The following is a 68,403-nucleotide window of genomic DNA, read 5'->3' on the forward strand; positions in this document are numbered from 1 at the left end:
GTATTTAACAGTGAATTTGGCCAGGCCTTGTAACAGAAGATAGGATGAACCCATGTGGCTAATGTGTAGATCAATGATAGGGTCCCACACTATACAAAGAGAGCCAAGCTAGCTAACATTAAAAGGAAGTGATCCTGAAAGTTTAATGGGCCTAAAGCCCATTTCGAACTGGGTTAATTGGATTAATTAAATACAGGTGAATCTAGGTATGGATCAGCAGATAAGGATAACAGGTTAACTCTTATCCACTTAAAGAGTCCAGATCCAAATAGAGATTTGGATCAAAGAACTCCTAATTTGATTAGGAATAGCTGAACTTTATCTGCAGATAAGATAAGGGATTATGCTTATCACTTAAAGAGTTCAGATCCAAATAGAGATTTGGATCAAGGAACTCCTAATTTCATTAGAATTATCTAATCTTTATCTGTAGATAAGATAAGGGACTATCATTATCACTTAAAGAGTTTAGATCCAAATAAAGATTTGGATCGAGAGACTCCTAATCAAATTAGGAGGTCATCTCTTTATGGCTATAAATAAAGAGCAGGGTGGATCTAAAAAGGACACAGATACAACTTAGAAGACAATTCAATTTGACTATTTCTGCCTTCAGTTCTTTTTCTTCCTCCTCTTGCCACCCTACCCTATTCGATCTCCAATTCTTGGAACTGATCAAGATTTGATCTTGATATTGTTTCTTGCTACAAGAAAAAATTCTGAAGTTGTGCTCACTACCTCATTCGATTCTTGCTAAAGAATCAAAGGTTCTTAGTGAAGAACTCTACCTGCTGATCCTACCTCATCCTAAGCTGTGTCATCTTCAGTGGAGGAAGGATTTGGTACACTCTTTGGGCGTGAACACTTGCGTTGCTAATATGAAATTAGGATTAGCCCTCCCTAATCTTGGTTTTAGATTTGGTCCGGTTTGGTTACAAAAACGATCCTTGAAAATGCAGTTTTCTAAATTAGGAATATGATTCTCGGATGGGAGTAAACAAATTTTTGAAATTTCGCCCAACCTTCCTGTAGGGTTCAGCCATCCATATAATGGATTTTCCATCCCTTCATCTCAGTCGTTGGATAGACCTGTGGAAGTTTATCCTACCGAGGCTGACACTAATGTGCTACCAAGTTACTTGGGGTAGATTGTCTCAATTGCTAGGGTTAAAACCGAAGCACATGTAGTGTGTGTTTGCTTGAAACACTGAATGCGGACCATTTTCTAGGTATGCGCCGGACCTTGGAGACTGGTGGGCAAAACTGGAAAGTTACACCTAACCCTTAGACTCGATTATGGTACTGCACTAGGTGTCGGATTAGGTTATCTTTGATATGCCAATCAGTGAGATCTTTCGGGGGTCAAAACCTGGGCATGCCGGGGCAGTATGAGAATTCACTCGAATGGATGATCATAGTGACAGGATCAACCCCTTTGTCGGACAAAGTGAATGATCAGGGACTGCACTCTCTCTGATGAAAACCGAAACTGCTGGTAGTCAATTTCAATCGTGTTTGAGATTTGTTTTGTAAAATATATTTATATGAATATATATATATATTATGTTTTATGAAAAAGGTTTACAAAAGATTTTAATTCTCGGGATCCATCTGAGCAAAGAGTGCAACACTGTACCTTGCATCCAAGGGAGAGGTCCTCTCTTGTCAGGCATTGTTTGATCATTAAGGGCTGAGAGGTTAAGTGTAGGACCATTTAGGGCTATTATACCTGATGGGATAATCTCACTTATCTTGTCCTTGGTCCTTCATAAGATGGCTGGACTCAATGATCATTTAGTATAAATGTTGGGCCTATTAAGAGCCCATATTGATGGACTCAGGGGTTCACTATGTTTAGTAGTGAATTCGGCCAGGCATTGTTATAGAAGCTAAGCTAAAGCCATATGGATTTTGTGAGGTCAATGTTAGGGTCTCACACCATACAAAGAGAGCCAAGTTAGCCAGCAATTAATCAGGGACGTGAGCCATTACTTAATGGGCCTAGGGCCCAAAGATTAATTTGATTAATCATCATGGGCGAATTTGGGTTTGGATCAGCAGATAAAGATAAGAGAATAAGTCTTATCCACTTAAAGAGTCCAGATCCAAATAAAGATTTGGATTAGGAAACTTCTAATTAGATTAGGAGATCAGCTCTTTAAGATCTATATAAATAGAGGAGGGCGAACTACTCCAAGTTTACACACTACTCTTAGTTCTCCCTCTCTCTTTCTGCTCTTGCCTCCCTAACCCTAATTCTGTCTCCATTCTTGAACTGATAGAGATCAGTTTTGATTTTGATTTTTGCAAGAAAAATCAGATCTAATTTCGTGCTCACCTCCCTTGCTCGATCCAAGCTGTTAGATTGCAATTCTTGCTGAAGGACTGCATTGCTGAACCTGCTACATCTCAAGCTACGCCATCTTTAGTGGAAGCGGGTTTTGGTACCATTTTTGGGCGTGAACACCTATTTTGGGAGCTACACATGTGGATTCCGTATCAGGTATTGCTCTCCCTTTCTTTTGGTTTCAGATCTGGTCTGGTTTGGTTCAAGAATGATCCTTCAAAAATGCAGTTTTTCTAAAATTGGGAATACGATTCCCGGAAGGGAGAAGAAATTTTTAAAATTTCACCTAGCCGCCCTGCATGGTTCGGCCATCCATATGATGGATTTCCCCTTTCTACAGAGGAGGCGCTGGGATCCCAGTTAGAGCTAACCGGGAAGAGGAAGCGAGCTGAAGAAGAAGCATGCAGTAGAAAGCAACAACGTGAGTAAGTCGTTGAAAAGAAGCAGGTCACCCTACAACAGGCAAAGCAAGCCCCCCCACCGGAGTTCCAGATCAGGCCGGCACTCAAGAACTCCTCTAGTTCAGAACCGGAGTTACACCACCTTGAATGCGAAAAGGGGAGAGATTTTGATGCAAATAAAGATGGTCGAGTACGTGAGATAGCCACCCAAGATGAGAGGCAAACCCGCCAAAAAGAACCCTAACAAGTACTGTCACTTCCACTGAGATATAGGCCATGACACTGAGAACTACAGAAACCTAAAGGATGAGATCGAGGAGTTGATCCGTCATAGCTACCTGAAGTAGTTCATCAAGAGAAATGACCGGAGCTGACCTGCCAACCAGCCAAGAGAAGTACCAGAGTCAAGTAGGAACCAGGACTGAGATCAGCCACCTCGGGATCCACCACCACTAGAGCAGCCTATTCGTAGAGTGATCAATATGATCACTGGTTGTTCGGTTGTGGTAGGATGTAACAGTGCAGCGAGGAGAAATCTAGTCCAGGAGCTCGAGCACAATGACGAGAACCAATCGAAGTGCCCTTGTGTGGAGGAAGTTATTTACTTCATCGATGATGATGCTCACAGGATCCAGTATCCGCACGACGACGCCCACACTGTCAAGATGATAATCAATGACTTCGAGGTAAAGTGGATTCTGGTTGACTCTGGAAGCTCGGCCGACATCCTATTTTTGGACGCCTTTAAGAAGATGCAGCTCGAGAGGAAGGGCTTGTAGCAAGTTGACATCCCACCTGTCGGCTTCAACGGAGACATGGTAAGGCCTCTAGGCTAGATTAAGGTGCCAGTTACATCAGGCTTAGAGCCAAATTCAGTCTGCTTCGAGCACTGCTTCCCAATGATCGTGACTCTGTCCCCGTATAATGCCATCCTAGGTCGGCCCATCCTGCATGCACTACGGGAGGTGGTGTTGACCTACTACCTCTCAATGAAGTTTCCAACAAGGTACGGAGTAGAGGTTGTACGAGGTGACTAGTTGGAGTCGCATAAGTGCTATGTCGCGGTGCTGAAAGGCAAGGGAAAACTGGCAGACGACGTCGACCTGGAACTGCCCTCTGAAAACACCAACAAGCGAGCCTGCCCAATGGAGGACACCGTCCTGGTTCCAGTCTCAGACACTGATCCTGCGAAGACGGTCTAGATCGGAGCTCGCCTTGCATAACCAATTCAGTCACAATTGGTAAGTTTCTTACTTAATAATTTAGATATTTTTGCATGGTCGGCAGTACAAATTCCTGGCATAGACCCCTCTATCATTACTCATAGACTTAATATGGACCCTTTAGTTAGAGCAGCCATGTAGAGGAAAACTAACCTCACCCCAAAGAGGTGGAGGATAATTGAGGAGATCGGGAAGCTTCTCACATCAGACTTTGTTAGAGAGGTCCAATATCCGAGTTGAGTGGCTAATCTAGTGCTTGTAAAAGAAGAAAATGTCAAGTGGTGCATGTGCATCAACTATATCGACCTCAACAAAGCCCGGCGTGGGATGAGGAGCCCTGGATCCTCCACGTTGACGGCTCGTTTAACCAACGTAGAAACGGAGCTGGGCTGATATTTTATGGGCCTAGCGAGGTAAAGCTGGAGTATGCCCTCTAGTTTGCATTTGAAGCACCGAATAACAAAGCGAAGTAAGAGGCGCTAATAGCCGGGTTGACTTTGGCAAAGGAGGTTGATGCTAAGCACGTCATGGCATGTAGAGATTCTCAGATAGGGGTGAACCAAGTGAATGAGTAGTATGAGGCCTGGGAGCTAGCCATGTTGGTCTATTTGAACAAGGTGAGAAAGTTCCTACCCAATTTCCACTTCTGGTACATTCAACAGATACCGAGGACCAAAAACATAGAGGTCAATGCGCTTTCAAAGTTGGCCAGTGCAACAGAGGTTACAAGAAGAATGGTCTACGTCAAAGACCTGCTGTGACCCAATATAGAGAGGGCAGCAGAAGAGGTCACTCCTATTCTAGAAGCAAAACTAAGCTAGATGGATCCGCTCGTAGATTATCTGTGCCACAAGACCCTACTAGCAGACCACAATGCAACTCGGAGGGTAGAGCGCCAGTTAGCTTGCTACGTTATCATTAGTGAGAGTAATTGTACCATAGGTCTTTTACTCTCCCCTACTACGCTGCTTGCATCCTTCAAAGGCAAGCCATGTGCTATACGAGATCCACGAGGGTCTCTATGAGGGACACCTGGTGGTAGGGCGCTTGCCCAAAAAGCGCTAAGGCAAGTCTACTACTGGCATACGATGAAGGTTGACGCACTCGAGCTCGTCCGGAGGTGTGACAATTACTAGAGGCATGCTAACATACCCCACCAGCCCGCCGCCGACCTGAAGTACCTGACCAGCCCATGGTCATTTGCTCAGTGGGGAATTAACATCCTCAATCCTTTCCCACCTACGACCAGGCAGAGAAGGCTCTTGGTTAGAGTTTACGAGTTGAGGTTCGGGTATTTGGTTTCCATGTTGACGGGCACCTTGTCGATGTAGTAGATGGGCCTTTAAGTTCCATCTTCTTCTTTCACTAGGACCGAGTTGACCACCTCATTGTCGACGGAGAGGTACAACAACAATTGGTCTCCAGGGCTTGGCTTCGTCAACAAGGGCAATGAGCTCAAGTATTGCTTCAAATTTTGGAAGGCTTGCTCACATTCCTTGTTCCGTTGGAAAATCTTTCACTTGCTTTAAAACCTTGAAGAATGGAAGGCATCATTCCATGGGCTTTGACTTGAATCTATTGAGCACGATAATCCGTCCTGTGAGGCATTGTACTTCCTTGTGTGTCTATAGAGATTGCATATCAAGGAGGGCCTAGTTTTTCTCTAGGTTAGCCTTAATTCTTCTTTAGGTCATTATGAATCTAAGGAACTTGCCTAAGATGACGCCAAAGGTGAATTTGGTTAGGTTCAGTTTCATCTTGTATTGTTTGAGGAGGTCAAAAACTTCTTTAGAGTTGGCTAAGTGCTGCTTGGCCTTTTGGCTCTTCACCAGCATGTCATCAACATACGCTTCCACATTTTGGCCGAACTGCTCTCTAAAGATGTAGTTCACTATCCTTTAGTAGGTTGCGCTGCATTTTTGAGGCCAAAAGGCATGATCTTGTAGCAATAGAGGCCTCAGTAAATGATGAAGGTGGTCTTCTCCTAGTCGTCAAGATGCATCTTTATTTGGTTATAGCCCAAAAAGGCACCCATGAAGCTGAGGAATTCGTGGCTTGCTGTGGAATCGACGAGCTGATCTATCCTCGATAGGGAAATCTATCCTTAGGGAAGGCTTGATTGAGGTCGATGAAGTCGATGCAAATCTTTCACTTTCTGTCGACTTACCTCACCATCACCACATTTGTGAGCCAATCCAAGTAGGTTACTTCTCTGATGAAGTCTATATCGAGGAGTTTATTAACCTCCTCATTTATCACCTACCATCGTTTAGGGGCAAAGCTCATCTTCTTCTACCGTACAGGTTGGTAGCAGGGGTTAGTGCTAAGCTGCTGAGACATGACCTAAGGGTCAATGCTCAGTATGTTTTCTACTAATTAGGAAAAAACTTTGACATTAGCTTTTTGAAATTGGATGATGTTATCCTGGAGATCGTCCTTAAGGTTCCCACTTGGATGGTTTTTTCCGAGTCACCATAAAAGAGAGGTACTTGAGTTAAGACTTCAATAGGTTAACCATGCTATGTGCAGAGCTTGTCCTAGAGGTCTAGGCCGTCAATGGCAAGAGCTTCTCAGGAGTCAGCTTTTCCTTTTCAAGTTGCTACATAGCATTGTCGTGCGGAATGCATTTAACATTCGTCAACTGAAGATGACGTTGTACAGTGACTGAACCTTCACCACAAGGAAGTCTTCCATGAGAATGCTCTTCTTGGGGCCATATCCTATTGCCATCAGCATGGTGATCTTCCCTTCTAGCATTAGTGAGTCACCAAAGAATCCAACCAGGGGGTGTTCATCGGTCCTAGTCGGTCACGCCCAATCTTCATCTTTAAGAAAGCATCTTCAAAGATGTTGCCAACTGAGCTCTCTATGTCTGCAAGAACTTGACATACTTCAAAATTACGATGTTCGGCATTATTATCAGAACATTGTCATGCAGTGTTTGGACGCCTTTGAGATCATCCTCGACAAACGTGATGGGAGTGTCAATCTTAGGCTTCTTTAGTGTCCAGTCTTCTACTTGGCTGAGTAGGCTTCTTTAGTGTCTAGTCTTCTACCTGGTTGAGGCAAAATAGGCCTTATGGGCCAAGGAGCTCTTGCCCCCGAAGCCAATTTGTTAGAGATGATGACAATGACTCCAACTGAAGAGGAGTCTTGGTTGTCAGGTGCATCAACACAACCAGGGTTATCTCTTTGGGGCACTTAGGGGTCGACTATGAACCCGCTGAGTTATTCTTGCCAGACGAGTTCTTCTATGTGGTTGCGGTGATCTTTGTAGCTTTCTGTGTGTCATGGTCATGGTCTCTATAGAATTCACAATATTTGTCTTGGCTTCTCGTGTTGCCTTGAACTTCTTCTTCTCTGGCCATCAGACAAAGTGGTGGTCATGGATCTACATCAGCACCTCGATCCACGTAGTGTTGAGAGGTGTGAAGTTTCTGAGGTTAGGGGAGGAGTCTTTATGGCGGTCCAACCTCTTCTTTCCATGGTCAGCTCATCCTTCATCTCTATCTTTGCACTTCAGGTCATGTCGATTCTCCTTGTCTTGTTATCGCTGCGTCTATGCATCCTCAACGTTGGTGTACTTTTGTTCACGCACCAAGAGTTCAGTCATGTCAATAGGGGCCTTCTTCTACAGTGATAAGCTAAAGCATAAGGAGCATAAAATGTAAATCAGGTGGCTACTACTATGGATTGATTTAGGTTTTGGACCTGAATCGACTCGGTGTTGAACCTCGCTAAGTATTCCCTCAAAGATTCATCTTTCCACTTGATTTGCATGAGGTTAGATGGCATCTTTTAGTGTTGATGCCCGCTAATAAATTGTGCCAAAAACCTTTCTTCAAACTGGTCATGTGTGGTTATGGACTGAGGTGTTAGTGTAGAATACCATTGCCAAGCAGCTTCTTGTATAGTGGAAGCGAAGGCTTTGCACATTAAGGCTTCCGAGGTCCCATGTAGGAACATTGTGGCCTTGAATCTTTCCAAGTGATATGTGGGGTCCGAGGTGCCATCGTATTTCTCAAACTGAGGTGGCTGCCAGCCTACGAGGGTAAGTTCATCCATGATTTCCTATTTGTAGATGGGCTCTTTACTGGGTTGAGTTTTGAAGGTAGATCTGTGGTGGTCAACATGGCTCTTCTTGAGCTCGTTCAGGCACTAATGTATGCCCTTGATTTCGTTGCTAATGTCAACACACTTTGCTAGCTTTGGTGGTGTGTGGAAATCTCCAACTGAACTTGATTCGGTGTGAACACTACTACTGCACCTGGGTTCCAAGGTGCTCCTTGGCGGGGACGCATGTGCCGGAGTGTTGGATTCCCCACAAGTGAGTGTTGTGGGCTTGACTCTAGGCTTGAGAGTTGGACCTTCAAGACGACTAAGGTCGTTCACATTCAACTTTTGGCTTTGTGGGGTATTTTGGGCATCCTTTTGGGCCCTCAGCTGGAGAATTGGCCTGAGAGGGCACCTGGTGAACGGATGGGGCGGTTACTAGGGCACCACCAGGCTGTCCCAACGCTTCCATCATTATGACAAGCCAGTCGACTATTTTTTGCAAGGCACTAAACTCTTTAAGGGTCACATGCTTCGGTTGTCAAACCTTGCAGGGAGGGAAGGTACATTTGAAATGGGATCCTTGGGATGAGGATTGAGTGCCAGAGTGGTCAAAGGTGTTCTTTGGAGGCATGATTGCTAGTGCACGGGAGAGAAGAAATCAGAGGATTTTCATACTGGTTCTCATAGACGATGCCAATTTAATGCTATCTGAACCGAGGTGGACACGCAACCGAATCCTACCAACTTGGACGAGCCGAGGTGGAAGGATGAAGCAGTGCACTAAGAAAACTTGTAACCAAAGCATGCTTAGAGGTCCTGAGGATGAGGTCCCCAGGGAAGGCACTCCAACGCTTAAGTCAGTAAATGTAAGCAAAGGGCGGTTTGGCCAAGTTGTTGAAGATGAGATGGTTCAATCCAATGAAGGAGATCGCCTGTCGGGGTGCACTCGGACACGTCCCTTGTGAGGCTTAAGGGAGGAGACTGTCTGTCAGGGTCTTCGGATGGCTCCGTGTTCCCGTCCAATAGCGGTGTTTATCGGTGAGATAAATCACGCATCACGCTTCCTTCTGAGGTTCATGCTTGTTGGATTGTCCGCTGACCCCGGTGCGGGGTGTACTGATCCACTGACATGGCCTGAAGAGGTCGACCAAGCTCGGGACATGGGCCACATGGCAGCATCCACATGGCAACTTCGACCGGCTGAGGGATGACCCTAACAACTACATAGGTTGCTGACCTAAAACGACCGAAGCGACAACCCGTCCCAACTCGAGCCAAATTTAGCGGGTTTCTTAAAATGTTGGCTGGTTTTGATTTCCTGTACTTGATGGGGAGATGTTTCCAGACTCACTTACAACATCCAAACTCCTAAATAATTTATTCAAAAAAAAACAAAAGTAATAAATGATTCAGTTCAGCAACTTCAACTGTTAGATCGAGTCAGTTCGGATCATCTTAACAATTGAAGTTTCAATGTAGGCAAGTTATGGAGAATCTCCAAACGGGTTCATGCCTACTTTACCCTAGTCTTAAGACGACAACTATTCCATGTATTGCAAGTTTCTCGTCGAATTACTTATGCCGTGCAATGAGCAGGATTTGAGAGACATTGCGTATACTCAATCATCAGATATCAATATTAAGTAATCAAAACTTAAAGGGAATGATGAATATGTCAAATTGTCGTTCATGGTTGAATTTAGGGTATTTTAGTCTGTTCATGAAAAGATGCCATCTTACTTTCAAGCATTACTGATGACATAGATGGGTCCTAAAGCTATGGTCCTTCAACTATATAAATTGATAATAAATAACTCAGTGTCTATATACCAAAAACGACTATTAGAGTATTTTAATTGTATATAATGTTGCTTGTAACAATTAAGCAACATTGTATGATAGAACTATGCTATATTTGATAAGGTCTCTATTCGCTAAAGAAAAATCCTTAAGATGGGAAAAAATTGAGTCCCGATCTGGTCTTAATAAAATACGTTCCAACATACTTACAATATGATTTGACACCACACATCTTTAGAAATGGTATGTCCTAGTCTCATCATGAGATATGTGGTGTCTAGAATATGTTGGAACGGGCTTAGTTGGGAGCAAAATCCCAACTCAAAAATTTTGGCTGTTTACATCAAACTCTGCTGATCATAATACATTGCTGGTTGTGTTCACACAGCCGCACGTGTTGTGGTCCGTAGATCCAAATTCATCTCCATCCAAGTATAATGGTACTGTTTTTGTTAGAATATAAAAAGCTAAAAGCTTAAGCTGTTACCTGAGATCTCTGAATAAGATTTTATTTTCAAATAATTCCCTTCAGGCCAAAGCCCTACAAGCATGGACAAACACAAGCACACAGGTTTCCATGTCAATAGTTTCTATCTCCTCTCTTTTGTGCTGTAATTCAGTTCAGTTTTGCGTCTGTTGGTTTGTGGAAGAAGAGTGCCTAGTCAAAGGTGATGACCAAAGTCAACACTCTAAGAATAGGCACTCTTCCTTGCATGTTCTCTTAGAGTGTGTTGACTCCGGTACTTTGATTAGGCAATTTTCTTCTACAATCTCATTTGCACTCATTAGCAATGCAAATTTTATATTCCAAAAACTGATTCAAAATTTGCATCTCTTTCCTCCTATCTCAAATATTTCTTATATAAAATGAGGGATCACATTATCTTATTTCTTATCTCACTCTTGAACAAATAACCTTTTTCCTATTTTCATTTTTTTTTTCATCTAACGTAGGAATCACTTCATCATTTTACTACGACAAACAAATAGGACAAAGTAACCTCAGGCAAAAACTAAGCCTTAAGATCCTTAAAATCGTAATGACTTCTCATTGAAACCTCCACTAAAATTGATAATTGCAATCATCTCCCTTGAACTTTCAAACATAGTTGCAAGTAAATCTCCTTTGTTAAAATCCTTTAACAAAAGGAACTAAAATGTCCAAAATACCCATATAGTTACTATTGAGACTGGGATGGTGATTGATATGAAAAGAAAAATTGGAAAATAAACATTTTGGTCAAAAGTAACTACATGGGTATTTTGGACACTTTTGTGCCTCTTGTTAGAACATTCTAATAATGGGGGTCTATTTGCAACTCTGTCAAAAAGCTTAGGGGAGGTGATTGCAATTACCGAACTTCAGGGGAGGTTTTAGCAACTGTAAAGAACTACAGGGGAAGTTTTATCCATTTACCCTTTAAAATTAAAAAAAAAATTGTTGATCTCACTAACTTTATTTACTTCCATATATATTTCTTTTATTATTAATCCTTTGTTTTTGAAATCTAAATTTTTATTTTATTTCGTTGTTAGAACCTTCTTTATTAACTAAATAAAATAATCCACCTACTTAATTTGCATATTTCCTACTTTATTCATATATACAACATATTGTATTTATTTACAATTTCTTTATACATTTTTAGGTACAATCTATTCTTGCATAGTCAATTTATATATTTTTCTTTTTATTAGATAATATTCTTTTTAATATGATATCTTTTAAATTTTATTTTACATCTATAACATTTTCCTACCCAAATAATAAAATAATATGTTTAAATAATTTATTTATATTTTAATATTTTCTAAAATAACATAATTTGTAAATGATAAAGAATTAATAGAATATGTTGCGGAGAGCGAATTGGAGAGAGCAAGTTGAAGAGAGCAGAACTACACAACAAGGTGTTCGTGGGGCTTGGTTGGGGGTTCGAGGGTAAAGCCCCAACCTAAACACTATGTAAAATTTGTGCATATAATGTCTATATCTATATCTACAGGGGTGTGTTGGTCAATTAAAATTAGAACATAGCATTAAAAAGGAACCTACATAACATTTTTCATAATTTCATCATGCATAATTTCTTTATTGGAATTAAAATTATGACTATTAAATATTTAAGAATAGATACAAATTATTAATTTGAAAATTTTGTTCAATTTCTTATTATAATTTTTTATCAAATAAAAATCGTAACTGTTAATTTTCGTTTTTAAATTGGTGGGTCCTATTATCACGTGTCTAGGTGAATATGCAAATAGAGATGCCATTCTCACACATGTGACACATTGAAAAGTATAATAGAAATGTTATTCTACGTGTACATTTTAGTAAGAAAAAATAAAATAGATATTTTTCAAATAAAAAAAGATATTATTAGAGATAATATCAATGCATCTTATTGTGGAGTTCAAATCAGCCCCCCACAAAAGTGCCCCCCACAATGTCCCACGGCACATCCCCGTCATTGGGAACATTTCCCAATGATAATATCAGGAATGATGATGTCATTATTGAGAGATGTTCCTAAAACATGGCAGAGATGTGCTGTGGGACGTTGTGGGGGGCTGATTCGGTCTCCTTGTTGTGGGAACCGGGTGATTATGCTGGAGGTGGGTTTGTGGATATCTTCATTGGTTCTCAGTTGCCTCCTTAGTATATCACTTATGTTTTAAGAAAAATCAAACTTATGTGTTCATGTAGAGCATAAACCTGGCAAAAAGTTGACCCAATCCACGAACCGACCCAATCCAACCCGAAAAAATTGGGTTGGATTATGGGCCAATCCATCGACCCGATTGTCAAGTCTAATTGGGATTATTTATGCATTGTTAGAAATTTCCACTCTTTAATTTTTTTATTTAGTCTCTACTTTTTATTGTTTACTCTTTAAATTGTTAAATGTTCAAGTTTTTTATTTTATATTTGGAAATTTAAAGTTAATTCTTTTAATTTTGACATTTTTCATGTAATTTTTCTTTATTTTTTGGGATGACCCGAATTGACCCATGGATCAACCCTAACCCGAATATTTAGGATTAGAGTCTAACATTTGACAACCCAACCCAAAATTAACCTGAAGTACCTTGACCCAACCCAAACCCGACCCACCCAACCCAATTGCCAGGTCTAGTAGAGCATGCTCTCCGCGAAGGCAATAGATGTGCAGATTATATTGCAAATTTAGGTATTGATGACAGGAGATATCATATTTTTAACTCCTTTCCTCATGATCTGTTAACTTTTTTAACTCCTACCCTATAAATGATTTTCCTTTTTATGTTGGCTGATTAATAAAATTTTTATATAGCCACCCCTTTACCTAAGAGTAGAGTTTGGGTTAAAAAAGTAAAAAATAAAAAAGATATTATGAATGATTTTTGGATTTACATTGTTTGGTTTTATTTATAACAACTGAATAATTGAGGTTTCTTTGATTTTGGGGAACAAAATATTATATAACTAATATGCTTAGTTTTATTTATTTCTCGGTTATCCATTTTAGGAGTTGGGATCTCCTCACATGCACATCCATCGTGCATTGGGAATATCTTTAGTGAATAATATCAAATAAGTACGGGAGATATTCCCAATGCATGATAGGATGTGCATGTGAGGCGCCTGGAGTGAGGAGCAGGTCCGGTCTCCAGCAAAACACATTCCAACTCTCTACGAACTCGATGTAACACCACACATCTCAGTATCTCACTATGAAAGTGAGACCCACCATAAAGTAGAGCCCACCATATATGAGATGTGTTGCTGGCAGGTGATCTGAATTCCTATTTTAGCCTAATAACCTTTTAAAACTGAGTTCACATCTGCACCCCACAGAGCGTGCCCCACAAACGCCCCACATGCATATCTCAGTGTGTATTAGGAACATCTCTCATACATATTGATGAGGGCAGATTTGGCCCTCCAGTGAAATTACAACACGTGGCACCTCGTGACAACTAGGCGATACCCAGGCAACAACTTACCAAGTTGGTGTCCCACCGGGGCATCGGCCTGGCGCGCGGCCTGCACACGGCCTACGCGCTGCCTGGCAAGCGACCTGCACGTTGCCTGGCGCGCGGCCTACTCGCGGCCTGCACGCTGCCTGCACGCGGCCTGCGCATTGCCTGCACGCGGCCTGCGCACTGCCTGGCGTGGCCTACGCGGCCTGCGCGACTTGGCCGACCTGGATCAGCCCAGCACATGATCCGACCTGGCCGACCTGGCAACCCATAAGACGCCCACCGATGAACCATAACGGCATGCATACCCCGCGAGCTCGGTAGCTCACCAAAGAGCTCGCCAAGGAGCTAGGCAGCTCTCCAAGGAGCCAGGCCGCTCGGCAAAGCTCGCCACAAGCAGCTCAGCATAGCCCAAGGAACTCGGCATAGCTCCCCCGGGCAGCTCGCAACTTGTAGGGTAGCTCAGTACAGAAGAGTAGTTTGGCGTATCGCATGAAGATCTCCTGCCTGACAACCTAGCCCAGACACCGACCCGCCGACTGACACAGGCGCCGGCCTAACAACCTGGCCCAGACACCGACCCGCCGACTGACACAGGCGCCGACCTGACAACCTGGCCCAGGTGTCGACCTGGCCGCCTAACACAAGCGCCAGTCTGACAACCTCGAGAAGTTCACCACCGTACCCCGATTCTGACGGGATGTGACGTCTTACCGTTTGAAGGCTTTTCACCCACCTAACCTGCGAGGACACCACTATATAAGGACTCCGACCCCCAAAGCCGGAGGGAGGATAAGAAAAAAGGATGGTAACCCCTGCTCTCTAGCTCTCTCATTTCTCTCCAAGCTCTCTGTAATCAGAATGGTAACTTAGGCATCAAAGAGTCCCCACCGGGAAAATACCCCCGGGTCCTCTGATTCAGTTCTCGCAGGTCCCTCAGCTCCTACCGCCTACAAAGAGGAGGAAAAGATGGAGTTCTCGCAGGTCCCTCAACTCCCACTGCCTACAAAGGAAAGAAGGTCACCTCATGCAGAGGGCAGCCGGGTTGCGTTGCACCAGGGAGCTCCACCACTCTCTGAGTCATAGGCCACATAGTAGGGAGCTTGCCACCAGGGAGCTCGTCACCAGGCAGCTCACCACCAGGGAGCTCGTCACCAAGCAGCTCGCCACTAGGCAGCTCGCCGCCAAGCAGCTCGGCACCTCACAGGTAGCTTGCCACCAGGCAGTTCTCCACCAGGGAGTTCGCCACCAAGTAGCTCGTCACCAAGTAGCTCTCCACCAGGGAGCTCGCCACCAGGCAGTTCTCCACTAGGGAGTTCGCCACCAAGTAGCTCATCACCAAGGCACTTCACCACCAGGTCAAATAACAAGGTACTTAGCCAAAAAAATTTATACATCACAAAAAATTGGTACGTGACCAGAAATGGTTACATCACATATCATTAGGAGATGTTTCCAATACATGGTTGAGATGTGTCGTGGGGCGTTTGTGGGGGTGCACACTGTGGGTCACATATGTGAATTCTCTAAAACCATGTTCCTATGTAATGCCTATTGGCGCTTATGTGTATACTACTTGTTGTTGCGTGATCTAACTACTCTCAGTTGTAGGGTGATCTAGCTTCCAATCGAGTAGCGAGCTAGATGAATCTACAAAATAGTGAATCAGAGAACCCGGGGTGGCTAACCCGGCGAGGTCGCTCTGATGCTTAAGTTAGTGTACTGTGATGCGAGCTGAAGCTTTGAGAGTTTGAGAGTTTGAGAGCTAGAGAGTACAGTAATCACGCGTACCTGGGCCCTGGAGGGGTTGTTGCTCTTATATAGCTGAGCTATCATGGGTCTCACGAAACGGTTTTAGGATCTTCGGCCTGAGTGGATGAGATCCGTTTCCACTTTAGTCGGGGAGTAACGTATCAGTCAATGAAGTCTATTGTTTCTGCCTAATCCGGGCGGGGAGAGGATAAGGCCTGCCATTACGCGGCGTGATCCCGTGAGGTTCGAGGTCTGTTGGAGAAACTTCTGGAGTCGTTACGTGGCAATTCGGGTTGTTAGCCCCAAGCTGATACTTCGGTTCTTTAGTTTCAAACTGGATTGAATGCCGAGTTGCCCCGACGCCGAGGTGGCTGAATACCCGAGCTCAAACGTTGCGAACTAGGCTTGCAAGGCTGAGCTGTCATCCCTTAGTCAGGTCGCGTCCACATGTCCCCTTCTCGCTAGGTCGGGCCAAATCACCCTTCATCAATTGCCCCCCACTCCTAGAGCCAGGGGTTTCAACCTGGTGCGGGGAGTTCATGACGAGTCTAGGTAGATTTGGCACGAGGTCTAGGCGGCTTGACGGGCGAATCATTAGTCGGACCTGTTCGGCTGCCTGGCTCAACCAGAAATAACCCAGGTCATGTCTAATTTATAAGCAGACGTCACACCATTTTATAAACTCCGTAGACGTCAAAACACGTGCTAAATCAATTTCAACCTTGGGGGTCGTGAAACCAGTTTTCCTAGGAGGCGCTGGATCATGTTGATCTCGACCGTTGATCCCCGGATACACTGGCTATAAAAAGGGGCCTAGGGGCTCATTTTCTTCGCCACAAGTCCGCTAATCCGCAATCTGAGGTCGCACTCAAGTCCTTCAGTTCGGTGTCTTTCCGAGGTCACCTTCCTTTCTTCAGTCTTTCTTTTGGTGAGTCCCTCTTTGCTCTCTCTTTTTCGACTCCGTGTCTTTCTATGATGTCTAGTTTCAGTTTCGATAGCCTCTTAGACAGGAGTGGTGAATCCGTTGGAACCGAGGTGGGTACCTCGGCTCAAGCCGTAGATCCTTGTCCTACTGAGGAGGTTACTTGGGGCTAGGATGCGGTCCGCGGTTCTCCCGAGGTGGGCTCACCTCGGTGGGAGCGAGAGGCCTCTGGTAACCTGGCTTCCACCTCACATCGAGGTCGGCCAGATAACTTTGGCCCGTCAACAATGACAGCGGACATGCTCCTAACCCTAGTAGCCCGGTATAGACTTCCCAACGACCTCGTCTACAGCATCCCTTTAGGTAACTTCCCTTGGGAACACAGTCACGAAGAGATCGTGATCTTCGAGGAATAGCTCGCAGCTAGTCTTTGTCTTCCACTTCACCCTCTCATAGTCGAGATCATAAAGTTGTTCAACATCACCATAGACCAGTTGCACCCGAACTCCATCCGCAACGTCGTAGGGACCATTTCTCTTTTCCACAACTACAATCTTCCTCTTGACCTCGACATTTTTTATTCCATCCTTTCTATAAAGAAGAATTCGTCTTGTGTTCTGCCCGAGCACAGGCGAACTTACTATTTGTCCCCTCGTCATGGCTTCAAGCTTTTGCACAAGCTCCCGAACAAGGTCCCGGCCTGGAAGAGGCGCTATTTCGTGGTCCGCAACATTGAGGGGTGGCCTTTCCCGACTCATTGGAGGGAAGCCATCTAGAACCCCAGTGTTAGGTTGGACCTGAAGACAAGGGAGGCGCTCTGATCTTAGGCGGAGCTCGGCCTGAAGTTCAAAGACTTCGTGACCGAGGAGAAGCTCGTGCAGGCCGGTCTGAGTCTTGGTAGGTCATTGTTTGCTGTATTTTATCTATTTTACTTCGGTACTGTTTCTGATAGCTCGTTCTTGTCGCAGCTATCATGGACATCCCTGCCAACGAACTCTTCGGGAGTGTGAAGAAGGGGAAAAAGAAGAGAGCCTCAAAAAGGGCTCGCGTTGAGTCCCCACCAGTTGCCGTTCTAGAGCCCGAGCAGCCATCAACTGTCGATCAGCCTCCAGTAATAGATCTAGTCGAGGAAGACTCGGGCAGGCTCTCCCCGCCCCGCGTGCTCGAGGAGGCTACGTCTGTGGAGCCCGCTCTGGCAGCTACCGCTTCTTCAGGCAGCAATGACGCAGCTCGGAGCATTTTGACTCCGAAATTCGGCCTCCTCAAGAGCAAGGGTGTTGTATTTGTTGAGGAGGTTGCTAGCTGGGCTGAACTGTCGGTTGCTCAACTCGGAGCCCGAGTGGCTACTCACTGCATGGTGGTAAGTTTTCGGACTTGTCTTCTTCAATCTGTCTTGTACTTGGCTTTTTATATACTGACACTTATTTTCTTCTCTTGGCACGTCAATTCCACCATCCATGCCTTGGCTTATCAGTTCGAGGTGAACTTGAAGCGGGCCCTCGCAGTCGAGGAGTCTTCCCGGATAGCTCACGCTGAGCTGAACTTAGCCTGCAACGAAAATAACCAGCTGAAGAATGACGCGCAGGCTAAGAAAGAGCTGCTCACATTGCTGATGTCAGAGAAGAAGGAGCTCGAGGAGCGTGAGGCGGCCTTGAAAAGGTGACTTTGAAGAGGGAGGTGGAGAACGTCGAGGCTCATGTGAAAGAGTGAACCGAGATACTTCTTCAGGCAATGGAGGAGGCCAAGGCTAAGGCTGTCGAGGAGTACAAGTCTTCGGCGGAGTACCGAAAAGAGATGGTCGAGGTACCACAAAGGTTTCAAACTTAGTAGGTGGCTGACCCGACGTGAGTTCCCATAGCTCGACCTCAGTGTCATAACCACTTCGAGGATCACAGAGGAGATGGCCGTCGAAGCTGCCCAAGATTCGGACTCCGAAGCAGAAAGCAACGGCGACCTGCTCGATGAGGATGAGGAGACCGGTGCTGGTGAGAGACGCATGGAGATGGATCTTCCTACCGAAGCCTCCAACAAGGATGAGGAGCACCGAAGTGACTAGATGCCTCTTTTCTTAGACCCCCCTTCTATAATACACCGAGCTTGGTGCATTGTATTTTTTTTTTTTGTACTTGACATACCATATCAATGAAATACAAATATTTTTTGCAATCTTTGTGCAAGAATTTATTTTTTCTTCTAAGCATAGACAACTTCCAAACTGGCGAACTAAACCAAATAGGAGTAGATTTTTTTCTAAGTGTCGGTTACCCCGAACTGTCGAGCTAACGAGTTGGACTCCGAGTAGGGATAACTTCGCATCGTTGTACGCCGAGGTGGGCGGACACTGTAGGGTATATACCTGACTTGTCTGCACACGGGCTACTCGTTTAGGTGTTGGTTATCCCTTAGTGCCGAGCCGTCGAGCTTGACTTCAAATGGGGCTAACCCGTTATTATGAGCCGAGGTGGGCTAGACGTCGTGGGGTTTGCACCCGAACCGTTTATGCCTCAGGCATGAGAACTGGTCTGCCTATGCCAAAGAGGCGACTAGGACTTGTCTGCCTATGCCGAAGAGGTGACTAGGACTTGTCTGCCTATGCCGAAGAGGCGACTAGGTCTTATCTGCCTATGCCGAAGAGGCGACTAGGACTTGTCTGCCTATGCCGAAGAGGCGACTAGGACTATCGTAGTGCTGAGGTCTTATGTCAGCTCGGCATCATGGCCCTTAGTCTTCTGGGAGTGACTCGCAGTCCTCTCTCTAGTTCGGTGATCCTTTTTGACCAGTTTGGTGGTCACAAGTAATACCTTCTTAGGTTGTCGATATTTCACACTTGAGGTACTCGCTTCCCTTCCAAAGTCTCAATCTCGTACGTGCCTTCCCCGAACACCCATCTTACTCGGTATAGACCTTCCCAATTCGGTCTAAGCTTACCAACGCCGGGCTCAGGTACCATAACCTTCCGAAGAACTAGGTCACCGACGCGGAAGTGTCATTTTCTGACATGGGCGTTATAGTACCAAGCTACTCTATGTTGGTAAGATGTAGTCCGGATGTAAGCTAGGTCTCGTACCTCTTCTACCAGGTCTAGGTTGGTACGGAACTTGGCACCATTCGTCTCCTCGTCATAAGCCTCCAAGCGTAGTGTGGGCACCTCGATTTCTGCTGGGATCACCGCTTCTATATCGTAAGTGAGGTTGAAAGGGGTTTCACCTGTTGTGGTATTAATGGTAGTTCGGTAGGCCTAGAGGACACTGGGCAGTTTGTCTACCCACAACCCCTTGGATCGAGCTAAGTGTGCTTTCAGTCCGCGAAGTATTGCTCTGTTAGTGACTTTTGCTTGCCCGTTCGCCTAGGGTTGTGCCACTGAGGTGAAATTTTGTTGAATTTCCATTTCGGCACACTAGTTTTGAAACTTGATATCCTCAAACTGCTTCCCGTTGTCGGAGATAAGTACCCGAGGTAGCCCGAAGCGATATACTATGTTCTTCCAAAAGAAATTTGGTATGTTGCGGGCTATGATCGTTGCCAAGGGTTCGACTTCCACCCACTTCGTAAAGTAGTCTACTGCTACGACCAGAAACCTCTTTTGTCCTGTCGTTGGCGGGAATGGGCCAAGAATGTCGATTCCCCACTATGCGAAGGGCCATGAGCAAGTGAGGTATTTCAAATCAATAGCAGGTCGATGGTGGATGTTGGCGTGCCTCTGACACCTGTCGCACTTCTTGACGAGCTCGAGTGCATCTGCCTTCATCATGGGCCAGTAATAGCCTTGCCGCAACGCCTTCTGTGCGAGAGCCCTGCCCCCCAAGTGTCCACCGCACAAGCTTTCATGGGTGTCGCGGAGTACGTACTCGGCCTCTGAGGATCGCAAGCATCGCAGGTAGGGGAGCGTAAAGGACCTTCTATACAACTGTTCGTCTATAAGGACGTACTTAGCTGACTGGTGCTCTACCCTTCGGTCCGCATTGCGTTCTACAGGTAGGGTCCATGAAGCAGGTAACAGACGACGCCAATTGTTGTTACGTGATCTGACTACTCTCAGTTGTAGGGCGATATGGCTTCCAATCGAGCAGCGAGCTGGATGAATTTGCAAGATAGTGAATCAGAGAACCCGGGGTGGCTAACCCGACGATGTCACTCCGATAGTTAAGTTAGTGTACTGTGATGCGAGCTAAATGCTTTGAGAGTTTGAGAGCTTGAGAGCTAGAGAGTAGAGTAATCATGCGTACCTGGGCCCTGGAGGGGTTGTTGCTCTTATATAGCTGAGCTGTCGTGAGTCTCATGAAATGGTTCCGGGATCTTTGGCCTGAGTGGATGAGATATGTTTTCGCTTTAGTCGGGGAGTAACGTATCAGTCAATGAAGTCTATCGTTTCCGCCCGATTTGGGCGGGGAGAGGATAAAGCCTGCCGTTACGCGGCGTGATCTTGTGAGGTTTGGGGTCAGCTAGAGAAACTTCTAGAGTCGTTATGTGGCAATTCGGGTTGTTAGCCCCAAACTGATACTTCGATTCTTTAGTTTCGAACTGGATTGAATGCCGAGGTGCCCTGACACCAAGGTGAGTTTTGGGCTGAGGTGGCTGAATACCCGAGCTCAAACGTTGCGAACTAGGCTTGCCAGGCTGAGCTGTCATCCCTTAGTCAAGTCGCGTCCACGTGTCCCCTTCTCGCTAGGTCGGGCCAAATCACCCTTCATCACTACTATAATAAGCTAACTAGAGAATGACCCCATACTAAGTACTAGGCAACTATAGTACCATTTAGTTTGAAATTTACTATTTAGGTATAAAAAATTAAATTAGAAAAATTTAAACAGGTCTTATATTTTGTAATTCACAATCTATTCTAACCTACTTTGTTTGAAAATCACTATTAATCTATGTTGTTTATAATATGATTTAAGAGATTAAATGAGGTCTTATTTGTAAATAATAATCCACTTTAATTAGTATTTACTATTTATTTGATAAATTTATTTTAAGTTTTTTTATATATTTTTTTATAAATAGCCATGATTGAATGTATTTAAATAAACCACTTCTAAGATAGTTATTCTATTTAGAATTAACCACTTTTGAAATCTTTAATAGTTTAATATATATCGCGTGTCTAAGTGGGAGTGACGCTGCCTAATCACATTTCTTTAATAGTTTAATATATATATATATTATATATATTTATAAAATAAATTTATAACATACTTTCCAACCGATGCAAAATTGTAATTCTAAATCTACATAAAACACGTGGAAAGGTATATTGAGAGGATAAGGTATGATACCTAAAAACTTTAATTAATGTCAATTTCTATCATATGCCAAAAAAATATGATACCTGAAAACCTATACATGTAAATCTAAACGAGGGTTGATTTATTAATAATGGTATATTTGTAATTTCATATACATCAAACGGGACGGCTTGATTTTGCCAAGTCGCTTTCCCTTCCCCAGAGCCCTCTCTCCAGGTTTGTCTCTTCGAGACGTGAGGAGGCTACACCCCTGTGAGCATAATAGCAACCCGCACCCCAGGCACCTAACCTGCGCCGCCCTTCCAGAATATGCGTTTTAAAATTGAGACTTTATTAGTAGAAAAATAGTAGTTGGATCATCGATGTCGGGGTCACGGCGCATTGAATCCGGCTGTCATGATTGTCGTTGTTTTGCTTTCGATTACTTGCTTTTTTTCCTTGAGGAGAAGGACGAAACCGTAGTGCTGCCTGTACGGATGGACCACCGACCCAAGGTGGTGGTTGTTTGCTGCGTTAGTTACGCTGCCAGAGATTCTTCTGCTTCCCCACTCCAACTTAGAACCGTTACTTTCCAACGGAATCTGATTTGGATTATTCCTCCATACATTGTAATTACGAAAATACCTTCTTCTAATTGCTCAATTCATGGTCTGGGTAACCCGGCCTGGCCTATTCTATCTCGGGTTTGGAAAAGTTTTAAGCCTAGGACTCGGCCGCGCGGGCTCAAGCTCTAAATACCGGGCCTGCGTTTTTCAGACTGGGCTCGGGTTTTTCCAAATAAGCTTGGCCCGAGCCCAAATTCAACATGATAATATTATGTACATAAAAAATATAATATATAGAACATTATATAATATAAAATATATTATTAATAATATATAATTAATATATTATAAAATATTTGTCCACCTTGTGAACAGGTCTAATTGCAAGGACATTTCTTTACTGCAGTAGTTTAACTACAATGACATAAATATTGTTTCCATACCACACTTTTTACAAAAAAAAACGGGAGACTGACCAATTATTAATCGGGATAATTGGGTTTATATGGGTTTATATGTATAATCTACTTGATAATAACAACTTAAACTTCATTTTGGATCATAAAGCAATGATAAGAAAACTAGGTGATATTTATATATTATTAATCATATACTCAGTTCAGGTCATAATTAGTTTGGAATAGCAAGAGCAATTGCTGACCAAGGTCCAAAATTTAGCAATGTATTGGCCTGTATTGAGTCGATATAGGATATAGGCCGTGTCGCGACAATTTAGGTATGTATCAATTGATACAGACTGATACTCAAAACATATCAGCCAATGCATTACAAATTAATGACCCCATACCCTCCCTCCCCCCTCTCTCTCTCTCTCTAAGAATTAATGCATTTAGGGAGCATTCTTTTTTTTGGATTTTGGGAGGGGGAAAAGTTGGTTAATGGGATTTTGGTTCCCATTGATCAAGAATTTTATGTTCTCTTTTCAGATTTATGTGGGGACCAGAGAAAGTTTATTTTCCGGGTAAGTGAAATCCATCTCCTAGGTGGGTAAATAACTTTTCTACATAGGGGAAAAGTTGCCAAGACTTGAATGAGACAAGAATGACCCTTTTAATAATGGATTTTTATGATTAAAATGACAATTACCTTATTTCCCAGAAAATACTTACCTAGGTTATTGCATTTACCTAAGTAAATACTTACTTAAAAACGAACAAAGTCTTAAAATTTTTCAAATTTAAACTTGTGTATCATAAATCCACCATACGCCCTACTCTATTTACTTGTCATAATTATATGCAATTTGATTTTTAAGTAAACTTTTTCTTCTTATTAGATGTTTGTCATTAAATGTTAAAATTGATTACCAGCACATATTTTAGTTTTATTCCTGGTATCTTACATGTCATATAAACTATTAAAATATAGTTTTACATGTTTAAATAATTTATTATTATTATTATTATTATTATTATTAATTTTTTAGAAATTATTTGAACTTAGCAATATATCCATATATATCTAGATTTTTTGTCGATATCCATATATATTCAAATTATATCCTGATACTTATCTTAAAATTATCTTTACATACTTTGAACCTTGGTGCTGATCCAATTATAATTGAGAAAAAAAAAAAGAAAAAACAAAGAACCAGAACCGACTTAATCCGTTCGGTTATGTGGGGTAGATCTAACCCATTGGCAAGACAATCTTTGGCTAATACAATTGATGATTCATCACACAATCAACGGGCCCTAGCTGTTGGCCTCTTTTTATACTCGGATGAACTTTTGAGCTATATGATGATCTTGTATTGGCAATCTGTTCGATATTGGCCCGACGACTACCTTTTTTCTGATATGGAAAGTCTGGGTTGTGAGGTGGAAAGGCTCAGCTTGATGTTAAGAATATATTGCATTTGCAAATGAAATCTCGTCTCTTTGAGAGGATTTGAAGAATATATTGCTCCCTAATGCTGTGGAATTTGTTTGAGAAAGGGAATGCATACGAAAATAGGAATGTATTTATCGTCCACACTAAGATTCCAATGGTTTCCAACAGAATATTTAGGCTCTGTTTGAAAAGAGTATAAATACATACAAAATAATGCAAAATATAACTTGTATTTATACTCTTTCTAAATTGAGCCATAACTAATCCAACCCATGGTTTTTAAAATCGGATTAGATCGGACGGTCGGATCGGAAAAATTAGGAACTTTTTCCTAAACCGTTATTTCGCCAAAAATCGTTGATTTAATCAGCAAACGGCTGACCTGAGTGTTCGAACCATTCAAACCGTTCGAACCATCTACGGTTTTGGCCATTTATTATTATTATTTTTTTTGTTAAAACAGATCATCTGCTTGATTTAAACAGTCAAACCGTTCGACCCAGAAACCGGACCTCTGACTGATTCGTTATCCGATTCCATTTTAAAAACCTTGATCCAACCTACCTCTCACTGTTTCATAATTTTATTGGAATCGAATGAAGGCTCGGTTTACGGTGGTTTCTTTTTTTCTTCTATTGATGTGAATGACTAGGAGTATAAATTCTGGCCTAATTTTGTTTTTTTTTTTTTTAACAAAATTGGAAGTAAAATAATGGGATCCGCATTTATATACATGAGAAAATAAAAGGTAAGAAAAAGGTTGTGCAAAAATTGCATGGATGTAAAGCTTGCAACTCAATTGAGTGTAAATGAAACAAAGAGTGCAGATTTTGCATTAGACAGTGGTGAAGAATTTACACCAGAAAAAAATGAAGCCAAAATAGTATTCATTTCGTTCTATCCATTCATCAATATATATATATATATATATATATATATATATATATATATATATATATATTAGTTCTGTCCAATATAAAGTTTAGCGTGACTTTGGCAGAGTGGGCCTGGAGGCCCACAAAATGGCTAAGGAGGTAGGTACTAACTAGGGTGCTCATTGTTTAGTTAACTGAAATCAAATCGAACCAATTGATTGATTAGTTGATTGATTTGATTCATCAGTTCAGTTAATTGTTGATTTTTTATATTGGCCAACCAAAACCGAATCAACCAATTTGATTAATTGATTTGGTTGGCCAATATAAAAATCAACAATTTCTTTTCTGAAATCAATAATTGGAAAATAAACAACAGTTTGCAGCTTTGTTTCCTTTCTAATTTCTTTTCTCAACTTGATTATTTACCTTTGTATCAATCACTCAAAGGCAAAGCTCAACCTTAAATTCTCTTTTTTTTGTTTTTCATAAAGTTTTTTTTTTTTTTTTATGGAAACTAGCCTGGATAGTAACTGCATATTTTGGATATTTTCATGACTTTTGTTAGAGGGGGTCTACTTATAAAGTTTAGGAGAGGTGATTGCAATCACTAAACTTCAAGAAAAGTTTCAGCAACAGAAAAAAATTTCAGGAGAGATTACAGCAATTTACCCTGAATTTTTTGGAGCATTCATCAACTGACCATAAAACGCTGGCCACATCTGTATTCACATAACACTACAGCAGCATATTAGGAACATAACATCTCTCCATGATTAAAAATAAATACAAAAATTGTTCTCAAGGCTCAGTTTGGAAGGAGTACAAATACAAATATGTACTTGTACATACAAAATAATACAAAATACAAGGTTTGCACTCTACATATTTATATTTGTACTCAACAATCAATAATTGGAAAATAAACAACAGTTTGCAGCTTTGTTTCCTTTCTAATTTCTTTTCTCAACTTGATTATTTACCTTTATATCAATCACTCAAAGGCAAAGCTCAACCTTAAATTCTCTTTTTTTTTGTTTTTCATAAAGTTTTTTTTTTTTTTTTATGGAAACCAGCCTGGATAGTAACTGCATAGATATTTTGGATATTTTTATGACTTTTGTTAGAGGGGGTCTACTTATAAAGTTTAGGAGAGGTGATTGCAATCACTAAACTTCAAGGAAAGTTTCAGCAACAGTCAAAAATTTCAGGAGAGATTACAGCAATTTACCCTGAATTTTTTGGAGCATTCATCAACTGACCATAAAACGCTGGCCACATCTGTTTTCACATAACACTACAGCCGCATATTAGGAACATAACATCTCCCCATGATTAAAAATAAATACAAAAATTGTTCTCAAGGCTCAGTTTGGAAGGAGTACAAATACAAATATGTACTTGTAAATACATACAAAATAATACAAAATGCAAGGTTTGCACTCTACATATTTATATTTGTACTCAATTTGGAAGGAGTACAGATACAAATATGTACAGTATGAATATATAAAATAATATAAAATATAAAGTTTTGCACTCCACATATTTGTATTTGCACTCCTTCCAAATGGAACCCAAGGATCAATTTAAAAGGAGTATAAATGCAAATATGCAAAGTGCAAAATCTTGTCTTTTGTATTATTTTGTATGTATTTACATTGTACATATTTGTATTTATACTCTTTCCAAACTGAACCCAATGTGTAACAACGTTTTGTGTTCAGTACATATGGGTTCCCTTTTACGACTTGAATGTAGTAACTGCCTGATTAACTGGTAAAACTATAACCTAACGAGCCTGTTCTGCATCTGGTCATACCATTAATTCTTTTTTAAAAGACCTTAGGTTGGTTTCAATTTTTTTTTTTTTTTTTTTTATTTTCGTTTCATGGGGCTACACAACAGGGGGTAGCCCATCCCCTTTCCACCCCTGGTGGCAGCGGGATTTGATCCCAAGTCTCTACTCCGACAAGTTAGAGAACCTACCAACTGAGGCACCATCAGTTGGCAGGTTGGTTTCAATTCAACAACAAAGAAATTACAATATTAATTAAAATATAGCTTGGATTGATTAAAAAATTTATAGGTAATTTAGGCTCGGTTTGGAAAGAGTACAATACAATGTAAATACATACAAAATAATACAGGTTTTGCACTCTACATATTTGCATTTGTACTCCTTCCAAACTCAGCCTTAAGGAGTAGACTTTAACATATACCGATGTAAGGTTAGGACCACTACTTTTGTAATGGTAAAAGCTTGGGTTTGAGTATGCAAATAACCATTTTGTGACAAAGGAATGCCAAAGGTTCGGTCTTTATCTAACCCATCCCTCCCATAACACTAGATCTAGATGGGACTAACCTTGAGTTATGGCCTTTCAAGATGAGATGGCATTTAGGTTTTGAAAATTTTATTATATTTTCATCTTAAATATTTCAACTTAATAATTAAATTTAAAAATTAATATTTTTGAACAACTAACCTTTACAAACATTCACATTATATTATATCCTTAAAAAAGCATCATATGATGTCATTTAAATGTTTTATTTTAATTTTTAGGGAAATTGTTGAAACCTCTTCTGAAGTTTATGGTTGTTGTTGAGACCTCCCCTGAAGTTTGGTAACTGCAATCACCCCTTGACTTTTTTGGTATAGTAGCAATTAGATCCCCTATGTTAGAATCTTCTAAAAAAGATGCATAAAAATGTTTAAAATACCCATTTAGTTACTTTGACCAAAATATTTATTTTCCAAGTTTTCTCTACATATGAATAAGTACCCTACACCCTTTTAATCTCTTTTCTGATATTGATTTATTTTTCAAATTTTCACCAATGGGGACAGGGAATCCCCAATTTTCCCTGCCCCAAGGCAACCATCTAAGAATTCATGTAATTTAGAGGTATTTTAGAATTAGGATAATGCAAATTTGGGGGTATTATAAAAATAGAATTATGGTATCTAGGGTTTTAGAAATTTGGGAGAAATTTAGAGGTATTTTATAAATTAATATTAAACATAAGAATATTTTACTAATTTATACCATTGGGTTCAGGGTGGGTTTGGGGAATTATACACAAACTCCATCCCCACCCTGTCTCCCATCTGGGGAAAACCCATCCCATTTGGGGTGGGACTCAGATCTGCCACCCACAAAACATTATAGCTGTGTATTGAGAATATCTCCCTTGTCCTTCATGGGAAGATGTTTCCATTACACTTTGGTGATGCTATGTGGGTGGGGATGTAGAAACAATTTGCAAATCCTGAGTGTTTGGGGTGGGCAGAACATAGGATTCAGTTTTAACGGAAATATTAGAAAGAAATTCCTGTTACAATTATGTCAAAAAGTTCAAGGGAAATGATTGCAATTACTTAAACTTCGGTTGATGTGTCAACAATTTATCCTAATTTTTTTAGGCTGGAGTTAAAGTCAAGACAAATACAGATAGTAATGATTGTTAATTTTGATCTAAAATTAGCCATACCAGACCCTAGGTGACTCACCCGTGAGTGGACCCAATCTCTTACTGAGTTCGGATTTAGCCTGGGCAAAGCCTGTTCGTGCAGTTTTTATTGCCTTGCATTGAGGATATTTTCGTATTTATGTGTTTTATTTTATGGGGAGATATTTACAATGTAAGGTTAAGAAAGGCCGTTAGAATGGTGTGGGCACAATCCTAACAGTCTTTCCTAATCTTGCATTAGGAATATCTCCCCATAAAATAAATAGAAAAGTAGGACAGACCTAATGCAAATTTCTGATTTTCACTACAAAGCTATAAAGATTTCTGTCAATAAATTGGTATCAATTCGGAACTGACACCTGTTCCAACAATACTTTGGGTCTACAAATTCTAACCCTAACCCTAGGCTCAACCATCATTCTCCCCAAAATAAAATACATTAATAGGGAGATATTCTCAATACAAGAAACTAAAGTCTGTGCGAACGGGCTTTGCGGAACTCAGTATTACTTGTCTAAACGAAAGAGGCTGTCTGATGAATCTGACCGTTTGTTGTATCCACCTGTTGAGTCTTGTCTGCAATCACACCGGAAACGCGCTTTCGCAACAATTCTGATGGAGTCTTGTCCACAATTATGAGTTGTCACTTCTTCCTCACACCAAAACTTATTCAAACAAGTGGGCAAGAGGAAGCTTCGTGGAATGGTTTGGGATTTAGATTTGAATAGCCATGGTCCATCCTAGAAGTAGCTTGCTTTTAGTCCAGTTGGAAGCGTTGTACGTTTGGTTCCAATTGAGCAGACAATTCCACGCTTTAATCTGAGGTGGTTAAGAAGGAAATGCCCATGGGAGAAGCATTACACCATTTAAAATCTTTTGTTTACAAGCAGGATAGATAAAGTTTCTCTCTCATTAACGGAGAATTCTTAGCAATGTCGGGGGTGCTGAATGTTTTTGTTTTTATTTGTTTTTCAATCGTCTTATTAAGAAAAAATACAAATATATATGTTACTGAATTCTACTTTTGTTTTTGAATGCAATAATAAGTATGTTTTGTATTAATTAAAAAATAATACATATATTTTGAACCATCAAAATAATAATGACTTTTTAACTTTTCGAAACTAGACATGTATTTAGTTTCAATTTTTAAAACAAAAAACACATAAAATTATAATGGAATCGCAACAAGCAAACCAATTCAAAGTTGTATTCAACTCAGATTTGTGACCAGTTTGATAAGCCACCCCTCAGTCCTGACTCCTGATCAACTCCAGGTTGAGATTTTTTTCTTTTCACTATAATGTAATTCAGTCCAATTTTGAGTTTTTAATGAAATAAAATGATTGGAAATGGGTTTTCTTGTACAGCACATTTGACTGCAACTTGCTTATTTTCTGAAGAATTGACTGCAACTTGCTTCAATAATGGAGTCTTTGGGAGAAAATGGGGTGTCTTTAGCGGTGTCTAGAAAAGCTGCCACGGAGAATATTCCTGAAATACTTGGAAATCTTTGCTAGATGATTCCTAGTTACATCATGTAGTCATGTGCCTTGTTTTGTAGGTGACTCGGTAATGCAATAGATACTCTAAATTCCCTGTTTGTGGAGTACTTTATGAGTGGCGTTATAAGTTAGAAGATTTGTGCTTCCCAAATAGGAAGTAATGGTGACTACAAGAAAAAGAAGAAAAAAAAAAAACTAAGAAGTGATGTTTGTTTTTTTGTGTGGGGTCAGTTAAGCCGGTTCAGTCACTGTGAAAATCCTCCGGATACTCTATACAAAGAGGCTGAAGTCGACAGCCCTTCAAACGAGGTGGAGCCCACCTCACAGGCATATCCCATCCTGTATTGAGAACATATTCCTAAATAATAATACATAAGTACGGAAATATTTTCAATACACAGTGGGATGTGCTTGTGAGGTCGATGTGAGAAGCACATCTGATCTTCCTTCAAACGATCTACCACAGCTGATTTGGTTCTTTGGATTTTCATCGAATATAGTTTATAAGTGGAGCCCACCCCATAAAGCGAGAAGCCATGGGGTGGGCATTCGAGTATCTGTTTATGGTTTTATAGGTTATGTTTGGTTTGAAGGAAAAGGTAGAGAAAGACAGAGAAACCAATACAAGGTTTCCCTACCTTTCCATTTCCTTCAAACCAAACATAGCCTTAATGAATCCTGATGAGGGCGGATTTGGCCCTCCAGTGACATTCTGACACTTGGCACCTTATGCCAACTAAATATAGCCTCTTGACAACTAGATAGCTCGAGTTCGCCATAGGCAGTTCGCCACTTACAGGCAATTCGTCACAAGCAACTCACCCTCATGTAACCTGGCACCTCAGAGCAAATAGGTGACACTCGGGACCACTTTGGCAACAACTTGCCTTTGCTAAGTTGGTGCCCCACTAGGCGTAGCCTGGCACAGGCGTGGCCTGACACGACCTGGCACAAGCTGGCAGCTTAGCCTTGACACGAGCTGGCAGCTTGGCCCTGACACGAGCTGGCAGCTCGGCCATGACACGAGCTGGCAGCCTGGTCCTGATACGAGCTAGCAGCCCGACCCTAACACGAGCTGGCAGCCTGGCCCTAGCACGAGCTGGCAGCCTAGCCCTGACACGAGCTGGCAGCCTGGCCCAGGCGCTAACCTAGCAACCTCGAGGAGCACACCTCCGTTCTGTATCCCACAGGACCGTACTTTGTAACGGCTATATTAGTTCACCAACTCCCCAGTTTAGACGGGAAGGGACAGCCTTACCAGTTGATGGCATTTTTCCCACCTAACACGAAAGCAGGTCCCATCATAGCGGGAATCCAGAAACTGCTCCACCTAACCCACGAGGACTCCAGTATATAAAAACCTCACCCCCCAGAGGGGAAATGAGATAAGAAAAAAAAGGATGGTAACCCCTACTCTCTAGCTCTCTCATTCTCTAATATCACTTTCAAGCTCTCTACTATCAGAGTGCTAACTTAGCCATCGAAGTGACCTCATCGGGTAAACACCCTCGGGTTCTCTGATTCAATTCTTGCAGATCCCTCAGCTCCCCCCGTCTACAAAGATGAGATGATCATCTCCTGCAGGAAGCAGTCGGGTTTCACCACCAAGCAGCTCATCAAGGTAGCCCACCACAAGGCAGTTTGCCACAAGGTAGCTCTCCCCCAAGCAGTTTATCACTAGGTAGCTCGCCACCAGACAACTCACCACTAGGGATCTCTACTTCAGCCTCTGAGTCACAGGCCACTTGGGAGCATACGAGATGACGAAGTATTTAGCCAAAAAATTGATACATCACATAAAAAATGATACGTGATCAAAATCGGTTACATCAAATCCCATCTGAACAGTATGGGAAGCGTGAACCCACCAACCAGAAGCGAGCACATCACCAACTTAGAAAATTTAATATTAACGGAAGTTCGCATATCAACAGAAGGAATCCGAGAGGACAAAATTCCATTTCTTTCGGTCTTTTGTGATTTTCAAACTCCCTCTCATTTTCTTCTCTCTTCCACCAAGCCCTAATCCAGAAGCATCCCCACTGACAACCTAACTGTAATGCGAAAAGAGGATTGTTATATTGAAGTGCATCCTGAGGAACAGAACTGGTACCAGCCACCTGCAGAGTAAATAGAGTGCGAGAAGCGGTATTACGCAGAATTTGATTCGGATATTTGTGAAACAATGGAGAGGCTGCAAACCCAGATGATGAATGAGGCCAAAACTGGCTTTGGGGGTGATAGCCCTTGTTACACTGAGTATCGCCGAGTCCATGGCCACGACCTGGTCTGGGTTTATGGAGAGAGAAATGGTGATAGCTCTTGTTGTTACAAGTCTGCAGTAATAAGTGATCAATAGATGGGGAATTGCATACAAGGAAGAGAGAAATGGCCCACGAATTGTTATAGTTATTTGGATTAATTTATCATCTATGGATGATATATCAACAATTTTATTAAAAATTAAGAAATAATCATTATTTAATGGTTTTAAGTTAATGCAGCATTTGTCATGTATATCAGAGAATCTATGGCTTTGGAACATTTTGTTCATATTCAAGAGTTAAGATTTCAAGCTATAATCAGCTACTATGGCCTGGTAACTTTCTAGCCACCTTTCTTCCTTTCTGTATATCCTTCTTTTCTTGTTGATTAGTTGAAGGTATTTGCCATCACAAGCCAAGATGGGAAGGCCTCCCTGTTGTGATAAATCCAATGTGAAGAGGGGTCTTTGGATTGAAGAGGAGGATGCCAAGATACTTGCTTATGTATCAAAACATGAATTTTTTAGACAAGTAGAGGTGGTAACAAGCTGAACTTTTCATGAGCTGTTCGAGCTCGTCATATTTGATATTTAATATATATATATATATGTGTAATAAAAATATTATAATTATTAATTATTATAATTCTTAATTTTTTAAATATAAAATAATTTTTTTTATATATAATTTTTATTTTTATAAAATATATTTTCTCAAAATCGAACTCGAACTCAAGATTCTGGCTCGAACCGAACTCGAGCTCTGGTACTATTCGGCTCGGCTCGGCTCGAATCCACCCCTACAGTCAAGCAATCAAGTTCATTAATCGTATTGGTTCTTGAAGGGTTTTGGTTCAACCAATGAACCAAACTGCAGTAGACTAGGTTCTGATCAACCTGGCCAACCATCAGGCTCTGTTCTTAAAACACTCATTCTCTTGGGTTATCAGGTTTCAGGCCGAAACCGAAGCCACGAATGTGCTTGGCCAACCATCAGAATATAGATATAATAGCATACATTCACAAGGTTTCAATCCATCCAAAATGATGTTTTTTATACTGATGACGGCTGATTGATTTCTTGCTGCCAGGACTATATTTCACGCCCACAAAGGCTAATTTGTAGTGAGGTAGCTGGTGGGATGCTTCTGGCTCAGGGCTCGGTGGAGGAGAGGAGAAAATGAGAGGGAGAGAAATGGAGTTTTGTCCTTTTGTGTTCGGTTCAACCGAATTCCTTCTGTTAACATGCCTTAATCTCCATCTCCAAAGGGGGTTAACTTGAGCCCACCCTCAGTGATAACCAATTAGTCTCTAAAGTTGGCTACCATGGGCCTCCCAAGCAGCCCAAGAATTGTCTATATTAATGGTGGAGAAGCCCAAACTATAGCCTTTATAGTCTACTATTTTACGAAGATAATTCGTCGCTATAGTTGCCACAAAGCACATACTGTTATTAGAACAAGAAGCATCAAAATTAATTTCTATTGTTCAACGATCAGGGGTATGCTAGAGGTTGGATGTCCACAGTGGTCGCCGCCATCCCCTTATAGAGATGTCATTCAGCCATTCCTTTCAAGAGATCAGAGTTCAATTCAGACTTTAGAGACGTCAGAACTTTGGTCGCCAGTGGGTGCTTGTTCGAATTTCGGGAAGGCAAGTGCTGGTGTGTCACCGCTATCTTCTTCAATGAAGGCCTGGAGCTTTGTCAAGGACTGGAGAGTTTTGGGCTTTTGGATTTGGCAAAACAAAACCCTAAAGGAAAGTCATCGAATGTAGTTAGGAAATAGGGTATGTTTGTCATTTATTTTATATTTATTTTTATTTTCAAATAAAATAAAAAATAAAAATAAAAAATGTCAAACCACTAACCATTAACTAGGTCAAATAGGTTGACAGTTTGATCATCTGGGTCACTATTTTTTTTTTTTTTTACTTTTTCAACGGTTTTGCATTGGAAGAAAGTTCGGGGTAAACCCAAAACCGCTCGAATGACCAATTTCTAATACAAACGGTCCAACCATCTAGGTCAATGATGGTTTGAAAACGTTGCTCTAGACCACCATTCATTTAAAGAGGGGTTTAACTCATTAGGTCCCTCTATACATTGGTTTACCACTATTGGTACTTGGATTAGTCAAGGGCAACAAAGTAAATTCACTCCTGAGCTTCAAAGGAGGGCCGAAGGCTTTGAGGGTCTGGAGAGGATGTGCCGAGGCCAAGGACTATAGGCCGAGGTGGATCTTTCCCTCAGATACTGTAGAGGTCGAGGGCTAGTACTGAGAAGGACATTCGATGAGACCGAGATACAACTACTCACTTGTGTGTACAAGGGGTCTGGAGGAGCTCTCGGAAGTTGCTCTGCAAGGAAGAGAGTGTTAGAGGCCTCGGGTGGAAACCTGAGGCAAGGACTTCAATGGTTAAGTTAGTGTCCGCATGATGTAAGTAGTAAGTCTGGAGCCAAGGGGTCCAGACGAAGTCACTGATAGCACTAAGTCCTCAAAGAAGAGAATATGAGAGGTCTCAAAAGTTCCGGATCCTTTACCTTGTGGGAGACGCCTTGCCTTTATAGTCGGAGCTGCCTAGGAGTGGTTGGGCACGGATGGCCCAGATGCGAGCCGTACGAGGGATCGCGAGATGTTCTAGCGGAGGACACGTGGCGCCCTACGATTGGGCCCGTCCGGTTCGTACCAAAGGGGTCCACGTGTCCTTACGGTGACCCCATGTTGTCGCCTGCCGTCCGACATGTGTCAGCCCTGTATTGGGGGAGCCGAATGCGCCTACATCACTTGCCCCCCGCTCCCGAGGCCGAGGCAGGGGCCTAGATAGGGCTTCGATTTTGGCCGAAGGGAGTACTAACATTGGTAGGTGCCATTGCGTATGCTTCTAGCCTCGGCAGCCGAGCACATTTACATCAAAAAAGAAAAACAAAAAATACAAGGAAAAGAAGCAACTATGCTTCACCACCAGCCGGGGGGAGGGTAGAGTCTTCGGCTCCATCAATGGGCTTGTTGAGGACCTAGACGGTCTGCTCAGGAGACTCCGGGTGCACTTGTAGCCCCTCAATGTCGAAGTCCGGTAGCACTTGCAAAATAACCTTCTTTGTGTCCTCGATGCCGTCCAGGTAGGATTGGGCAGCATAGTCCGTGAGGCTCTCCTAACACTCGTACGACTGCTTCCAGATTTCGACGGCCTCAGCCGCTTGTGCCTCAGTTGCCGCTGCCCGCTTCTGGGCCTCCATTGCAACCTGTCGAGGGCAGCCCTGTCCTCCTTGGACTTCTTCAGGGCCCCGCATGCGCTCTACCCAATCCGTCTCCGCCTTCAAGTCCTCCTCCAACGTCTACTGGAGTTGTTGCTCATCCTTGAGGGCCGCCTGGGCCTGGTCTCGACTACTCTTCGCCTTGGCCATCTTCATGGAGAGCCTATCGTTGTTCTTCTCGAGCCAAGCCAGGCACTCGCAAAGAAGTTCCATTCGGTTCGCCATGCCAACGTAGTGATGACAGACATGCACCGAGGAGAGCGCCATCAGTAAAGCAAATAGAAATCAAGAAAAAACTAAATGCCAAGGAAAGGATGAAGTACTAGGGAGAAGGCATACCTCAGCCACATGATAGAGACCCTCATCACGGACTAACTGGAGGTCACTCTACATCATCTTGAAGCCGGTCCCTTAGAAGGACTGCCCCGCTCACCAGGGCCTTGACGACCCCCTTCTCCGAGATAGAGTCCCCCTCGCGGATCTGCCAATGGGGACAAAACACCCAGGTAAGACGCTCAACCTCCCTGGCTGGGCCCTACAGGACACCCATTCGTAGGGGGCATCGACTCTCATGTTCTCAGCTCGCAGGACTTGTTGCAGGGAGAAGCATTGGAAGTGGCGAGCTAGCTCTTGAACCTTGGCGAGGTATTTGGTCATGCTTTGTTCTCTAGCTTCATACTCACCATTGACTTGGTTCACCACCAGTTGCAAGTCGCTGAAGACTTCAATGTGCTGGGAGCCGAGGTCCTTATCGAGCTGTAATCCAGCAAGAAGGGCCTCGTACTCGGCTTCGTTGTTGGATGTAGGGAAGTCGAATCTCAACGCGTACTCTATTACTATGTCGTTTGGGGTGAGAAAGATGAGGCCTGCTCCACTTCCTTTGGCGTTGGACGACCCGTCAACAAAAAGTCTCTACGTGGGATGAGCTTCCTCGACTGGGTGACCCTCTTCCAACTCATCTTCGGGGGCTCAGCGGAGGACTCGGCTGAAGGTACATTCTACTACAAAATCTGCCAAGGCTTGCGCTTTGATTGCAAGCCTCGACTGGTATTTGATGTCGAACTCAGATAGCTCGACAGTCCACTTAATCAGACGTCCCAAGGTCTCAGGCTTGGTGAGGATGGCCTTGAGGGGTTGATTCATCAGAACCACGATGGTGTGAGCTTGAAAATACGGCCTGAGCTTCTTGGCCGAGATTACAAGGGCGAAGGCTAGTTTCTCCACCTTAGGATATCTGGTCTTGGCGTCTCAAAGAACCTTGCTAACATAGTATATTGGCTTCTGTGTGCCGTCCTCTTTTATTAAGACCGAGCTGATTGCCTCATCCCCAACTGATAGGTACAAGTACCAAATTTCTCCTGGAGTAGGCCGGGTGAGGAGGGGAGGTGGGGCGAGGTACCTCTTTAGTTAATCAAAAGCGTGCTGGCACTCCTCCGCTCACTAGAAATCTTTTAGTTTCTTAATGGCGCGGAAGAAGGGCAGATAGCAGACAGCCGACTTTGACATGAAGCGGTTGAGGGCAACTATTCAGTTAGTGAGCCTTTGAGTCTCCTTTACCGACCAAGGGGGTGCCATGTCAGTATGGCTTGTATCTTGTCAGGGTTGGCCTCAATGCCTCTTTGAGTAACAATGAAGCCTAAGAATTTACCCGAGATGACGCCAAAGGCACACTTGCTAGGATTAAGCTTCTTGTTGAACTTTCGCAATGTGTCAAAGGTCTCGGCCAAGTCTGAGGTGTGCGCCTCGACTTTTAGGCTTTTCACCACCATATCATCCACCTAGGCTTCGATGTTCCTCCCCATCTGATTTTTGAACACCTTATTGATGAGGCACTAGTAGGTGGCCCCTGCAATCTTGAGGCTGAAGGGCATCACTCTTTAGCAGTAGGTACCATGCTCGGTGATGAACGAGGTCTTCTCCTCATCTTTGAGGTGCATCTTTATTTGGTTGTGTCCGGATAAGGCATCCATGAAGCTAAGCAGCTTGTACCCTATAGTGGCATCAATGAGGTGGTCTATACTTGGCAAAGGAAAACTATCCTTTGGGCAGGCTCGGTTAAGGTCTGTGAAGTCAATACAGATCCGCCACTTCGTATTAGTTTTCTTTACCAAAACCACATTTGACAACCAGTTAGGGTAGTATACCTCTCGAATGAAGCCGACGTCGAGTAGTTTGTCAATACTTCCTCTTCTATGGCCTTCCAATACTCTGATGCAAAGTTCCTCTTCTTCTGCCAAACTGGCCTAGAGCTCAGGTCCACACTCAGCCTGTGAGTGATGACCGAAGGGTCAATTCTGGGCATGTCAGCGACGGACCAAGCAAAGACATCGGTGTTAGTTTTGGGAAAACTTACCAGTTCGGATAGGCTCTCTGGGGGAAGGTTGGACCCGACATGGACTGTTTCCTCGAGCTCGGCCTCGTCCAGGGGAACCGAGATGAGGTCCTCGGCTCGCTGGCTCATCCCTGAGTTCAAAGCCCTCTAGTGGCAAAGCTTCCTTGTTCTTGCCCTTCAGTGCTGCCACATAGCACTGGTGGGCGACTTGATGGTCCCCATGAACGACTCCGACGCCGTGTTCGGTGGGGAACTTGAGGGTGAGGTGGGACGAGGATATGTCTGCCCTAAGTGCATGAAGGGTCGGCCTCCCCATGATTGCATTATGGGGTGAGCCAATCTTCACGACCAGGAACTCATTCATTCTCATCACCTGCCAAGGCTTGGTCCCCACCATGATGGGTAGGGTGATTCTTCCCTCCAGTCTAACCATGTTATCGGAGAACCTAACTAGTGGGATGTCAGCTGGCTGGAGGTGCTTAGGCGCTATCTTCATCTTCTCGAAGGCTTCATAGAAGAGGATGTCAGCTAAGGAGCCATTGTCGACGAGAATCCTCTTAACTATGAAGTTTGTGATGATGGCCAAGATCACCAAAGTGTCATCATGGGGGACTGTGACCCCCTTCAAGTTCTTGTCCGTGAAGGAGAGGGTCTCCTGCTGCTTCATTTTCTTGGGGGCAAGCCCTTGGATGTTTAACTACCTGGCATAAGCTTTACGGGCCAAGGCTGCTGCTTCGTCGTACTGCTTGAGGTGCCCACAGCGGATGAGGGACTCTATATCATTCTTCAAATCATAACAGTCCTCCGTGTTGTGGCCAGCACCGTGGTGGTACTTGTAGTACTTCTTTAGGTTCCCCCTCTTGGGGTTCCTCTTCATCTTTTCAGGCCACTTCATGAATTTCTCCTCCCCGACTTGCCTCGAGATCTGGGTTTGGGTGGAGTTGAGTGGTGTATACTGGTTGTAAGCTAGGGCCGAGGCCGATGGCTTTTTGTTGTCCTTGTTGTTGTTGTGGTGGTGGTGGTGGTCTCCACTCTTCCTCTTCTTCTCTAGGGCCCCGTTATGGTGCTCGACTTCCCTTTCCTGGTTGTCCCCGTTCAAAGCCTCCTCGGCCTAGATGTACTTCTGGGTCTTCTTGAGGAACTCCATCTTTGTCTTTGGTGTGGTCTTGTCCACCGAGCGTTTTAGGGCCGAGCCAGGGAAGAGCCCGCTGATAGCGGCATGCATGGAGACCATTGGGTTGAGGTCTCTAACCTCGAGCTCTTCTTTCTTAAAGCGGTCAATGTAGGACCGCAGACTCTCACCTCGCTTCTTCTTGATGGATATCAGTGAGACTACACTCTTTTAGCACCTACGACTGCTGATGAAGCGGGCGAGGAAGAGGTTGGCAAACTGCTCCCGTGAGGAAGAGGTTGACCGGGGTAGGAGACTGGAGAACCAACGATGAGTGGCCCCCCTGAAGGTGGCCTGGAAAGTTCGGCACGTCAGGGCGTCGAAATACACATAGAGTATCATGACTGCTCTAAAACTCTCCAGGTGGTCGTCGGGGTCTGAATTCCCATCATACATCTCTAGTGCAGGGGCCTTGAAGTGCTGGGGGAGAGGCTTGGAGATAATGTCTAGGGTGAAGGCATTCATCCTTCACATCGGATTATCTTGTTCAGTCGAGGCGTCAGCTCGGCTCTCTTGGACTTGACGGAGCTCATATCTGATGGCCCCAATCTCGGCTTGTAGTTCTACGATCCGAGGGTCGGCTGGAGCATGTGCCCCGCCTTTGTCTTCGCGGGCATGGCGGAGGTTGGCTCGGACTCCAGAGTAGTCCAAGGCTGGACTGTGTGCCTCCCGTCGGGTGCGGCGGTCATTCAGGATGTCACGGAGATCCGAGACGTGTTGGGGAGAAGCGCGGCATCGGCTCTCAGCCCTTGAGTGGGCACTACAGCGGCTAAGGTGCCTACCTTCATCCCTGGGGTTCTCCCTTCGGCAGCGATGATGTTGTTCGGAGGGCTGGCGGCTGTCATCAGACTGCGTCGGTTCTTCCTCCCTTCGGCTGGGAGGTCTCACATTCCTCTGAGGTGGGCTGGCGGGTTGGCTGCTGCCAAACTTTGAGGACTCGACCTGCCGAGTATTGGCTTGGTTGAGGGCTGGCATCCAGCCTGCTTACACCAACCCTGATGATCTGACACCCCGACGGGGCAGTCGCCTCAGGAGGAACCTCCTGCCTGGGGGCAAACTTGTTCCACGCGCTACATGAGGTATTCCAGACAATCAAGGACCACCCAGAACTATTCATTGGTAACCAGGTTTTGGGGGTTCCTGGCTCTTCGTACCATGGTGTCCAAAGCTTAGGAGATCTTAAATTTGGAGTGTTTTAGGGGATCGTCTTAGAAACATTTCCCATAGAAGGCTTCAATTGTTGGTACTCAGATAAGCCGAGGGCAACAAATTAAATTCACTCCCGAGCTTCGAAAGAGGGCCAAAGGATTTGAGGGTCCGGAGAGGATGTGCCGAGGCTGAGGCGGATCGCTCCCTCAGATACTATAGAGGCCAAGGGCTGAAGGATGTTTGAGGAGACTGAGATACAATTGCTCACTTGTGTGTATAAGGGGTTTGGAGGAGCTCTCGGAAGTTGCTCTACAAGGAAGAGAGTGTTAGAGGCCTTAGGTGGAAACTCGAGGCAAGGACTCTGACAGTCAAGTTAGTGTCCGCATGATGTAAGCAGTAAGTCTGGAATCGAGGGGTCTAGATGAAGTCACTGATAGCACTAAGTCCTCAAAGGAGAAAATATGAGAGGTCTCAAAAGTTCCGTATCCTTTACCTTGTGGGAGGTGCCTTGCCTTTATAGTTGGAACTGCCTGAGAGTGGTTGGGCTCGGATGGCCCAGATGCGAGCCGTACGAGGGCTCATGAGATGTTCCAGCGGAGGACATGCGACACCCTAAGATTGGGCCCATCTAGTTCGTACCGAAGGGGTCCGCACATCCTTATAGCGACCCCATGCTGTTGCCCACCATCTAACACGCGTCAACCCCGTAATGGGGGAGCCGAATGCGCCTACATCAACCACTAACTAGAATTGTTTAGCTTTCACACAATTTTCGAGGATATGATCCAAGTCCTCGTCCTCACAATAAAACTACACCCACTATCAAGATTAATACCTTTCTTCCTAAGGTGAATTTTTTATGGGAGTTTTCTATTAAGAAGGAGATAAAGAAAAATTTTAGCTTCGGAGGGTAGTTAAGCTTCCAAATGTTAGAGAGCCAACTGAAGTCGTCTTCCCATTCATAATTGATGAAGGGAAATTTGGCCCGACCTCGCGATCGCCCGACACGTGGCAAAGGCAAGCAGCTCGGGATAGTAGAGCGCCCAAAGCGAACATCGGAAGCAAGCCTAAACTCACTACCGAGCCCAAACTCCAGACCGCTGTACTTAGTCCGAGCTCCTTGTTAAGAGCGAGCTCCCTGTCAAAGGCCCGAGCTCCCTAAAAACCCGAGCTCCCTAAGTCCGAGCTCCCTACTAGGAGCCTGAGCTCCCTAAGTCCGAGCTCCCTACTAGGAACCCGAGCTCCCTGTTAAGAGCGAGCTCCCTGTTAAGGGTCCGAGCTCCCCAAGAACTCGAGCACCCTAAAATCCGAGCTCCCTATTAAGAACAAACTCCCTACTGGGAGTCTGAGCTCCCTATTAAGAGCGAGCTCCCTACTGAGAACATGAGCTCCCTGTTAAGGGTCCGAGCTCCCTAAGAACCCGAGCACCCTAAAATCCGAGCTCCCTATTAAGAACAAACTCCCTACTGGGAGTCTGAGCTCCCTATTAAGAGCGAGCTCCCTACTGAGAACCCGAGCTCCCTGCAAGGAGCACGAACAATACTGGGCCCCAAGCCTCACAAAGCTGACCCGAGCTGACCCGTGGCAGCTCGGAACACTCCAAACCGAACTCAAGGCACCTCGCTCGCAACTCCAACACTTCACTCCCAAAGCACCAGGCCAGCCAAACGTACCCGACACTAAGGACGTCCGTACCCAAGGGCGACGCACCTGACTGATTTGGGATCTGACGCCTGACAGCCGCATTTCAAACGGCTTCCTGCCACCACCACCTGCAATCGTTGTCACTTGCCGTAGAGACGGCTCCGACAAAAGGAATAGTGGCGGTTCTGTCCGGCCAGAGGAAATGACACCCGAACTGGCAGGAGTTCAGAAGTAATCATGCCCGACCTGACGGAGGCCTGGAAGTGAGTGCGCGAGGTGGTTATAAAAGGCTTCAACCCCCCAGGAACAAGGTATGCTAACTTTCGCGCTATCTGGTTATTCTTTCCTTTGAAGGATTCTAACTTGAGCTTCGGAGCCCTTACGCCGGGTTCTCCCCGGAGCTTCTCTTCTCCTTCCATTTCAGGTCCCTGTTACTCAGTTCAGAGGCAAGATCATCAACAGCTAAGACCGGCCAGATTGTGCATCATCAATTGGCGCCGTCTGTGGGAAACGCTTCAAAAAGCCTCCCTCCAAAACTTTCATACCCTTTCCTTCTTCTCTGAAAAACTCATTACTCATGGCCTCATCCAGCAACGCCGGACGCGGCACAGAGACAAACACCACCGGGGAACAGCTCCAAGTTCCCGTGGTGTGTGTTGGGCAGTTCACCATCCCCCTCACGGTGGATGGAATCCCCAATCTGACTATGCCACAAGCAGTGGCACCTGTAAGCCTACCTTCCGCAAACATCCCCTTCCCTCTTCCCATCGAGATTACCTTCACTGAACCAACCGCCGTCCCCCTGGCAGCTAGCCAAAATCGGTTGGACGACTTAATGCAATGCATGCGGGCAATGCAAGCCCAGATGCAGCAGTTCCAGCAACACCAGCTTCACCAGCACCAAGTGTTGCACAACCTCTCCCAATACCACTATCAGCAGCAGTTCCCCCAACTGACACCGAACCAACCACTACTTCCACCTCGCCACCCTGCCCTGAAGCCAGTAAAGGCCTCTCTGCAGGATGGGCGCCTCCACCAAGGAAAGGCCTCCAGGCCCCAGAATCCCCCAAACAGCCAGGCCTCGTCCCCAGGCCGGAGAGAAAGAAAAGTCATCCCCGCCTCGCGGCTCGCAGGCGGATTAGGAACCTCGCCCGCAAGGTCGGCACCTCGGGTCTCCAAACCGGAGTCCCCACTGGTGGGAAACCGATTCGGCGCACTGGCAGCAGCGGACTACCAGCACTCCGAGCCCATTGAGCTCGGCAACACGGAGGCCAGCAGCGCCAGTACAAGGCCCCCTCAGCAGTGAAGACGCCGTCGAAGTCGACGAACCGCCACCCGCGTCTTATCCGAGCTCAGAGGCAAAGGCGAGACGAGCTCGGACGAGGTAGGAGTCACCCCGATTCTCTCAGTTCCTTCCCCCCTCGCCTCAGAACTCCTGGCAGTCCCCTTGCCTAGAGATTTCAAGCTCCCGCCCCTAGACAAGTACGACGGATCCTTCGACCCCAACGACCACGTGGACGCTTTCCAGTCCCAAATGCACCTCGCCAGGGCCAGCGAATCATGCATGTGCATGGCCTTCACCACCACCCTCAAGGGGGTAGCCCGCACTTGGTACAGGAACCTGGCCCCCGGATCGATAAAGTGTTGGGCTCAGTTCGTGCAGGTCTTCACCGCACACTTTGTCACCAGCAAACGGTGCCCCAGATCAGAGGAAAGCATCTTCGGAGTAGTCCAAAGGGAAGGAGAACCCATACGGGGCTACATCAAACGATTCAATGAGGCATGCTTACAGATACCCCGGTTAGACCCCGCGGTGCAGCTCGCCGCAGCAAAATGAGGGATGACGCACAAGGAATTCAAGTGGCACATGGTAGCTAACCAGCCCGCAACTGTGGCCGAGCTCCTCAAGCTCGCGGACAAGTTCATGAGGACAGAGGAGGAAATCAACCAAAGAACCGAGGGCGGAAACGAGAAAAGAAAGAGGGATGGCGAGCCCTCTAGCTCAGCCGACCGAAAAAACCCGGCCCGGGACCCAAAACCGAACCAGTCGTTCCGAGCTCCCCTGCCAGTTCGGACGGATTACACGCCACTGAACACAAGGCGGACCGAGATCCTAATGACGATCAAGGACGCCCCCTTCGTGAAATGGCCACCTCGCCTAAAGGGAAATCCGAACGAAAGAAACAAGAATTTGTATTATAGTTTCCATAGGGACCACGGTCACAGTACCGAGCAATGTAATAACCTCCGAGACGAGATAGAGGGGCTCATCCGTCGCGGATACTTAAGAAACTTTGTACAGCACAACAATAATAGCAATAAAGCGGATCAGCCGGGCGAACACTTAAAAGATGCCCCGGAGACTAGCAGCAGGCCTGCCGAGCTGATGCAGCGACAGCCTCCGGCAGAAAGGCCAGTTCGGGGAACCATCCATGTAATTGTGGGAGGTTCGGTGGTGGCGGGGTGCACATCAGCGGCAGCCCGGACCTCAGTTCGCGAAGCGGTCCTCGAGGAGCGGAACCCCCCGAAGAGGCCGAAGACCGAGGAGCCGATCCTCTTCACAGAAGACGACGCGCGGGGAGTTCGCTACCCTCACGACGACGCACTTGTCATTAAACTCAGGATCAGCGACTTCGAGGTTAGGCGCGTGCTCGTAGATTCAGGCAGCTCGGCGGACATCCTATTCAAGTCGGCGTTTGATCGGCTACAGCTGCCAAGGAGCGAACTAAAACCTGCAAGCACTCCCCTTGTGGGCTTCAGCGGGGAAGAAGTCAGGCCCCTTGGAAAGATAACGGTGCCCGTGGAAGTCGGCACGTGGCCTTGTGCGGTCAGACTCAACCACGATTTTCTGGTGGTCGCGACCCCCTCCCCATACAACGCCATAATAGGACGGCCAATCACGCATATCCTGCGGGCGGTGGTCTCTACCTACTATTTGGCAATGAAGTTCCCTACGGACTTCGGTGTGGGGGTAGTGCAGGGTGACCAGCTCGAGTCCCGCAAGTGCTATGTCGCCGCCCTAAAGGGCAAGTCCAAGCCGGCCGGCGACCTCGATCTGGAGCGGCCTACGGAGTAAGGCGAAGAACGAGCCTCGCCAACAGAAGAAACAGTCGCGATCCCGACCTCACCTACGGACCTAGCTCGCGCACTCCAGATTGGTGCTTCTGTCAAGGAACCCCTACGGACCGAACTGGTAAGTTTTTTACTCCAAAATTTAGATATTTTTGCATGGTCCGTGGCCGATATGCCCGGTATTGACCCTAGTCTTATAACTCACAAACTTAACACTGACCCTTTAGTCAGACCCGTTAGACAGAAGAAACGGAACTTAGCCCCGGAGCGCTGGAAAGCGGTCGATGAGGAAGTCGAAAAGCTCCTCGCGGCAGACTTCATAAGGGAAGTCCATTACCCGAGCTGGGTGGCCAACCCTGTGCTGGTGAAAAAGGCGAACGGCAAGTGGCGCATGTGCGTCGACTACACCGACCTAAACCGAGCTTGCCTGAAAGACTGCTTCCCCCTTCCTAGGATCGACCGCCTAGTGGACGCGACCTCGGGACATGAATTGCTAAGCTTCCTGGATGCCTACTCAGGCTACAACCAAATCCGGATGGACCAGTCCGACGAGGAAAAAACCAGCTTCGTAACCGAGTTCGGTCTATACTGTTACAAGGTCATGCCCTTCGGGTTAAAAAACGCCGGGGCGACCTTCCAAAGACTTGTAAATAGGCTGTTTCGGCCCCTGATCGGCACAAAGATAGAGTGCTATGTAGACGACATGGTCGTCAAAACACAGTTTTCGCAAGAATTAATACAAGACTTAGATTCTGTCTTCCAAATCCTGCGTCAGTATAACATGAAATTAAACCCCAACAAATGTGTCTTTGGCGTCACCTCGGGCAAGTTCCTGGGCTACGTTGTCAATCGAAGTGGCATCGAGGCCAACCCAGACAAAATACAAGCCATCCTAGATATGAGACCACCTCGGAAAATAAAAGAAGTCCAAAGGCTAAACGGCCGCATAGCCGCCCTAAGCCGCTTCATGTCCAAGTCGGAAGATCGCTACCTACCCTTCTTCAAAGCAATCAAAGGCAAAGGGGTTGAATGGACGCAAGCCTGTCAGCTCGCGTTTGACGAGCTAAAAGGCTACCTCGCCAATGTGCCAACCTTAGCTCGGCCCAAGGAAGGCGAAGTCTTAGAGCTGTACCTCTCGGCTAGCGACGAGGTGGTCAGTTTGGTACTAGTAAAGGAGGCAGACCGGGTCCAACGACCCATATATTATGTTAGTAAAATCTTGCAGGGAGCAGAGACAAGGTACCCGCAGATAGAAAAGCTAGCGTATGCCCTGGTGGTAGCAGCACGGAAACTCCGCCCGTACTTCCAGGCCCACACCGTCATCGTCCTGACCGACAAACCTCTGAGACAAGTTTTACTCAAACCCGAGGTTTCCGGCCGGCTGACGAAGTGGTCCATTGAACTCAGTGAGTACGATCTCCAGTACAAGCCAAGAACTGCCATCAAGGCCCAAGCCTTGGCAGACTTTATCGCAGAGTGCATGTTCAACCCTGAAGCCCCTGAGCTGGTCGAGCCCGAGGTCCCCAGTTCGGGCGAACTCGGAGCTCCCAAGCCAAACGAGTCCGAACCCCGTGAAGTAGTAGCTAGCGTGGCTTCCCTCCTGGTTAGACCAAGCGCGAACTGGGATGAGGAGCCCTGGATCCTTCACGTAGATGGCTCCTCGAACCAACAAGGCAGCGGGGTTGGAATAGTGCTACGCGGCCCGGGCGGAACAAAACTGGAATACGCACTACGCTTTGAGTTCGCGGCATCCAACAACGAGGCGGAGTACGAGGCACTGATAGTCGGGCTAAACCTAGCGCGCAAGGTCGGAGCAAAGCACATGGTTATCTGCAGTGATTCCCAGCTCGTGGTCAACCAAGTTACAGGCGAGTACGAAGTACGCGAACTCACTATGATTGCGTACTTAGCAAAAGTAAAGGAAGCTCTGCTCAACTTCCAATCACACTTCATCAAGCAAATCCCGAGGTCAGAGAACGCTGAGGCCGACGCCCTGTCCCGACTGGCTAGCACGAGCCACAATGCCAGGAGAACCGTGTTCGTAGAGGACTTGCCTCGGCCCAGCATTCTCGGTGGGGCAGAAGAGGTCGCTCCCGTCACCGAAGCAGAGCCGAGCTGGATCGACCCACTCGCGAGCTTCCTGTTAGATGGAACCCTCCCCGCGGACTGCAACACAGCCAAGAGGGTGCAGCGCCAAGCAGCCAAATACGTCATGATAGACGAACGGTTGTACCGACGATCCTACACGCTCCCCTATCTGCGATGCTTGCGCCCAGCCGAAGCCGAGCTAGTACTCCGCGACATCCATGAAGGCTTGTGCGGCAGACACCTGGGGGGCAGAGCCCTCGCCCAAAAGGCACTTCGACAAGGATACTACTGGCCAGCGATGAAGACAGAGGCAATCGAGCTCGTCAGAAAATGCGGCAAGTGTCAGAAGCATGCCAGCATCCACCATCAGCCCGCTGCCGACCTCAAATACCTCACCAGTCCATGGCCCTTCGCCCAATGGGGCATCGACCTCCTGGGGCCATTCCCACCAGCGAAAGGCGGGATAAAAATTCCTAGTGGTGGCAGTAAATTATTTCACAAAGTGGATAGAAGCCGAACCCCTAGCAATAGTTACAGCTCGAAACATACAAAACTTCTTTTGGAAGAACATCGTATGTCGCTTCGGGCTACCTCGGGTACTGATCTCCGACAACGGCAAACAGTTCGAAGATATCAAGTTCCAAGAATGGTGCCGAAGTATGGGAATTAGTCAGAACTTCACATCGGTCGCACACCCGCAGGCAAATGGCCAAACAGAAGTAATGAACAGAGCCATCCTCCGCGGACTGAAAGCGCGATTGGACCGAGCCAAAGGTTTGTGGGCAGACGAACTACCAAGTGTTTTATGGGCACACCGAACCACGGAAAAGACCGCCACAGGTGAGACCCCCTTTAACCTCACCTACGGCACCGAAGCAGTGATCCCGAAGGAAATCGAAGTGCCTACGTTGCGACTAGAAGCGTACGATGAACGGACAAACGAGGACGAGTTACGCACCAACCTCGACCTACTGGACGAAGTGAGAGACCTCGCGCATATCCGAACTGCGGCTTACCAACAAAAGGTAGCTCGGTACTACAACGCGCGAGTAAAGAAGAGGAACTTCCGCGTCGGCGACCTGGTTCTCCGTAAGGTCATGGTGCCCGAACCCGGTGTAGGGAAACTTGGACCAAACTGGGAAGGACCCTACAGAGTAATGAAAACACTCGGTGGGGGAGCGTACGAGCTCGGAACCCTAGAAGGGAAACAAGTACCCCGAGCATGGAACGTTGTCAACTTGAGAAGGTACTATCTATAGGCCACCAAGGCAAGTACGCCGAAGTCATTTCATAAAATGAACTGAAGGACCGAAATGGTCAGTTCGGCAAAAAATATAACTCGAAGACACCAGTACATGAACAAAAAGACATTTCGTTTCAAAATAGATGTGTACATTTAAAAAAAAAAAGGGTGTACATTCACAAGCCCGGGGCTACTTCATCGTTATTAGAAGCCTTTTCGACAACACCCGAAGGACCTGCCTCCCCCTCGGAGTCTGGTTCGGCATCCGCAGCATTAGCCATCTCCGGAGTGATGCGTGAAGTGGATATGGCGCTGGTATCGAGGTCGGGGTACGTATTCCGGATCATCCACCGACTTAGCTTGAAACCCCTCCTGTAGGAGTCTACCATCAGGTCATCGAAATCTAGCGAAGCAATGTAATCGCTGACAGCCTTCTTCTTCGCGTCTTCGATGCCTTGAGAGAAGATCTGAGTCCTCTCCCTGATATCCTCCTGAAGATACTCGACTTGGTGCTCCAGGTCCAGCTTCATTTCCGCCATACGCTGCACCACCACTCCCATGGCCTCGGCATCCCTCTGAGACCTCGCTTGCCTAAACCGCGCACGACGAGCAGCAGCATCAGCAGCACGAGCATTCTCCTCGACAGCTCGCGCCTGCCTCGAGCATTTCTCCACCTGGTTCGCCAAGGCGTGAATGGAGGAGTTCACCTATCAAAGGAAAACGAGATCAGAGAAACGAATAAAAGCTGAACTCTAAAGAAGGGATCACTTACCACCATGGCATGAGTAACGGCACAGCAGGCCACTTGGTGCAGAGGGAGCTCGGTCCACGCCGCAACTTCCTCGGGAAACATGCCTCCTTACTCCGTTGAAGAGCATGAACAGGCGACAGCACGCTCCTGAAGTCCCCCGGGGCCTCCGAGCCCGACGGCCCAGCTCGCATATGAGCGGACTCGGAATAGGCGGGAGCCCCCGTGTGTGTGGTTTCGGCATAAGGAGCCCCCGCCGGCCCCTGCATAGGAGGAACCATCTCAGGCTCCTCTACCGGATAATCCGGCACCTCGGGCTCCGCAGCTCGGGATGGCTCGGCGCGAGCTCGCTTGGCCACCCGCTTTCTCCTCTTCATGCCCTCGAACAAGTGCCCACCTCAGGTCCCTCGAAAATCCATTGTACCTGCGAAAAGGAGTTCGGCATCAGTAAGACGTAAAAGAAGAGCAAGACGAGATCATTAGGGAAAGAACCTACCCGAACTCAGGCCCGCAGCAATAAGCTTGGCCTCCGTCAGATACCATTGGCAATCCAGCCCAAGCCGCGCCCATTGCCGGAGGCCCTTCGCCGTCTCCTCATCAAGTGTGATGCCGGAATCAGGAGCGGCCACCCCCCAGCCGGTCTGGAACGGCCACCCCATCGCACTTCGCACCCCGAAATAGTCTCGCTTCCACGCCGGGACCTTATTGGGGAGTCCGTGTAAGAGCTTGAAGCCCGGGCGAGGGGACAGGTAGTATGCCCGCCTACGCCCAGGAAGGGGACCCACTTGCTTTTTCAGCATTAAGATAGAAGAAAAAATCTCCAGATCCAGAGGGAAGTTCTCGTTGCAAAATAAAGAGATCGTTCCCACTAAGTTCCTAATAGAGTTCGGGTGAAGCTGGCCAACCGTCACACCGAAGTGGTTTAGGACCTCGACAAGAAGAGGGTGGAAGGGCAGTCGCAGCCCCGCGGCGAGCTGTTCCCGGAAAATCACCATCTCATCAGGACCGTGTTCCCAAGGAAAGCTACCCGTAGGGATAAAGTAACCGTACTCACTGGGCAAATTGTAGTAGTCTACGAGGGTTTGAAGTTCCTCAAGCGTCATAGTCAAAGGGCCGAACTGATCTACAACCCGGCCACGACGGGAGGTGGATGCCGACCTACCCGAAGCACCTCGGGTGGTAGGCCCGACCCCTTCCTCAGGACCTAAATCGGGCTCACTTGAACTACCGTGGGACGCAAACTGGTTCGTAGAACCCACATCAGACCCGCTTGAACAGTCTGAACCCTCCAAACCAGACATCGTGAAATGGAACGGGATTCCAAAAAACACTCACCCGGGAAGAAGACTGAAGCAAACCGCGAGAACTCGAACAAGCAAGAAAACCTGGGACGCGAGCTGAAAAACCTGGACGCGAGCTGAAACTTAAGGCGCGAGCTCAAGGTGTACAACAGTAGCAAGGACGCCCCCCCGCGCACTATTTATATCCACAGCGTACGGAAAGCGACAGCCCAGATCGAAGCCAATCCAACGGCCCACAGCCGCGCTAAGCCGCACGTCTTCCAAGACCAATCAGCGCACGTCTTTCCGAAACTGACGGAACATCGCGCACGTCTTGTCAGAGGACAGGTGTCGACACGCGTCTTCCCGAAACTGACGGGGTAACGGCGCATGTCTCCTCGCAATAAAAGCGTCTACAGTGCAACTCCCGAACAACTGCCGTCACGACTCCCAAAATGCGCGCCCTTTTCTGAAAATCAAATTAGAGCAAGCGCGCTCAGCACGGACCAAAACCCTCCTGCTACCTTGCAAACTCCCCGCACCAAGACGAGACCGTTGTCACAGGGAGTGGGGGGCAATTGATGAAGGGAAATTTGGCCCGACCTCGCGATCGCCCGACACGTGGCAAAGGCAAGCAGCTCGGGATAGTAGAGCGCCCAAAGCGAACATCGGAAGCAAGTCCAAACTCACTACCGAGCTCGAACTTTAGACTGCTGTACTTAGTCCGAGCTCCTTGTTAAGAGCGAGCTCCCTGTCAAAGGCCCGAGCTCCCTAAAAACCCGAGCTCCCTAAGTCCGAGCTCCCTACTAGGAGCCCGAGCTCCCTAAGAACCCGAGCTCCCTAAGTCCGAGCTCCCTGTTAAGAGCGAACTCCCTGTTAAGGGTCCGAGCTCCCCAAGAACCCGAGCACCCTAAAATCCGAGCTCCCTATTAAGAACAAACTCCCTACTGGGAGTCCGAGCTCCCTATTAAGAGCGAGCTCCCTACTGAGAACCCGAGCTCCCTGCAAGGAGCACGAACTATACTGGGCCCCAAGCCTCATAAAGCTGACCTGAGCTGACCCGTGGCAGCTCCGAACACTCCAAACTGAACTCAAGGCACCTCGCTCGCCACTCCAACACTTCACTCCCAAAGCACCAGGCCAGCCAAACGTACCCGACACTAAGGACGTCCGTACCCAAGAGCGACGCACCTGACTGATTTGGGATCTGACACCTGACAGCCGCATTTCAAACGGCTTCTTGCCACTGCCACCTGCAATCGTCGTCACTTGCTGCAGAGACGGCTCCGACAAAAGGAACAGTGGCGGTTCTGTCCGGCCAGAGGAAATGACACCCGAACTGGCAGGAGTTCAGAAGTAATCATGCCCGACCTGACGGAGGCCTGGAAGTGAGTGCGCGAGGTGGTTATAAAAGGCTTCTACCCCCCAGGAACGAGGTATGCTAACTTTCGCGCTATCTGGTTATTCTTGCCTTTGAAGGATTCTAACTTGAGCTTCGGAGCCCTTACGCCGGGTTCTCCCCGGAGCTTCTCTTCTCCTTCCGTTTCAGGTCCCTGTTACTCAGTTCAGAGGCAAGATCATTGACAGCTAAGACCGGCCAGATTGTGCATCATCATTAATCATACTACAATTTATTTTGTAAGTTGATTTTATCGAGAATATGCCATTAAGATTTAATCTATCGATCAATTTATCCTTTTTTGATCATGAGAGGATAAAAATAGATCTAATTGTGGCCCATATATATGAAGGGACAAGACTACACATTTTGTTTTCCATCCACATCATTCAACCTGAACTAGAGAGATGGTTTTAGCAATCAATGAATCATCCAACCATCTATCATTTTAAAACTTTATAGTTTTACTATTACCAATTTCCCATCCAATACCCTTCTTGAGAAGACATCTAGCCTTTAGGATTCCCCGACATCTAGCCTTTAGGATTCCCCTCCAAGATCATGAAGTTTTTTTTTTTTCATCACTCTAGAAGTTTTCCCTTTTTAAATATTTTCCCTTAATCACTTAATCCATAGGTTATCCTCCTCATTTAAAACCTTCCAACCCACTTTAGCTAGACTAGCTTCATTAACTCAATGGAAATTCTTTAAACCAAGCGCAACCCAACTCTTTGGATAACAAACTTTCTTCCATCTTAATAGATGGATAGGCCTTTTATCATTTGAGTTAGATCACAAAAAATTTCTTTGGGATTTGTATACCTCTTCAATGATATTGGGGAAGTCTGAAGGATCTCAATAAAAATTGAGATATCATATGTCTTGTTGCATTTAGAAGTTACTCTCCTAGCCAAAGAGAGTATTTTTCTTCCAACCTGCGAATTTGTTGATAAATTTATCCTTAATATTCAAGAAAGTGTTTTTGGTGACCCTTGAATTGATTAAAGGAGCCCCTGAATAAGTTTTTGAGTTTGTTTGGATCAAAATCCTCAAAATTCAAGCCAATTTTTTTTTTTAAATCTATTAGGAATGTTTTTGGAAAATTGGATTGTGGACTTGTTAAAATTTGGGCTTTGCCCTGGAGCATTTGTAAAATTTATTAAAATATCTTTAGTTCTCATGTATGTTGGGATTGTAGTTTGGGTTAATTACTTATGTATACCTATATATTTGAGAAACTACTTATATATACCTCAAACTTATAAAAACAACTTATGTGTACCTTGTTTACCTTTCCAAGGTTAAGTCTAATAGAGGCAGAGGTAGAAGTGATTGCCCAGCATTTTGATTATTCAAGGGCAAAATTGGTATTATAAAAACTTTTGAAGTGAACTGTTAATGGCACTGGTAAGCCTGATCCATCCTAGGTTAGGCTTGAACAAAATTTTAAGCCCACGGGCTCGGGCTCTAAAAATTGGGCCCAACTATTTTTCAGGTTGGGTTCGGGCTTTCCCAAGTAAGCCCGGCCTGATAATATTAAATATATAATATAAATAATGATATATGCCTTAATAATATATAATATATATTATATAATAATAAAATTAATAGCAAAAAAGTATTATATATATATGTTAAATGTATAAAATATTATATAATACATAATATATTATTAATAATATATAATTAATATATTATAAAATGCATATCAAAATCGGACTTCAACTCAGGCCCAGGCTTTGGGCTTTATATAGGGCCAGGCTTGGGCTCAAGATCTAGGCCCAATGGTTGGGTTCAGGCCTGATGATTTTCTGTTTATAAAGAGGCAAAGCCCAAGCCGAACCCGAACAGGTCTAGTCTCCACCAATACACCCTAGAAGCAATCAATGTTTGATGAAAATTTTAAAAAGCACAAATTTAAGATAAAAGACTTATACCTCCTTGGACTTTCTCCTACAGAACCACCATCTTTTTTTCAAACTGGACTAAGACCTCCATTGTTAGGTAATATCATCATACAAAGGCCTCCCTTCTATTAAAAAACTATCGAGGCCCGTTTGCACATTCAGTTATAAAATTTCATTTTGCCCCTAGCTTATCACAACCATTAATAAGTCTGCCGCTGCAACTCATGGTTTATCACGGTGTCAATAAGTTTGCCGCTGCTACTGATGGTTTAGCGGTTGGTAACTTGAAAAAAAAATGTTTCTTACATTGGTTGCCATAAAAAATTCTTTATACAAAAACTTCACGTTGTAATGGTAGCGAGCGCTGACGTAGGGAGAGATTAGGCATTTGGTCTGCAAAGAACTTAGCAACTCTCCTTGTTACTCAGATTGGAACCAGGGCAAATAGAAATATGTACAGTACAGATATATAAAATAATACAAAATGTAAGGCTTTGCACTCTATATATTTGTATTTGTATTCCTTTCAAACTGAGCCGTAGGTTGTATTTGATTATAGTGTAAATTTATTTGCACTAATAAAAATATATGGGAGTGCAAATATAAAAAATGCAAAATTTATTTTAATTTTGCTTTAGATTGATTTTACTTCATTCTGATTCATGTCCTAATTTACTTCATATGTATTGCAATCAAACAAAATAAGCTAAAATTTGAAACAAAAATAGGTCAGAATTTACACTAGAATCATTTGCACTGCCATGATTTTGCATCAGTGCAAATTTATTTGCATTACAATCAAACACAGCCTTAGACTCATTTTGGAAGGAGTATAAATACAATATACAGTACAAATATATACAAAATAATATAAAATATTAGGTTTTGTACTCCACAAATTTGTATTTATACTCTTTTCAAACTGTGCTTTAAGAATACAAATGCAAATATATATAATACAAATACATGCAAAATAATACAAAATATAAGGTTTTACATTCTACAAATTTACATTTGTATTCCTTCAAAACTGAGCCTTAATGAATTTGGTTGCACTCTGAATCTGCTGCGCCCATAATCCCAAACTGTTCCCACATGCCCATCCACACAACACCACTGCCATGTATTAAAAACATTTCATGAATAAAGGAATATTCTCAATGCAAAGCAATAATGTCTCGTACGTGAATAAGGGAGGTGGGAACAGCTTCTGGGTATAGTAGCAGATATGTACCTCCTTTTTTCTTCATTTATTTGGCATAACTGTATATACCTAAGAGTCTATTTGGTTCGCAGGAATAAGGGTCCGGAATCGGAATCGGAATCGAAATGGATTATTCCGATTCTAGATGTTTGGTTGGGCGGAATCCAAATCCAAGCGTAATGGCAATCCCTCATTTGAGGGAATAAGGGAATGGCCATTCCCAACCCACCCCCAGTAATCGGATTCCCATTCCAGCCGGTTAAAAGGAAAATGACCGTAAAACCCCTCAAACCCCCGATTCAAGTTTGCAACCTTCTTTCTCCTCCCTCTCGTCACTCCCTCCTTCAAAACCTTCTGCAGCTCGGCGGCTGAACTCTGAAGATCCGACCTGTATTACTCTGGCCAGGTCATCATGGATTTCTCTCTCCTTTCCTCCTCTTCTTATTCTTCTTCGAAATCCGCCGCCCATGCTCTGCTTCCTCCTTCTTCCTTCTTTTTTTTTTTTTTTTTTTCACTAACTGAAATGTGGTTTTATGTTTTGCAGATCTGCTCTACTCTATTGGGATCGATCTACTTCTTCACTGCTACCATAACTAGTTTTTCACACCAGTCAATCCAGGCAATCGGTGAGTATAGTTCATAATTGATAATCTATTGATTAAAACTCACGATTGATATTATTAGGATAAGCAAAATGGTGACGCACGGTTGTTTTGCTCAATACTACTAAATATACAGCTGTATATAGATAGGTGGGTGCAATTATATTTTGGTTGTTCTAACAAACGTCTTCAATAAGTTCATGTTGTGACACTTTGGCTCAAACAGGTTTTTTAATTTCCTGAAAATAAAATTTGTCGTGCTTCTTACAAAACTTACATAGGATGAAGATGAAACTTGTATTTCTAATAAAGACTCTGAGATTCAAGTTAGTTTATCATCATATGCAATACGAAAGTAATTTTCTTTCCAATTTATTAATGTTTTCAATATTTAATTTCAATTCAATATAAATTCCATTGAAAATATAAATCCAAAATTTCAACCTATCAAATTCGGATTAGGAATACCAATTCTATCCATTTGATGCTCTCATTGTAAATTATTGTGACACTGACTGAACTGAAATAATATATTTTTTTGTAAAAAGAAAATGAGATATACATGAGGTTACAATTGTATTGTGCCCTGAAATTCTTTTTCTTTCCCATGTTGAACTTAAACAATATCTTTGCTAGCCCAGACCTGCTTTCAATAAGACCATACCAACACTGCTTTCATCATGATTTGAAACACTTAGAATGCTTGCACCTTCAAGTTCTATGTCATTCTCATGGGCAGCTTCTAACATAGACATTCCAATGGGAACTTTGATATGCTTCTCCTCTCCATCTTTGTCTACAAATGTCACAGATATCCTGTTATTCATCAAAAAAATGTCACAGATACCCTTCATAGAAATTAAGCCACAGGAATGAAGAAAACATTTCCTATCATCTAAAGGACATGGGTTTCTTTGTGTAATTCCTTTCTGGATTATGTGACTAAACTCATCTGTCTTTGTGTTTTGGGATTTTACAGCACTCTGGAGTTTATCCTGACTATACCAATGAATCATCTAATCTCGCTTCAGGGAGGCTAAATGCGGAAGCTGTGACATTGCTGCTTGATAAATGGTGGGGATCTGGCATTGTCCATGCAACAGTTTGGATGTCAGATCATAAAGATGTCTATATTGGCTCTGCTAACAATGACTGGAAATCTCTCTCTCAGGTATTCACTTATACGTTCAATAGAAAAATAATCTTCTTTATTTGTTGAAGAAGGTATGATCTTTCTATTGGCTATACTTGTATATTGTTATCCTTTCTTTCAGAAATATAGTTTGATTCTTGCTTTACATTTTTCATAAAAATATGAAAACAAATAAAGTGTGCAATATGGAATTTTACCAAAAAAATATTGATTACTTGTTGTTGGGTGAAAGACTATAAAATCAATGAATATTTTATTAAGATAATTTCACTGATTGTCTATGTTATAGTTGCAGAGTTTGTTATTTAAACCAATCAAATATGGTTAACCAAGTAGCTACTTGAGATACCACAGGAATGTGATACAATACTGCCAATAAATATGCTAGGCAATACTGCCATGGACAATAGTCACAATACAACATTATCCAGTGCCTCAATTTTACATTAAATATTTATTGTTGCGTGAAAGTGATGGAAAATGTCTTTCTTACTATGGAACATTGGAACCTTGAAGTAAAAATGAGGAGAGATTACATAGACATGGTTAATACTAACAAACTAACAAAAAAATACTCTCAAAAAAGACCAAGGAATAAAAGTGCTCATTATGGTAATGTAGGATGGATAGACATGCGAAATAATATTCAAACAAATGTGCTTAAGGTCAAAATTCTCCATGAACATTTAAATTCTTAGCTTCTAAATCTCCTTTTTTCAATATTTCCCTTATTATCAACATATGGAATCTTTTGGCAGAGTATTGCAAGTATTTGTCTAAATTTTATAGTTACAGGAATTTCATTGATAAATGTTCTGGGAACCCCTTATTATCAACTATTTTTAGGAATAAGGCATGGATGATGATGACCAATTTATCACCCCTGCTTCTGGTGTTGACTTCTGTTAAAAAATTCTATTGTTTCTTTTATTCCAAATGGCTCACATAATTGCTAGGGGGTAACTGGTCAACAAAGTTTCTCTTTTTTAGACATATACGAGAGACTTCATTCTTGTAAGAGAACTGAAAATGGGAAACGCCATTGCAGATTGAGTGCCCTGATAAAATGAAGCCAAACAACAGTACTAAACCTGCAATGCAAGAACAGATGGCTAACTGATTCTTCCTCAGCATTACAAAGCACACACAAGCTGTCTTGAACATTGAACCCCTTACTAACATTTCTTTAGTCAAACACTTCTCCAAACTACCCATGTGAAGAATTTCACTTTTGAAGGGATAGAAGTTTCCCAAACAGCCAAAATAGGGCATTGATCCCTTTGCTCCAACTAAGCCTTTATAAAAGAATTTAACAGAAAATTCCCCTGAGGACATCCATTTCTAGCATCTTGAATCTTGTAAATTCAGATTTGAGTCCTAATTTTGTAGTAGAGCTAAGAGGTAAGCCATCAAATCAAGTTCCCAATCATTGAAGTGCCTTCTGAAGGAAGGAGTCCATGTGATCATGTTTCCAGACACCTCATAGGATTCAGCCACCCAGGCCATTTTGTTTTCAGCAACATTAAACAAGGTTGGAAACCTGTACTTTATGCCAATTCACCACACCAAGGGTCCATCCAGAACCATAACTTCCTTCTATCTCCCAGTCTGATCTTTACCTTCATTGAAACTACTAAAAGCTCTAGAAATACCTTTCCACGCCCCGCACCTTTCGGTTTTTTTTTTTTTTTGAAAAAGTTAAGGTAAATTTATTGATAGAATTCAGAACCATACAAAGAAACTCCCAAAAGGGAGCAAAGGCTGAGAACAGCCTCTCAGCATATTACATCTCAAATATACTAATAGATCTTAATTGAGACCCCAAGACCCTAGGCTGGAAGCCTTTCCACACCCCACACCCTTAGGATAATTGAGAATTTTTTGCATCCTAGGCTCCTATCCATTACTGCTTATTCCATACTTATCAGTTATGACCTTCCTCCAAACAATTTTGGGTTCTGTAGAGAACCTCCAAAACCATCTTCCCAAAAGTGCCTTGTTAAAGAGATTTCCTTCCTGATTCCTAAGCCTCCATTCGATAGTGGTTTACAAACCTGATCCCAGTTCATGAAATGATATTTGGTTGAGCCCTTCCAACCATTCCACATAGGTCTCATTTTCCATTCAATCTGTGAGGGGATCGAGTACATGGACATATAATAAGCTGGAATGCTTGCCAACAAATTTTATTAAAGTCACCTTAATTCCTTTAGAAAGATACCAAGCTTTCCAAGCAGCCAGCTTCAAGTCCATCCTCTCTAGAATTGGGTTCCAAATGGCTTTTGATGTACACAGTCCCTAATGGAAAACCCAAGTATTTTGAAGGCAAACATCCTACTTTGCAACCCAAAATATCAGCCAACTCATGCACATTTGCAATATCCCCAACTGCCATGCATATTTATAATCAAATACTACAAATAGGGTAAGATGCCCTTTTCTACATGATGTTTTTCTATTTGTTTTGTTGGTTGTATGGTCCATTCAATTTTTGCTTTGATGGTTGATGTATACATGTCTAATTGGTAGGTTCCTTTGGTTTGTATAATTTGTTTGTTCAGGCTAAGTTGGTTTAGTGTTGCAGAAAATGTTCGCTCAAGGGATTGCTCTTAATCTTGACTTCGCATTTTAGAAGTGAAAATCATGGAACCCAGATGCGTCTTTCAGTTTATACACTTTCTTACTTATCTCACCCCATAATTGGTTCATGAGGTTAGATGGTTCAGATGGAACTCACTGTAAAAAATATGGGTTCAGATGCTAGAAGGTTAGGATTTATTCATCAATCACCAAATTACAACCAAATTCTAACCTTTTAAGCTGAAGTTCAATTGTAGAAGATGAAATGTAGGAGTGGCATTGTATTATAGATGCAAGATTTTTGTTTTTAAACATTCATGTTGTACTAGTAATATTTCCACCATTATGAGAGATTTTTGTTTATTTATGTATTGTTCTTTTCATTTTTATGGAGAATGATTTTTTGTGATTTTTGTTTGTTTATGTGCTTTTCTTTTTTTTTTTCATATTTTCTCTATATATGCACTTGGTAACAGGTTTCCAATGTGTGTATATGTTGAAAATATATAATTAGTGGATGATTTTGTGGTTCTTTTAACAGGGGCAGAATTGGAAACTTTGGCTGATTCCGATTCCAGATTCTAGTTGAACCAAACAGCAACAATTGAAATCTGATTCCGATTCCTAACTGAACCAAACAAATGCCAGGAATAGGTGATTCTGATTCCGATTCCGATTCCGGTCATGTCTGCGAACCAAACACACCCTTAATTTGTTGCTGAACTTGTTCAACTTTTAAATTGGCTTTTGAGAGAACATTTCATGAATAAGGAAGAGGGTGGGCTTGGCCTTAAAAATGTCTTACTACAAAACAGAGCTTTACTTATGAGGTTTTGTTGGAGGTTCTTAAAGACAAATGCTTTATGGGCCCAAACCTTATGGGCTAAATATCTTAGGCCCCGTTTGACATGCGGAAGATCTCACCGCCAAAAGATGGGGCGTCGAAAAGACGTGGGAAACCCATTTTGGGCTGATTTCGGGAAGCTCCAAATGAAGTTTCCCGTGTCTTTCGCATTTTAATCTCACGTGGAAAGACCCGAAACAACACACGGAAAGACGCACGTTTGCCAAACGATATTCGGTCTTCCTAGATCTTATGTCAAAAGCTCAATGCATCTATTGACTATCAGAGCTACAAGATCTTCTCAAAAAGACTTGCCAAATGAACCCTTAGCTATGGTGATACATTCTAGACGGGAAAATACAAGAAAAACACTTCATTGATTTGGCGTACTATGGTGAAATGTCAATATGATTTGTGTATGGGGGCACTTTGGGTAGTAGGCAATGGATGGATTATTATACAAAGTCTGATCCATGGATACCAAGTTTTTCAAATTCAGTAATGGATGCAATGATGGCTCATAATACCCAATGTACCAGGGTCACCCACCTAATAGATACACTCACGAGTAGAGAATTAGTGTATTTGGACAAAATTATATAGTGGGTGAAATCAATGCTATTAAACAGATTCACCTCCCAAAAGATGCTTGTTTAGTGTGGACCAAAAATGCCTTGGGAGATTTAACCACAGCTACAGCTTATAGAGCGTTACATCTTCAAGAAGGTCAGCCCACCACTAGTCTACCTGCTTTTGGGAGTATTACTTGGAAACAATTTTGGCATATCAAAAATCTACCACCTCGTTTACATTTATTCATTTGGCGTGGGATTCATAACTTGCTCCCGGTGAGATCTGCACTAGCAAAAAAATTTCAAGGTGCTCTGCTGCTAAAGCAGAGGCTTTGACATTACTTGAAGCTTTGAAATTTATCCTAGAACTTGTGTTGAATTTGGTACAAATTGAGGAGATGCTATGAGAACAATAGAGAGAGAGGGATTTGAGTGATGGCCAAATAATATATTTGACTGTTTCTTCTTTATTTATAGATTACATTAATAGGATATACAAGAATGAATTCTATTTGATCTAGGATAGGATTAGTTGTAATCCTAAATAGAATAAGACTTATCTTTCTAGGATAGGAGTTATTCTTTACAAAGATAATCTACAGAGATAATTATTACTAGGATACGGGTTATCTACAAAGATGATTAATATGTGCATGAGTCATGCACGTATCATTGTTGCTGACCCCCCCTCAAGTACAGCCGGGGAAGAAATGGTGAGCTTGTGACAAAGAACTACAAATTGTGGTAAACCTAGGGGCTTTGCGAGAATATCTGCTAATTGATCAACCAAGGGGATGAACCAAACATCAAGAAGTTTAGTTACAACCTTTTCTAGTATCAAATGAATATCCAACTCGATGTATTTAGAGCGAGAGTGAAGTGTAGGATTAGTAGCAAGAAATTTAGCCCCCATGTTGTCACACCATATTAAAGGAGTTGCAGAGAGGGAGATACCTAATTTTTTGAGGAGCATATGAAGCCATAGAACCTTAGTAGTCGCAGAAGCCAAACTATGATATTCTGATTTAGTGCTCGATCGAGTCACAGTTTGTTTCTTTTTGGAACTCCAAGAAATTAGATTAGAGCCAAAGAACACACAATAACCACTTTGAGAGCGGTGATCCATGAGACAGCTTCCCCAATCAGCATCAGAGTAAGCAGTAAGAGAGAATGTACGACATGGTTGGTTGAAGAAGCATACCATAAATAATTGATCCTTTGACGTGTCGAAGGATCCTTTTTGCAGCAGCCCAGTGGACGGTAGTGGGAGTTTGCATGAACTAACATACCTTATTGACTGCAAATGCAATTTATAGACGAGTAATAGTCAGATAGTAAAGAGCACCGACAATACTACGATATAAAGTAGGATCGGTGAGAGGCTCCCCTTCTAAATTTGTGAGCTGAGTGGAGGCAGACATAGGAGTGGAGAGCAGTTTTACATCATGGAGTTGGCTCTATGCAGAAGATCTTCAATATACATGTGTTGAGACAGATGAAAACCATTGGATGATCTGTGAAGTTCAATGCCAAGAAAATAATGTGCGGGGCCCAAATCATGAAGAGAAAACTAAAAAGCAAGATGCTGAATTAGAGAGCTAATGGCCAAAGGAGAGGATTATGTGATGATGATATTGTCCACATAAACAAGAACCAAAACAATACCAGATGTAGAGCAAGATATAAACAAAGAGGCATCGGCTCTAGATTCGAGAAACCCTAGGGATAGAAGTGAATCCCATAGCCTTGTAAACCGTGCACGTGGGGCCTGTTTCAGACCATATAAGGATCGATGGAGATGACAAAATATGTTGGAAATCTGGGGTCAACAAATCTAACCGGTTGCTTCATATATATTTCTTCTGAAATATTACCATGTAAGAAGGCATTGCTAACATCCAACTAGCGAACATCCCAATTAAAGGAAACCGCAAGAGATAAGACTATGCGAATTGTAGCTGGTTTAACCACAGGGCTGAATGTCGGATCATATTTAATGCCAGCTTCTTGAAAGTAGCCGTTAGCAACAAGACAGTCTTTGAAGCATTCAACCGAACCATCATGTTTACGTTTGATTTTAAAAACCCATTTGTTGCCAATAATATTTTTATTAGGTGGAGGCAGAACGAGGGTCCATGTATTAGTATGAAGTAAAGCATTGTACTCATCAGTATGAGTTAGAAGTAGGAAGCAGAGGTCACTGGAGAGGGTCCCCATAAATCACAGTGAATTAATTCTAAGGGAGAATTACTAATAGCATGATTTCTGGAAAAGGGAAGTACATGACTCTTAGCTATTGAGCAAGCTGAGAAAAAATTTAAGCCAGTACTAGAAGCTACTGGTAGATGCTAAGAAGAAATAATTTGTTAAGTCATTTTGAGAGCAGGGTGACTTAGTTGATGATGCCAAATCTCAAGACTAGCACGAGTACCTACAAATGCAGTAGGAGATGAAACCACAGTTGATAACTTGATTGGAAGATGCAGATGATATAGACCACCCTCATTCGACCCTTGAAGAAGTATCATCTCGGTGCATCGATCCTTCACAAAAAATTCATGAGATGAAATTCAAAATAAACATTGTTATCAACAGAAAACCATGCCACAGATAAGAGATTGAAACAAATCTAGGGAACATGGAGAATATTATTCATAACCAATGATCTAGAAGATAAAGCAAAAACAATAGAAGAGCCAGAATGAGCAATCGACAAACTTGAACCATCGCCAATGGAGATACGATCTGAACCATCATAGTCAAAGTGTATTTGCAGTTTGTTCAGATCCAAAGTAAGATGATGTGTCACACCAGAATCAAGAAACCAAATATCTGTATTCTGCTTGTCACGCCCTAATGCAGCCGTAAACACCAGAGGTTGTGGTCGTTTAGGGTTCTTCAGACTGTTAATATGTGCAAAGAGTTTTCGACAGTACCTAGTAGAGTGATTTAATCCTCAAAAAATTTGGCAAGGATTATTGCTGTATTTGGAGGGAATAGAAGATCCATTACCCGTTTGTGGTAGATCAAGTCTATTATATTTTTTGGAGTCCTTGCTTTTGGAGGCAAGATCCGCAAAAGGAGAGCTAGCATGTGTAGATGTAGTTACTGAATGAAGCAAACGATTCTTATGAGTTGGAAGCATACCTTGTAAGATGGCAAAGGATAGCTCATCTGTTTGGGTAATGATTGCTGTAGAAAAAGCATCATAATCTGGACCAAGACCATTTAGGGTATGATGAATTAACTGTGAGTTTGTCAGAGGCTCGTTGATTATAGCTAGCTTATCACTAAATACCTTGAGTTTTTGGAGATAATAAGTCATGGAGAGATCATTTTTCCGTAACGCTCCAATTCCATTCCTGAGGCCAACAACACTAACTGTTTCTCGAGGAGAATAAAGGTTTTCAAGAGTTACCCAGACTTCTCTGCTTGTTTTGCTTCCTACGACCTGTGCCAGTGTTGCTTCTATCAAAGAGAATAAAAGCCAACTGAAGATGTAACGGTTCGGCTTGACCCATTGTGTATAGGGTTTTGTCATCGAACTTGAAGATCCTGAAGTGGCTATGGTTACCATAGAACGAGGTGGACAAGGAGTTGTCCCATCAACATGGCTGAGGAGTTCATGGCTCAAAAGAGCGTTCTCAACCTAAAAATTCCATACGATGTAGTTGGATCCATCCAACCGAACCAAAATCAGTTGGGGAATATGGTTCCCTAATGCTCCGAAATTTAATTGGTTGATCGAGTTGGTAAACATAGTGGAAGACATGATGAGAATCTTGAATCAATTGCTTTATGGCTCTGATACCATATGAGAACAATAAAGAGAGAGGGATTTGAATGATGGTCTAATAATGTATTTGACTCTTTCTTCTTTATTTATAGATTACAATAATAGGATATACAAGAATGAATTCTATTTGATCTAGGATAGGATTAGATGTAATCCTAAATAGGAAAAGACGTATCATTATTGCGGATGCACTTCAAATTGTTGAAGCTTTGTTGGAGATTGACAAATCTCCTCCTTGGCGACTACAAACTGTGATTTCTGATTACTGAGTTTACTTGAACCAAACCTCTCAGTGCTCAGTTCATTCTGCTCCCAGGTCTAATAAATTCATTTTGCTTTATCTGTTTCTCAAACTTAGACCTGGACTCTCTGTTCCTCCTTTTCACTCTCTTGTATTAAGGACTATAACTAGAGCATATGACTAATGAATTTGCCTCATCAGGCTTAAAAAATGGTAAATTACAAAGACCCCCTTGTACTATGGGGTCTATGACAAAGACCCCCTATACTTTGTTTTGCGACAAAGACCCCCTGTACTATGACCATGAGACAAAAACCCCCTTCCATTAGCCTTTCGTTCAAAAAGGCCATTGTAATATTTTTTAATCCCCATACTACCCTTGTAATAATTAGACGAGAAAACACTGTTCATCTTCCCTGACCTTCCGATACTACCCTTCCATTCCTTCACATTTCTCTCTCTCTCCCTTTCTCCTCTCTCTCCCCCGATCTCTCTTCTTGCCCTTCCCCTTAACAACGTCGGGATTGAACCCATTTAATTCAATCCCGATCTGTCTCTCCATTATTGCTTTCTTCAGATCCTGACCTCTCTCTCTCTCTCTCTCTCCCTCCATTTGCCTACTTCCCTAACCAGTTCAAAACTTTCAACCCATCCTCAAATGCAGCCAGATTCTACCATTGTGAAATTGCAGCATGATAGGTTTTGGGCATTCCAGGAGCGCCATAGCTAATACGACGAAGGTTCTGGAGGTTGGGATTTGCACCGAGAGCGGCAGATGATCACATAACTTGTGATGGACTTCGATTAGCAGCGGGAGTGCCATTAACTGTTTCTATTCTTCTCATCATTAAACCCCCCTGCTTCTGTGGTTGTTCATCTTCATCATGGTATACATATGCAAAGCCACCGTGCCAGGTCATATCCATTCTGGCCATCTCATCCTCAGCCGATATTCTTAGCAAATTCATCTTATTTGACACATAAAACAAAGGACCCATGATGGCACTCACCAACCGTTATGACGAAGGTTCTAGAGGTTGGGATTTGCACCAAGAGCGGTAGATGACCACACAACTTGTGATAGACTTCGATTAGCAGTGGGAGTGCCATTAGCTAGTTCTAGTCTTCTCATCATTAAACGTCCCTGCTTCTGCAACTGTTCATCTTCATCATGGTATAAAACAGAGGTCCCATTCCGACCATCTCATCCTCAGCCGACATCCTCAGCAAATTCATCTTATTTAACACATAAAACAGAGGACCCATGGTGGCACTCACCCACCCAACAATCGTAAGAATCTGGATAATTTGAGTAGCTAAGAGCTTTCCACCTCCTCCCATGAACAACTCATATGGCCTCCTTGTGGCCTGGTATACCTCCTGCACATATATGCCCCTTGAAAACAAGCCCGTGAATATAAGACCCCAACTTCCACAGCCGTCGTGCAATTGCGCAGCCTCCAGTGGGTCATCATATTTGAACTTCTTAGCAAGCTTGTTGCATCCAATCAAGACCCAGGAGGCAACAAAACCACAGACGATAGCAGCCCATGGCTCTACCACTGGGCAACTAGAGGTGATTGCCGTGAACCCACCATGCAATCCATTGCACACATCAGTAATGTTTCAGTGTCCTGAAATCAACCTTTTCCCGAACAGAGTGGTCAGCGCAGCCGTGCAACCGGCTAAAGTTGTGGTCACTGCAGTCCGACCGAGGAAATGAGGTAAGCGACGAATTAGGTTTCTCTCTGTTATAGAGCCACTAGGGATCCCTACAGCAGCGATGGCAAAAGCCCATTGACACAGGAAGTTACTGTAATTGAACAACTCTGACGGGAACACCTTCATGCCTAAGAAGTGATGGTCGATGAAGCCGTTGGAAGGAGAACCAAAGACAAAGGTGAACCCAAAGAGATAGTAAAATAGACCCCCAGCGGCCACGTCGAGTACGTTGGTGAGCATTATGTTCATGGTATTCTTGGCTCTAATGGAGAAGAGAAGAAAGGGAAGATGATAAATGGATTTCCTCTGTCCTTTCATTTAGGAGAGTTGGGAGAGAGGAAAGAATAAGAGAGGGCAGTGAGGGAGAGTTAAAGAAGAGAAGAAAGGGAAAACAATAGGTTAAATAGGTTTTAAGATAAAAGGGCAAAAAAAGAAAATAGAAAAAATTTAGTAGGATATTTTGGTAACTTAACGCATTCTGTCATCTGACTTAACAGTCAAGGGGGTCTTTGTTTCATGGTCATAGTACAGGGGGTTTTTGTCGCAAAACAAAGTACAGAGGGTCTTTATTACAGACCCCATAGTACAGGGTGTCTTTGTAATTTACCCTTAAAAAAAGTTCAAAGGAGAATATATAGAGGTCAACTTTGGAACACAGATGTTTGGTTCTGATAACTTAGAGAGCCGCACAAAATTCCACATGAAGGTAACAATGAAAAAACCAATTTTCCTTTTATACTAGCGAATGACCCCATATAGTAGCAACCACACCTATATTTTATTTTGTTTGAAATTCATTATTTATTCCATATATTTAATTTGAGTTTATTATTTATTTTATAAATGCAAATCAATTTAATTTGTGAATGAGGTGCAATGAATATGCTTTGTTAAGATAAATTCAGGTAGAGCCTTAGACAATATTAGTTCCTCTCGGGGGTTGATATATCATATACCAAGTGGTGGGACCAACTTGTAATAATCGGAACCAATATATGTAGGGTGCACGTGCGTTGCACATGGGTAATATGTTCTTGTTGAAAATAAAAGATCAACTATGTGATAGAAAAAGATTGAAGTTGATATATGTAAGTTATAAAGAAATTTTAGAATTTGTAAAGAAATATAAATTTAGAAGTGTAAAAATTGGTGGAAAAAAAGTTTTAGTATATTAAAAAAGGCACTAAAGTCATCATGTGCTAATCTTCTTGTTCAATCTTGCTCTCCTTTGTCGAATCTACATCTTGCCAAAGTGGCATGTGTGATTACTTCTTTTGTCAACCCAAATAAGGAAGACATTGACTTTTCCTTTTAACTTTGTATATTGTACAAGTCACATTAGTTTACATATGTATGTTAAAATTAAAATTTTGGTAATACATAATTTATTTATAATTCTTACTTGTCTTTAAGCTTGACATACTCATCAACTGGGGTACCCAATTATGTCCTTAGTTGCCTCAAATAATGTGACCGTCGCCTTTCCAATGTCATGCAATATGTTCATTCTAAGCATATATCTGTGTGATATATTTATAAAAAGTTTTAGTAAATGATTTATGATGACATTGTTTGAAGTTGATTTTTTTGTTATATTGCTTACTTTTTAGAATATTTTGCATTGTCATTCTTGCATTTGCCACAATATGCTCATCTTGCTGTCAGGTCAACTTTCTTGTTGCAATCATTGTATGCATTATTCCATGGTCCATCTACATTTAAAATATTTGTAATAATCACTTTAATTGAATAGTAGGTAGTCTGCAAATGAATGAAAGATATTAAAAGTAATATATTTATGTGAAAATGGTATATTAAAGTAATATGTTATAATGATGATTAGAAGCTACTATTTTGCTTACCTTGAATGATGGTCGTTCTATCATATCTTTTATCTCCACTTTCTCAGATTGCTTGAGTAAAATTGTTTTTTCAAATGAAAAACTAGTATTTTGAGTAGCATATATGTTTTGAAACCTACAAATTTTCAATATTTATTTTAAATTATAGAATTAATTTATGCATTTTTTTAAAAATTATGAGTACTTACAATTTTTTTATTTCATTTGCTTCAAGAATAGATGGATTGATTTGCACTGTTGTAACTAATATTGTGGAAAGTGAGCCACCTTTGTTGAAGTTGAAAGTTATTAATATTAATACAA

The 68,403-nt window shown here is 43.6% G+C and overlaps 1 protein-coding gene and 1 long non-coding RNA gene across 2 annotated transcripts; one reads left to right on the top strand and one right to left on the bottom strand.

Moving 5' to 3' along the window:
* Positions 1-30,213: 30,213 nt before the first annotated feature.
* Positions 30,214-38,490, bottom strand: LOC148790441 (uncharacterized). The gene is made up of 2 exons (XM_088892294.1): positions 37,923-38,490; positions 30,214-30,311 (listed from the first exon to the last, which is right to left on the bottom strand). Exons 1-2 carry the CDS (start codon positions 38,488-38,490, stop codon positions 30,214-30,216), a joined length of 666 nt encoding a protein of 221 aa, XP_088748420.1.
* A 16,423-nt stretch (positions 38,491-54,913) lies between these two features.
* On the top strand, positions 54,914-59,430 carry LOC104589717 (uncharacterized). The gene is made up of 4 exons (XR_734005.3): positions 54,914-55,134; positions 55,273-55,354; positions 56,310-56,501; positions 59,068-59,430. It is a non-coding gene; the product is annotated as an uncharacterized LOC104589717 (long non-coding RNA).
* Positions 59,431-68,403: the final 8,973 nt, after the last annotated feature.

Source organism: Nelumbo nucifera, chromosome 7 (assembly GCF_055504915.1).
Source record: "Nelumbo nucifera cultivar China Antique chromosome 7, China Antique-T2T, whole genome shotgun sequence".
NCBI lineage: Eukaryota > Viridiplantae > Streptophyta > Magnoliopsida > Proteales > Nelumbonaceae > Nelumbo > Nelumbo nucifera.

What these genes read in the sequence shown, in the direction of transcription:
- LOC148790441 (XM_088892294.1), bottom strand. Translation starts at nt 38,490, where the DNA reads ATGAAGCAGCAGGAGACCCTCTCCTTCACGGACAAGAACTTGAAGGGG. An exon ending in GAGCCGAGGACCTCATCTCG is followed by an intron (nt 30,312 to 37,922) that starts GTTCCCCTGGAC and finishes TTCTCAATACAG; the next exon opens with GATGGGATATGCCTGTGAGG.